This window comes from Vombatus ursinus, unplaced genomic scaffold (genome assembly GCF_900497805.2).
Source record: "Vombatus ursinus unplaced genomic scaffold, bare-nosed wombat genome assembly UNPS02014794.1, whole genome shotgun sequence".
Lineage (NCBI taxonomy): Eukaryota > Metazoa > Chordata > Mammalia > Diprotodontia > Vombatidae > Vombatus > Vombatus ursinus.
Window position 1 is genome coordinate 21,787,209 of NW_020954572.1, and position 71,012 is coordinate 21,858,220.

General features: G+C 46.2%; 3 protein-coding genes across 3 annotated transcripts in view; 1 reads left to right on the top strand and 2 right to left on the bottom strand.

The window, feature by feature from the left end:
• The window catches only part of CHST14 (carbohydrate sulfotransferase 14), a 2,704-nt gene extending 2,615 nt beyond the window's left edge, over positions 1-89 (bottom strand). Inside the window, exon 1 of the mRNA XM_027869990.1 lies at positions 1-89. This exon is cut by the window's left edge and continues 2,615 nt beyond it. The gene's annotated coding sequence lies outside the window, so the exon portion shown is untranslated.
• Positions 90-3,053: 2,964 nt separating this feature from the next.
• BAHD1 (bromo adjacent homology domain containing 1) lies at positions 3,054-36,235 on the bottom strand. The gene is made up of 7 exons (XM_027870114.1): positions 36,175-36,235; positions 13,061-14,604; positions 10,068-10,429; positions 7,876-8,035; positions 7,395-7,471; positions 6,087-6,178; positions 3,054-5,611 (listed from the first exon to the last, which is right to left on the bottom strand). The coding sequence occupies exons 2-7, from the start codon at positions 14,586-14,588 to the stop codon at positions 5,422-5,424; spliced, it is 2,409 nt and encodes an 802-aa protein (XP_027725915.1). The 5' UTR covers positions 14,589-14,604; positions 36,175-36,235; the 3' UTR covers positions 3,054-5,421.
• On the top strand, positions 34,861-37,786 carry LOC114049021 (basic proline-rich protein-like). The gene is made up of 6 exons (XM_027870200.1): positions 34,861-35,037; positions 35,088-36,102; positions 36,162-36,739; positions 36,796-37,206; positions 37,387-37,495; positions 37,662-37,786. Exons 1-6 carry the CDS (start codon positions 34,861-34,863, stop codon positions 37,784-37,786), a joined length of 2,415 nt encoding a protein of 804 aa, XP_027726001.1.
• The last annotated feature ends 33,226 nt before the right edge of the window (positions 37,787-71,012 follow it).

The following is a 71,012-nucleotide window of genomic DNA, read 5'->3' on the forward strand; positions in this document are numbered from 1 at the left end:
TGGAAGGGTACGGGCTGCTGTGCTCTGGCTCTGGGCTAGAGGAAGCGCTGGGGGTGCGGGAGGGGGCCCCGGGAGGGGCGCAGGGCGCTCGCCTCGGGCCAGGCGGAGCGGCCCAGAGCGGGCAGCGGGACGTTACCGAGTCCGGAGCTGCAGACGCCGCGGTTCGGGCCGGCTGGGCAGGAGGAGGGAAGCAGCGGAGGCCGGATGTCCCGCCTGGCCCAGCTCCCCCTTCTCGGGCTCGGCCCGGCCCCAGCTGTGACATGGAGCGGAGGGCGGGAGGAAGGGCTCCGCCCCCACCCAGCCGGGGCTCAGGTTGGGGGCTCCCACCACCTCTTCCCGCTCGGGATACATCCCGCCCCCTTCAGAAGGGGTCCCGGGGGGGGCATCCGAGCACCGCGGGTCCAAGGTTGGGGGCGTCGCACCCCTCTCCCCTCATGGACCAGAGAATAGGAAGCACTCAAGGCTATGAGTGAGCTCAGCCCTCTAAGACTGGCAAGGGTCCTTAGAGAGAGGAACTCAGACGCCCTGCGCCTCCCCACCAGCTGCATGGACAAAAGAAGCCCTGAAGTCCTCTAAACTGAAGTGGGGTGGGATGGGGTGGGGTGGGGGACCTCCAGGCATTGGCAGTCACTTTACTCTCCTTTCACCTCAGTCCCTCATCACCCCCAGCTTCCTGCAGTCATCAGCTGAATACCCTGGTGTGCCCTAGGACGGAGGGGTCCCGCCATGGGAAGGATGGAGGATGGGCACTCCCTCTACCTAGGATTTTTTCCCTCCACAGAGGCTTCTCCTGCCCTGGGTTCTATGCTGTTAAACTCCATTCAATCTGAATGGGACTGGGTCCCAGAAAGACACGGGGCTGTTGGTACAACCTCACAGCCAGGCTAGGGCAGGACTGGGATTCAGATTAAGGTTTTGGCTTCCCATTTTGAAGTTTCGCCCTCAGGAGGCCTCTCCCCACTCAGCGTCCCAAGGCCCTGCAGCTGCAAGCTGTTGGACATACTTTTCATTCAGAGCATGGGGAATTGCGCCATCAGGCACATTTGCAGTTTGGTATAGTCGGTGGAAAGGGCATTGGCTTTGGCGTCTGCAGACCGGGGGCTTCTCATCCTTCCTCTTCCTCTTTTTGCTTCTGTGACTTCGCCAAATCACTGAACCTCCCTAAGGCTGTTTCCTCCTCCAAATGAGAGGATGGGACTAGATGGCTTCTTAAGTCCTTTCTGGCTTTAGAACTTTGATCCTCGGACAGTGACCAACAGTATCCCCCAGCTCGGCTCCCTTGAAGGATTCACTGAGACAGTAACGTAGAACTGCCCATCCACTACTGTAGTATTCACTCATGTATTTGATTTGAGGTGGGGAGAGACCCAGCAAGAAAGCAGCAATGTAATGAAACCCCCTGGGTTGGTACCGCCGCTCTGGCACATGGGTCCCTGGAATAACTGACTGACTGCAAAGTGGGGAGGGACCGGGACCACGTGAAGAAGAGAATGGAGCCAAGGATGACTCCAAGATTTGGCCCGAGAGTGATTGAGAATATGGAATGCCATCAAAAGAATTCAGGAAGAGTTGAGTGGGGGAGGAAGTGTTTGGAAAGCTTTGCAGTCCATTCTAACAGAGTGGCAAAGAGTTGGTAGGAAGGAGGTTGGTTAAATCGTCTTTCCAGATTTTTCCTATTGGTTCTTCACAGGGCTGGGCTGGGGGGGGAGGGGGAGGGTAATTCTCAGATCAGTGAACATATACCAAGTTTGAAAGTTTACTATATATTCTTTGCACCATTTTTACTTTCCCAGCAGTACAGATAATTAGTCGACTCCATATGCCAGCTTGTGTCATATCATATTGGTGCCTTCCGATGCCCTCCCCCTGCTGCCTGCTGGCAAACTCCATAACAGCAGGTACAATGTCTTCTCTCAGCATAGCTTTGCTCACAAGCTCATTGCTAGATTACCCTTCCCACCAATGCCCCATGGGCAAAATTTGTGCCCGTTATCTTTCCCAGGTTGGCACCAAATGTATCTATGATTCTCGTTCCCTCTCAGGCATACTCCCAGAGGTACACAGGAGAGGATGTGATGCTATCCCTGCTTCCTGGGGGAAGACAACCTCAGTGCAAGCCCTTCCTCTTCAGATAAAGAAATTCTCAAGAGTTGGGGGTGAGGGGAAACAGTTAACAGATTGCGTATTACCTTTTACCTGTTCTACACTCATAACATTTAAATGCGTACTATGTAGTTTCGTCCTCTGTAAAACAGGCACAATAATTGCACCCACCTTACAGGTTGTTGTGATAATTAATATATGTAAAACACTCTGCAAACCTTAAAGCCCTGTGTGAATTTTTACTGTTGTTGCTATTATAACACTTCTACCTCCCCAGAGCAGACCTTGCTCACTGGTAAACTGAGATTTGAGAGTTGACTCACACTAAACCAAACCAACCACTTGTGAGTCACCTATATTAGTGATGCATTCCCTGAATCACCCCCATTTTTCAGATGGAGGGAGAGTACTATGTAGGTCTGTTGGGACAATTTAAGAAGCATTTCTTCCCATCCCCATTCTAAGGTAAGTTCTTGGAAAAGGATGGAAGAAAGGTACAAAATTCACCTTAGTGATGATCCATGAGTCATCTGATCTACCCCTTTTCCTTTGAGTTGAATAATCTAATCAGTACTACCATTGCTTCTGTGCTGGGCATATGAACCATCAAATGTCCACTGGCCTCCATCACCCTTCCTTGGCTACCACTACCCCCCCTCCCATGCAGTCCCTTGAGGGCTGAAACTGCATTCACAATGCTTGGGGTCATAGCAAGCATTTAATTGCTTATTCATTCATTCATCTTAGAGGTCTTCAATTTCCAGTCCCTCCTCTCCATCCCCATAAGAGTTCAATCCTTGCCTCAATCCCTCTCCAATTTACCCCACAATTTTTACTGGGGTGGGGGTGGGGCAGAAGGAAAGTCCTCTGGACTGAGAAGTGGCATTGCAATAGTTAGCACGCAAACACATAAAACAGACTCGCAGGCAAAAGATGACAAGACACCAAAGAAGTGAACCTTTTCTAAATCAATACAATTTCTCAAATTTATTTTTTTTCTTAAAGAATTACTTCTAATTTCTCTGTCAGAAGGGGGTGAGAGGGAAGGTTTCTCCCCGCCTTGTAAACACTGAAATACAGATCTGGGAAACCAGGGGCGACACAAAAAAAGTGCATTTTACAAAATTATCAACTAAAATATATTTTACATGGATTACACTTCCATTGAAATTCTACCAGCTGCATTTTCAGTTTCAAAAAATATTTCCATATCTAAGAGATTAAAAAAGCATGAAAGAGTCCTGGGTGGCAGTGGGGTGCCCTGCCTTGAGGAGAAGGGACCCAAGGAGCAAAGTCTCTTCCCTCCCTGGTGGGAGGGTGGGCCTCCTTCTGGAGGGCTAGAGGCTTAGCTTTTTCTCACTAGCAGGATCACTGAGGATCCTTTGGGATGGAGCAGGTATCTGAGGATACCCCCGCTGCTGGGCAGCAGGAAGAGCTCCAATCCCAAGCCTCCTTCATGCATTATTCCCCTACTGCCTGCTGTGGGCAAGGTGCCCTGAGCATCCCAGGATCCCCATCCCTCCCAGACTGATTTTTTCCCCCTAATCAGCTTATTTGTTTGAGGGGCCCTCAGATTCCTCTCCTCCTTAATTGGGCCTGGGCTCCCCTCTTATAACTTCTCCTCTGTACCCTAGGGACCTCATCCACTCTTTAGTGGATATAAACTGTCCCTCTCCCCCCCCCCCCCAGACGCCTCAATATAAAGGGACATAGAGAGGACAAGGACAAAGCAGGGGTGCCACAAAGGCCTTCAGAAGGTCTGGCCTTGCACAGGCGTATCCCCAGATCAAGAGGCTCTCTGCCTCTCACACAGCCTGATCCCTTCAACTCCCCATGAATCTACAGAGACTGGGAGTGAGGGTGAGGAGGGCAAACACATTGGTGTGGGGTGGGCAGCTGGCAGTGCAGCTAACTAGAGGCAAGACTCGAGGTCTCAGCCTTTCCCTCCCCCATCACGGTCCCTCTTTGGTATGAATAGGAAATAAACAGGGCCTGTTCACTGCTGCCACCTCCCCCCCCTCCCACCCCAACCAGGCCCAAGCGAGAAGGGGGTGGGGGAACTCCTAACCTGCTCTTTTCTTGGGGCCATCCCTAGGAAGAAAGGTGAGGTCAGAGCCCGGCCCTCAACTCAGGCTAGAAAGGAACAAAATGGAAAACCCAGGTCCCTCCCTAACTCCAGGAGCGAGTGGCTGCAGCTCTCAGCAGGTCTGCGGACTGATACAGTGTCGATTCTCATTCTGGTTTAAATTAGTGCAATCTACAAAGGGCTTCCAGGGGGAAGGATGGACGGATGGGTGGGCAGGTGGGGGAGGGGGGAGCGGTGGGCCACCCCGCTCTCCTTTGGTTTGTTTTAGGACTGGGCTCCGAGAGTTGGGTGTTGAAGGTCTGCAGGAGGCTCTGTAGAACCGCAACGTGTAAGGCAAGAGGGAAAAAAGTCTCCAGCAAATCAGGTAGTATTTTTTTTTCTCTCTCCCTGACCCCACCCCCCTCCCAAATACCCACCCTCCCCAAAACAACACACACCCTATGTAGGGCAGTTTCTTTCCAGGAGCCCCTGGGCACCTTCTCTGTGCCAGGAGGATGGGAAGCCGGTCATCTTCAGCTAGACAGGGCCCATGCTGGGCTCACTCCCGCCCTCACCCCATGGCAGCAGTATACTGTGGGGTGACTGGGATGAGAAGTGGAGAGGGGGATGCTCCAGGGGCCTGGGGTGGGGGGGGCAGGCCCCTAGCCTAGGGAGAGGGAGTCAAGTGCTCAAGAAGACAGGCTCTGGCTTTCTGAGGCATGGGCTCAGTGGTCTGCTCAGAGCCTGGGGGGTGTGGAGGGAGCAGGAATGATCCCTGAACAAGGGAAAGGGAGCCTCCAGGAGTGGACAGCAGCTGGTCACAGTGTGGCGAGGTAAAGCTGGTCTCCCACCCCTCCCCTCCCACCAAGGACAAGCTGCAGTGCCAGGAGTGCTCCCCTGCTGCCCTGCCCTATCTTACCCCACCCCCTTCTGGGCCAGGCTCCATGGCCTCTGGAGAGACTGCTCCATTCAAGCACTGCCTCCCATGGGACCACTGGAAAGATTTCCTGGGGGAGCCTGGTACCTTCCTTGGACCCTGGCCTCTGCTAGGCCAGAACAGATATGGCCTGCTCAGCTCCACCCACCCTCAGCCAAACCAGACGACACCTCCCCCAGGTCCCTTTTGCTCTTTCTAACCAAGTGCTGTGCTTTGAGCTGCTGCCATCCTTGCCCTGGGGAAACCACCCTGGCATATGGGGAACCCCCCCAGATGCCCCTGGCCAGCTCTTCCCCTTGGGCTGGGTATTAGGCAGCTACTGTGGGTTCTTGAGGATGCGGCCATGTCGGAAGTCATAGACGTGGCGGCAAAGAAACACCAGCTCAGGGTCTGTGTCTTCTGGCACTGTGCGGTGGGGTGGGGTAGAGTACTCTACCGAAGGGGGCACCAGCGCTGCTCTCTGGCCAGGGAGACCTTCACCCCGACGTTTTGCCAAGGCACAGAATCTGTGGGGGAAAGTACAACCATCATCTTGAGCCCTACATCAGGATGCAGACTATAGTCCAAGGGTTCTCCCTTCTAATCCTCCTTCCCTCCCCATATGGGAACACCTGTGAGCCTGACCACAACAAACACCTTCCAGGCTCTCCACTGCCCTACTGGAAATCAGCTGTGCTTGAAGAGGACCCCAGTGGAGTTCTCTTCCCTCTAGGGAAGTGCTGAGGACAAGGCCACCCTCCAGTTCCCCATGCCACACCTACCGTATCTCACCCCATCCCACCAAGTCCAGTCTGTGGTGAGAGAAGAGGATCCCCCCAAGACAGGTGCAATGTCAGAAAGTTCTCTTGGGCCTCAGAAGTACCTCTAAAGCCTCTGTGGGGGCAGGAGGAGGAAGGGGCTGACAGTAGCTCCCTCTACGCCAAGTCAGGGGTCTTGTTTGAGGAGGGGAGTGGGCCTGAGTGGGCAGAAAGAACCACTTACCTGCAGTACTCTGCAAAAGTCAGGACATAGCACTTCTCCTCAATGCAGGCCACACTGTTCTCATCCTGGTGGCGGGATGCAAAGATCTCATTCTGCCAGAGAGTAGAGGAGGAAAGAGGCCAGCAAAAGGTTTAGACACTGAGAAGTGCTTTCTGCAGTCATAGCTCAAGACAAGCAGGGTGAAGAGGAATCATTAGTCTTTCCCTTTCTCCCCTGGAGAAAGTTTAAGCTGGTGTTCCTACAATCACTCACAATGCCAAATAGCCATCTTCTCCTAACCAATCCTCCAGACCAAACCTTGAACCCACCCCTACCTCCTGAGCCCTACTCCATTTTCCATTCAACAAGGGAATTACATCTAAGGCCTCTGCCAACAGCTTCCTTTCCAGGAGCTCTGTATGAAATCTGTAGGGTGTTCCTGCCATTTTATCTCATAGCCCAGGTTCCAGCACTGGGGTTTTATAGGGTGGGAGAAAGAAAACAGTCCTTTTCAACCTAGTCAGCTAAGGAGCTCAGAGGAAGGGACAGGCTCCAGGATCTTCTCAAGTCTCCACCCCATCTGAAATAGGCTGGTCCTAGACTAGTTAAAGTAAAAAAACAAACAAACAAACAAACAAAAACCCCCAAGCAGCCAGAGGCCTTAGAGCTGGTCTCAGAGCTCAGAGAGAATGGCTAAGAAGAGAATCCAGGCATCCTAAGGGCCTTCTCCCCTTGGCTCAATCTTCTTCTGGGAGAACTTAAGCTTACTGAGGGGGTAACTGGGGTGCTCAGGCAACCTGAGTAACAAGAGGCACTATGCATTCCTTCCACACTGCCTTTCACATCAACTCAATCTTCATGAGAGTGGGACTACTCATCCTGTTCCAAATCCACTGCTATGTGGCTAAGCAGATCCCTCTCCCTGCTCAAATTTTAGCCAGAAAACCCACTGGGCAATCTTTAGGCTGGAAGCTGTCAATAGGAGAAACTAAGATTGAAGCAGGTTCTAGACACAAGTCTCATGCAGAGTCTTGCAATGTCTTCAGTGACACTTTTCTCTCTTTAAAACAAGTGTTGCTACTCCCTTTTCCCTAAGAACTAGAAAGGCCCCACAGGAGAGGGCTGGTAGAGAAGGCAAGAACAATCCCCAGTTTTGTAGAGGTACATGCTTTCTGGGAGGCCATGGAAAAAGCCTGGCTAAGAAGAAAAAGTTATGTCCTGCCCCTCATCCCCAATTCTATCCTGCATCCATACCTTTTTTCCACCCATCCCAGAGATCCAAAGGACAGCCCCACTGTGTTCACTTTTCTTTATTTTTCAGGCACTCACCTCATGCATGCTGGGATTTCGGCCTCCCTGAGTATGTTCTGGTCTATAATACCACAGTAGGCTCATCATCAGCTCTCCTGTGGAAAGATAATAGAGATGCTCAGGGATGGAGTTGACAATCCTAGAAAGATTGGCCTCAAGTTCTCATGCTGCTGTCAACTCTGGTTAGAGCTCTCTGCCCAGATTAGATTTTGGTAATGATTCCTTATGACTCCCAAAACTGCCCAGGGCACCTGACCCCTCTCCCTGATACTAGTGTGGAATTCAGTATTCAGGGATGAGTTTATGGCATGGGAGCACCTTCAAGAGAGACAGGATAGATGCTTGGGCCTGAAGGTGTCTGGACAGAACCTGAAGAGAAAACTCAATGAGGCATTCAGTCTCTGAGGTGTTATCTTCCATAGCCAGAGACTTCACTATGAGAACCTTAACCCAGTGTCAAATTGCAGGTGTCATTTGCTTCCTCTCCCTGGATTAATACCTGTTTTAGGGTCCTCCCAAAGGGCAGAGATCTTGGCCACATAGGGCATGGATTTCTTTCGTGGTCCTGACTTCAGAAGGACTGTATCTCGGACCCGGATCATCTCTCCATCACGCTCCACTGCCTGGTAGCTCTTTCGGATGGCTGGTCCTGGTTCATTCTAGGCAATGATATAAGTGGGTTTCAGATTTTGCAGTCTTAAAATAGGAGAAGAAAGGAATTATAATCCTTTTGACATAAACACTCCACCCCCCCACCCCCACCCAAGGAGAGGGAGGCCAAAGGAGTACATTTACCCTGTATATCTCCTTTTCAAGGATTAGGGTAGGGGAGAACTCCCAGAGAGAGGTTAGGAAATGAGGTAAGAAACTTTATGGGGCCAACACTGTGGGCTCAGGGCATTAATTATCCTTCCTCATTGCCATTTGGTCCCTCACTCTCATATCTGTCCTATGACATTCCATCATCTCATGTCCCCAGCACATACTTTCTGGTTTGAGGTGATGACATTTCTGGGCAATTTCAATTTGTGGTTTCTTTTAGGAAGTGATGAGTGGACTTCAGTTTCATTTTAGCTTCTGGTTCTAATAATTCTGAGTAGTTTTCCTGTGATTTCTCGAGTCATGGTTTCCCGGTTTTTTGCTTGGTCATGCTTTTCTGGAGTCTGATGATCCTTAAAATATCTTTTCTTGCCTTGTTTTCCAAGTCATTTATTTTTGATAGGAGATACCTGACATGTTCTAATTTTTCAGTCTTTTGATTTTGTTCTAATATTTCATGTCTCCTTCAATCTCTGAGTTCTGTTTGCTCCATTCTGCTTTTTAGGTTGTTCCTACGTGAGTCATGTTTTTCACCTTCTAGTCTAAGCTGTTTGTTCTCCTATTTTTTCTTCAAGAGTTTTAATTGCATTTTTTTGTCTCTTGCTTCATTTCTTTCCTCCATTCCTGGAGTGTTTGTTGCCATGCCATTTTCCCTCTTATATTTCTTGTGGATTTACTTCTTCAGCTTCTTCTAACCCATGGTAGTCTTCAGTGTATTAGAAGTTTTCTTCTGTTTGCTCATATCTCTAGCCTCAATTCCTACCTGAGACTTTGTGATAGGTCCTTTCTTCTTCATTCTTGGATGAGGTGGGTAGGTCCTCTGATAATGCCCTTCCTATGTTCTGGATGGGATGGCTGAGTCTTTCATGACATTTTTCCTAATCCAGGCCTGTGATAGGGTGTTAGGGCTCAATCCCTAGCTTCAGCTTCTAACTCTTAATAGTCTACTGGACTTGGTCCCAACTCTTTATTTCCTTGATCCTCTAGTGTGGCTTTTGGATATCAGTGATCTTACTGGCTTCAGGTCTCCTAGAGGGACCCACAACTTTGTCTGCTAAGGCACTTCCGCTCTCTGTCTCTGTTTCCTTGGGAAGTCACCCACAGGGAGCTGGCTTTGTCCCCTTCTGTGGCTCCTGAGATCCCACTGGCTTCAGTTATGTTTACCAGAGATTATTCTGGCTATAGGCTCCCCTGAAGCCACCCTGACCAGAGTGCCCACAGGCTTCTGTCCATCTCCTTGTGAAATCCTGGACTGGATGGAGGAGCTTACTGGTGTTCCCCTTTGAGTTTAATGAATATTTCCTTCAATAAAATAAACATCTTTGCTATGTTGTTTCTCATGGGAGCTACTAACTTGACTGGAGGCTTTCAAGTTGCCATGTTTATCAGAAGTCTAATAACCATTTTCCTAGAGGAGTACCAAAAAGCTTCTTGGAGTGGTTCCCATTTTATGAACTAGGAAACAGGAAAAAGGCAGAAGTTTTGTGAGAAGACTACATACCCAACGATGTCCAGAGAATTCGTGGCAGGCAGGCAGACAGAATCCAATACCTATGATTACTCACGCTTTGCTCAGAAAAAGTAAGTGACTTGCCCAAGGTCACTTAGTGGCAGAATTATGATTAGAAAGTATTTTCTGCCTTCCAAGCCAGCATTCATTCTACCACATTACAACTGCCTCTGGTGCCTCTATAGTCCTATTCTGAAACTCACCAGCTCCCATGAGCTCATGGCAGGAACCATGGGAATAGTAGGTGAGAAGGGTTTAGTCTCTCCACCTTTCACAGATGAATGCCCTAAAGAGTACTACAATGTCCCAAAGAGCTCTGCCCTCTGTCCCTTGCCTCCCCTTACCAGGTGTTAGATACTTACCACAACATACACAGCCTTCTCACAGGCAGTCCCAACAGGCACCCAGCCATTGGTGGCCCGACGACGCTGGATGCGTTGCTGCTTCTGGTGGCCATGCCCACTCACTGCCTTAGTTTCAGAGGGGTGCAGGCAGCTGGGTGCCGTACGCAGGCCAGACTTGGAGCCACTAGGAGGCTTTGCACTTTGTGGGCATGCCCGGGCCATTGTCTGGGGCTCTGAATTGGGTGTCTGCAGATGGGGGACGGGCTCAGCTGCAGGCGGCACATTGGGCACAGGACATCCTGAGAGGGGGTGGGCAGGCGAAGCTGGATGGCCAGCCACAGGGATCGTGAGGTCCAGCTGGTCTAGAGACCTGCAACTCTCTAATGGGAGAGGAAGGGAGAATGTCAAGGAGAAATCTGTAGTCTACTTCACCCATGTTTCCAAAAGTTTAGTCCCTGATCTAAAAGAGAAATTTTGTTATCACAATCACAGGAGAACCATTGGACCTGTTAGTTATGGAAGTACCCTATCAAGGTAACTGTAAGGCGGGTGAGACAAGAGAAGCCATATATTTCCTGCCTGGTGTGGGGTGGGGAGGAGAGAAAGGAAAGGTAGCAAGAGAGTCAGAAAGAACCCTGCCCTCATTTTTCAGGGCTCTAGCCTAACATGGAACCTGGAACAACCAGTCTGGTCAGAGCCCATTGATCTATAAAGTTGTTTTATAGCCTCCTATAGAGAGGGTGGAGAGGGAGCCACTGGAAAGGCCCAGCTCAGTGCCTCCTTGACAACTCAGGCTCCTAGAAGCAGGGCAGAGCCACCTGGAATGATGACCGAGTTATTGCCTCAGCTGATGTGGTCACCTCCCTAGGAAGGAGAGAGAAGGTGCTACAAGCTGTCGGTGTCTGAGCTGGGAGGAAGAGACCCCAAAAGTCATGGCTGCCCACTTCCTGTCCAGACTTTCTCTGGCAAGCAAAATCACAGAATTTCAGGGTTAGCATGGCCCTCAAAAGCCATCTAGTCCAACCGAAACCCAGAAGAGAATCTGTACACAGGCCTATCCAGCCTTTACTTGCAGACCTTCACGACAGGGAGCCCACTGAGTCCTAAGGCAGCCCACTGCATTTTTGGATAGCTTCTACAAGACGTTTTTCCTAAAGTCAAGCCTAAATTTGTTTCTCTGTAACTTCTACTAACTGCTCCTTGTTTTGTCCCTTGACCAAAGCAGAACACGGCAGAGATAGCAGGTACAAATGCTGGACTGGTGTGTTTCCTGGAGCACAGTAAGACTGCCCAAGTGGAATGCTGGGAGGGGTCTGCCTGCGAGTCTGCTACCTCGACAAGGCAGCTTTCCTACCCCAACGAGGACAACTCTACACCCAAGCACATTGGTTAGGGTTTAGTCTCAGGAGGAGATTGGTGACTTTTCTTCTTGGAAAAGGGGCAATGCCAGCCTGTAAATGCTGAGACCAACAAGAACTCCCCACTCTTTCTCATTTGAGGATTCTACTTTCTAATTTTTGAAGATTTTTTTTTCCCGCTAAAGGCATTACTTCCACGGTCTCTGTATTTTCTCTAATTAGCCTGGGAGGGCATAAGATTTAATAGAGACAGATTCATCAGGCACGGAACACATTTTCCTGAGGTGTTTGTGTCTCACTGAGACAACAAGAACCAAGGCTGTGGGCTCGGATATGATTATGCTTAAGCTGTGGGAATCCTGACCTGTCTGACTTCCCAAAGGGAGCAATCCTACTTGAGCCCACACACTAAGGGGCCATGTAAGGGAGGGCAAGGGTCCCTGGCACCAAGGCCAGTATAGTTGCCTTTACTTTAAGGCCTCTATCTACACTCCCAGTCCCATGCCCCAGCCACCTTTTCCACCCAGGGCTCAGTTCAGCTCTCCATGTGAATGCTTCCGTAACACACACTGGTCAATGCATGCTTGGGGCTTTCTGCAACAGGCCCAGAGTCATAGGATTCAGCTCCCAAGGGGAGAAGCAGAGATGATAAGGACACAACTTGACAAGACCGACATGCTCAGAAGGCAAAGCTACATCTGAAATAGGCTCAGCTATGCACCAGCATAGCCCATTCCACACTCTTAACTGCTTCTGAGAAAACATATTAGCAAAAGCAGCTTTAGGAGGGCAGTCTGCTAGGCTGCCAGAGAGGCCCTGCCCCTCATCAGTCAATATTGCAGCAGAGTTCTGAATTGTTATGGCAACATTTGGTTACACAGTCAGGTTATCAAAAACACATGTTACAAAACTACATGCATCTTCTTCTGGATCTACTGGTAGGCAGGACCCTCCAATGAGCATCTCAGGGCCTGCCCTAGGTCTCAGTCATACTACATTGAATTTTGGAGTATCCAAAAGCTTTGACTATAGTACAAGTACTTTCTACAGGAGGCCTTTCCTGATCCCCCCAGCTGCTACTGCTTTCCCCTCTTAGATTACCTTCCATCAAGTGGGTATACATACATCCATGTGTAAACATACACACACACACATATCTATATATCTTTTGTGAACTTAATTGTTTACAAGCTGTCTCTTCCATCAGAATGTAAACTCCTTGAGGGCAGGCACAATTTCTGGCGTATCTTTATAACCCCACTGTACAGTATAGTGGCAGAAACATGGTAAGCAATTTTAAATGCTTGCCCACTGTTGACAAGACTACCCAGTTATAATATCATGCTATTCTCCATAAAGTCCTGGCAGATAAGCTGGGCACAGCTTCAGCTGTCAGACATGCCCAAGCAGTCTGATGCCCACCAAGGGAGAAAGAATAAAACTCAGGTTCTCTGCCTTAGAGACTGGACCCTGCCTGAAAATGCCAGAGCCAAAACTGTTCCCACTTCTCAGGGCCAGGCTCTCCTAGCACCAGCAGAAGGTTCTGGGATGAGAACTCTCAGGACACTATGCCATAGGTAAAGACTAGAAAGGCACAAGTCACCCCGGAAACCCTTCGCCTCAAGGCAAACAACTTTCCCAGGGACATCTTACCTGCTGCAAAAGGCATTTTGTAGGGACAGCTGCCATGAGTGGCATGGAGGCTGCTGATGCGACTAAGGGACATGGGGAGAACCCCGCAGAGGCTGTAGCTGTTTACTCCTACTCCTTCTCCTTCTCCACAGCAGTAGCGTGCTGAACACCAGGGAGGGTCCTGGAAAGGGGTCCCTGTGGGCAGGGAGCTTGGGGCCACCAGAAGCCCATCACAGGGAGCAGAAGGGGACAGCTCTCCCCCCTCTGGGAACACAGGACAGGGCGAGTAGCCCCCACACTGCAGTCCACTTTGACCATAGTACAAGTAGACCCCGCTCAGTGTGGTAAGCTCAGGGCCACCATAGAAGCAGCCGAAGTCAGAGTGGTTGCCGGGCACAGGTAGCGGGGGCAACTGGGGGAGAGGGAATGAGGGCTGGTGTATGTCTTGTTTGGGAGTGGGAGACTTCTCTCCTGGGCGCCCATACTCTGGCTTCATGGCAGCCTGCCCGCCCATCAGCAGGGGCAGCCGGTGGTACAGGTCCCCAGGGCTCTCATAAGCGTGGCTCAAGGGTTCATAGGGTAGGGGCTCTGCTTTGCCACATAACCTAGGGGAGCCAGAAGAGGCAGCTGGTGGCCAGGTTCCCTCGAGGGGTATTGGCCAGCTAGACAGTCCCTCAGTCCCTGCTAGGCCAGCTTCCTGCCTAGCCTTCACGCAGTTTTTCCGATTGGCTTTGGCCCATTTAAGTCTCAATGTCTTAGGGCCTATAGAGTCAGGCCGGACATCCCCATCAGTGTGGTTTCGGGGAGCACGATGTGGCAGTTCCCGCTCCTGGCTCAGCTTGAGGAAGGCTGCTGCATTCAGGCTGGCCAGTCTCTTGGGAGCAGTGTCACCTTCCCGGCGGGCACTGTCTTCAAATACTTCCTCAGGCAGAATGTCCCGGTTACTACCCTTGAGTCTTCCTGCCCGAGTTCGGCTCCGTCCCTTAAAGCTTTTGGGGACTGGCTTCTCTGGTGAGGCCCAACTCCCACTCACTTTATCTCGGGCCCTCCTAGTTTCCCCTCGGCATCGCCGGGTGGCAGCAAGCCCAGCCCCATCATCTCGCTCTAGGAGCAGGTTATTGAGGGCTTCAGCATTGAGTGAAGCCAGACGCCTCTTTCGTGGTTCCTCAGGAAGGGTGTTATCAGTCCCGGTATCCTGCTCTCCACCTGTCTCACCCTTGCCTGGGATAGAAGTCTCAGGCAAGCCAGGTGTAAGTGGCTGCATTTCTTCAACCCATCCTGAGGCCTCCTTGCCCCGGGGGCTGGCCACATGCTCCAGGCGGGTCAGCAGCACTTTGCAGGTCTTGGGCTTGCCTGGGCCCAGGAGCCGCTTGCGAAGGGGATAGTTTTTTCTAAGCTCTTGCAGATTGGGGAGGCTTGGGACCTCTGGAACAGCCCCTGGCTCATTGCCTTCCTGCCGCTCCATCCTCTTGCCTTCCACTCGAAGTGGCTCCCGGCCGGTGGGGAGAGAGCTCAGCAGGGATAGAGATTTCCTCCGAGCATGCGTCATAGAGCAGCTTCTGGACCTGTAGGAGACACAACAATAGTAATAACTGACAATTCTATACAGCACTTTACTTCTACTATTTCATTTGATCCTTAACAATATTGCGAAGTAGGTGGTATACAGGTATGACAAGGAAACTGAGGCTCTGAGAAGTTAACTACCTCACCCATGATCACATAGCTGATAAGAGACAGAGAAGGAGATGAGGTTTCCCTGGCTTTCCAGGCTAACATTCTTGTCACTACACCTCTCTGACCCAGCCAAGGCGCATAGCTCCCCCCACTCAAAGCCCACTCTCATCTTCATCAACTCCTCCTTGCAGTCATTTTCCAATTTTAGTTGTCTCCGCTAGCTCCATTCTGCTTACTACCAGGACTCCAAAGCACCACCTGGTTCCCAGTTTTTCCAAGTCTAGATTTTTTTCCCCCTCCAACTCTCTTCTTTTCAAACCACTGATAGACAGGGATGGTCCAGAAGGCCTGTGTTCTAGATCGACTGAAGAAAAGAATGCTTTCCCCAAAAGCCCATGTCCCCCATTAACCTCCTAGCCCAAGGCTCCCTCCCATCTCGTCCCTGGAAGTAAAAGGAAAGGAATATCCATTCAGAAATGGAAGAGAAGCAGACCCAGGGAACAAGGTAAAATAAAAAGAAAATCTGAGAAGAGAACCCAGCCTGGTACTCCACCCTGTTCCAATTCACATGATTTGGGGACTGTATACTAAGAACTAAGCAAAAGCTGTGTGGCTCTGGGTGACAAGCACCCCCTGTTCCCATGGGAACAGAAAGGTTCCTATGAAGGTTATATAGCAATGATCCAATTTAGGAGTAAAAGGGGAAATGGACAGAGATGGTATTTCTGGGCTTTAGTTTCTTCATCTATGAAAGGGCTGAACAAGATGACCTTGAAGGATCCTTCAAGTTAAAACATTCTATAAGAAGAAAGCTACTACATTCTCACGAATAAGGAGAGGGACCCTGTTGGGATGAATAAGAAGCTGGTCTAATCAGTGTCGGACATTTCTGAGTAAAGGACAACCTGGTTCCTTTCTGCCTACTCCTTCTACCTACCCTCTCCACCCCAAAGGTTCCAGCCATAGTAGGAACCATATCCAAAGCCAGACATTTCAGGGTCTAGATTCTATGAAGAAGAAAAGGGCTTCTGGGAGACAGAAGTCTGCTCCCACCACCCAGCACCCAGGCCAAAGCCACCACCTCAAACTGGCTCTTCAAAGGGCTCCCATAGGCCTGGAAGCTGTCACCTAATCCTGTGGAGCCATCACCAAATCTGGCTCCAGAGGCTCCAATTTCCCTGGGAAGGGCAGCTAACAGCCTGTGCTTGGGGAAGGGAAGGCTGGGAAGCTGGCAGTCTGGGATCCTTTAGCCCGTGTGGGTACACGTATGTGTGGAAGCAGGTCCAAGTCACAGACCCAGAAGCAGATGCCTTAAATCCCTGTTTAAACACAAAGGGATTCAGGAAAAGGAAGAGGCAAAGAACAAGTCAAATAAAAGTTAAGGGGCTGGAGCCTTTCCCCTCTCCTGGCAAGTCCAGTGATTTCGTATTATTCCAGCTTAATAACAACTTACTCATATGTGTACTTTAACTTGTGAGGTGGGTAGTGTTAGTATTACTATGACAATACATGAGGAACATAAGGCTAAGTGATCTGCCCAGAACCACAAATGTCAAAGCTAGAATTGGAACATAGGGGTCTCCAGACTCCCATGTCCATGGCTTGCCACAAAATCATGCTGCTTCTTAAATTAGAAGACATTTGGGACCACAGACCCCATAGAAGAACAAACCAGATGTAGGAAATTCTACTTACTGGTGTGCTCAGGCCAAAACACATACCTATGTGACAGGTAGCCCAAAACCCTGCTCTTGCACTTACGAAAGCCAGGCACCGGGGAAGGGGCACTGGGCAGGAAATTTTCCCCCAGCAAAAGAGGCTCCAAAGACCTGGAAAGTGCATGGATGAGATGAACCTATCTGGTCACAGGGAGTCTTAGAATGCCTGCTCTCTGTCAGACCGTACTTGCCCTCCAAAAAACTCAAGGAGCAGCTGCAGGAAAGATATAGGCTGAGTTTCTAGCTTAAGGCAGGACTCAGCAGACCCTAGGTCTGGGGGTGGGATGGGATGGGATTGGGGGGGGGGGAGGTGTAGCTCATAGGGGCCCAGCTTCTCGAACAAGCTAGATGACAAAAACCCAATCCTGGCCCCTAGGCTCCTCTGCTCCTTTCGGCCTACCCTCAAGGCCGGCCCATCCCCACTTCCCACCCTTTCCTTCTTAATTTCCCCCACTGCTATTGTTATTCACATACACTCCACTCTAAAGAACACAGAGTTAGAGTCCCTGCTGGGCAAGGATTTAACCCTGAAATTCCCAAACGGGAGTTGGGCTCAGGCTTCCTAAAGGCTTCCTTCCCTGGTGATCACTCCAAATGCCCACTCAAGAGGACACAGATCAGAATGCAAGCTGAGCAATGGCCAGCCAGCTGGGCCAGCATAGCCCTGAGCCACTCACTTTCAGCCCCGCGCCCCCCCCCCCTTCTCCTGGGAAGAAATGGGCTAACTGAGAGAGGGGGAAAGGGCTTTGGGAACTGTCAGAAGGACTCCTCTCCCTGCTATAAACCAGTCTGATCAGCGTGGGCGACCCCCACCCCGGAGCTCTGACTCGGCAAACTGGAAAGGGGAGGCAGTATGCCAGGGAGAAAGCTATGGCTTCATGTGCTGACCTGCCCTGGCCCCAGGATAGGGCCAAGAGCAAGACACTGGGGCAGAGGGAGGGTGGGGTGGAGGGGGGAAGAGTGGGGCAGGTCAAAACCAAGACCCTTTCCCCAGAAAGCTCAGGGGACCCCAGGAGGTGGGGAAAGAAATGGAGTTCAGATCGGGGGCAGCTGAGCTGGGATGGTGGCTGCAGCTCCCCTCCCCGCTCAAGGTCTAGGCAGAGAGCCCACCAAAACAGAGGGGCAAGGGATGGCCCAAGGCCATGAAGCCAAGCTCGCCCAGACTCATGGCCTTCATAGATATGTACACATATGGAGAGTCAAAGCCAAGCTGGGAACATAGCTACTAAGCTAGTAGATGGCCGTCACGCATAGATCCAACTGACCAGAATCAGGAAGGCTTGGCCCTTGCTCTGAAGCAGACCAAAGAAACAGTGCAGGAGAAGAGGCAGGTACTTAAGGAACACTTGTCAATTAGCTGAATGGGTAGGTGACCTCAGGCCCCAGCCTAGGAGCCCTCTCCATCATGTAAACATGACATCACCAGCAAGTTAGGAAAGGGGGAGTAAGGGTCTCGGGGTTATGCTTCTCTCTCTCCTCACGGCTCTTCTCTGGGCCTGAACATGAGAATTCTTTTTTCACTTCAACAGCCAGCTCCACAGCCTCAACATTCTCATCTCCCAAAGACATACACCTACACTGGTCAGGAAGAGATGCCTCTCAACTGCTTGACCCTGCAGGAGATAACACTGTGGCCCTTCTGAGCTTGGGATGAGAATGGGGGAGGCTCTCCATGCTCTCCCCGCCCCTACCACCCACCCTCCAGTGAAGTTATCAAATTCCATTTAGCTCACTGAAAAAACTCGGAGCCATCAAAAACACCACTGCAAAACCACCCCAGATTTTATGTGGGACCCAAACCGTGAATTGCCCCCTCCCTCACCCCAGAATCATCCAAATAGAGGCTGGGTGATTTGGCTCCAGCTTCCCTTGAGCATGCTGAGCTGTGGGCTTTCGAGGCACGCTGAAGAAAGAGTGGTGTGAGTCACACTTTGAAGCTTGATGTGGGAACTCCCGCAGCAGCTTTTCCCTGGGGTGGAGCTGGGCAAAGGAGAAGCAGCTCTCGGTTCTTTGGACCTACCCCCTCTCCCCTCTAAAGGGTCTAACCTAGTCCAGTCAAAAAAGGATCCAAAGAAATCAGAAGAAGGTATGAATCTCATCACAGTTAGTCTTTCCCTCTCATTTATACAATGGATCAACCAATAAGTACAACTATTTTAGCTGTTGGGAGTGGGGTGCTTACTAGGAATTTGATTCTATCACTGGCAAGAGCCAAGGAAGGCAGCTGTGCTGATCCCTCACCCCCACCCTACTGCTAACTCTCTGGGTTCCCTTCTCCTTCTAAGGATATGGTCATTGGCTAGCCCCTAATTGCCACTCCCAATAAGAAATTCCAAGGAAAGTGATGGTGGGGAACCTGATTCTACAATCTAAGATATTTCTTGTGCCCTAGGGTAATGTCTAGCCTGTGAACCCTGGAGAAAACCAGCCCAGCAGTTTTTTTCCTTGGTCTTTTCCCCTTTTCATCAAACATCCAGGTAGTATGAAATCCTGATAAAAAGCAACCAGGAGGCCAAGACCTTCAGGAGATAGAGTAAATAATATGTATAGTTTATGCTTGTTAGGCAACTTGTCCAAATGACTTATCCAAAAAGACGCGGCTAATAAATGGCAAAACCAAAAATCAAACTCCATTTCCCCATTCTAAATCCAGTGCTCTTGTCACTATACTAGGGTCTTCAATCAATGAACAAGGATTTAAGAGGCTAAGATGTGTCAGGCAAGCATAGTGACATAGTGGAAATCTATCAGTCAGAAAGGCCTGGGTTCAAGTCCAGTCTCTGAAACACATCTCCTTGCTGAATCACTTAACCTCTCAATACTCTAGGCAAATAAGACTATGAATTGTAGAGCAGGAGTACATCTACACTGGTAAAGGGAGTCTTCGAAAAAGGAATTCCCTACATCAGTGAAAACGCAGGTCTTATTTAAAAAAAAAAAAAAAGGAACTAAATTGTTTGAGGGCAGGATTTGAACCTCCCTCTTCCCAATTCCCTAATAAAGAACATGCTTTGACTTTGGAAGAGAACTGGCCCTTGGTCTCTACCATCTTGACTTCAGAGACTTTTGGTTTGCTCTGTCTCTGGGGTGACTTCAAAGCGAATGCTCCTTGAGGGAAGGGAACTTGGAATTGGGAAGTGTCCTTTTAGTCACCGTTATCCCGAGACAGCGTAAGGGGAAGGCCTGGATAGCAAGCACTGCCAATGTGCCTCCTCTAGATCAGCCTGCAGTTTTAGAGTACAGAATCAAGGTGAGGTTTTCTCCTCAGGTCTTTTGAGTGGCCTGTGGGCCTCAATTTCCTCATCTGTAAAATGAGGGCGTTAAACTCAGTGACGTCTTAAGGTCCTTCCTAACTCCAGATCTATGATCCTAATCTCTTCTTTCCAGTCCTATTCCCCAAGACAAACAAAGTGGAGGCCCAGGATAACGGTGACTAGCAATCGGTACCATAAACCAAAGGTGCTTAGGCCTGACTAGGTGGCAGGGGGAAGGACAAGCTGAGAGAGGGGATATTGTTGGATCCTTTTTGGACTTCTAGTCACACACTTGTATGTACATCTGGGGTGAGGGGAGAAAGGCAGGTCAGGGAGTGCTTCTGGGCCATGGGATTCCAATCTGGCTTTGCACCTTCAGCTCAAGACTTTTGCTGCTGATTGGCCTTAAGAGGAGGCAGAATGTGGAGCTGCCTAAGTAAGCCCCAGGAAGGTTCCTATTCAAAAAAATTCTTCCCCACTGATGACTGTAATGCCACCATTAGCAATTTGATTTTGCCTAGTCCTATCAGCTTCTTTAAAAATGTAGATATTTCCTTGATGTGCAGCATACACATTCCTAACACTGTAAATTTTAGGCAGTGTGGGATAGTGGAAAGAATACTAGATTTAGCATCGGAGGATGTACAAATGTACAAGTCCTCTCAGGTATATACAGAGATAGGTTAACTAAGGCACATAACATCAGACAAACTCCCTGGACCTCAGTTTCCTCACCCGCAAAATGAGAGAGATCACCAAATCTTAGATGCAGAGCTGAGAAAGATCGTTACAGACTATGGAGTCTGACACCCTCATTTTAGAGATGGAGGCAGAGGGAAGTTAGATGACTTGCCCACAGTCACTTAGCTAATAATCATTTGAAGGCAGGATCTGAACCTCCCTCTTCCTGACTCCAAGTCTAGGACTCTACCCACTACACTATGCTAGACTAAATGATTCCTTCCAGAGCTAAATCCTACCAGTTTCCCAGCTTTTTCCACTGAACAGAAAGGACAAGGAAACATGAGAAGACCCTGCGGGTGGCAGTAGGGGGTGGTTGCTGAGTTATGGCAAAAGGGCACAGAAAGGGGAGGTGTCCTTATTAGGCTGATTCTCAATCTGGCCTAGAGTGAGGGCCACAGGACATGGGATTGGGGGGAGGGGAAAGGTACAGAACAAACAGGCAGGGAATTCCTTGTTTTCCTCCACATCCTCCTAGCTGTGCTTATTGTACTAAAAGTGAGACTATTTAACCGACTTACACCAAGGGTGGGGATCAATTCTCCGTTATCACTCTGTGATTCACATCAGACAATCCAAAAGCCATCTGGGAGGGCTGCTTGGGAGGGCAGAGAGCTCCCTCTCAGCCTGGGAGTTCTTCCACAGCCGAGGAGGGGGCTAGCTAGATGAGTGCCAGTAGCTAGTTAGCTTCAGAAGCACACTGGGTCTGCTCCTTATAGCCCTTCTCTATATTAAGGGTCTGTACCTCCAAATGAAGCCAGCTTCCTTTCTTCTCATTTAGGAAATGAAGAAATTCTGCCTGCATACTGAACTCTGCCATGCTGTTATAATTCTACATTTTAAAAGTCCAAGCCTTACACCTTGGGAAAATTGGAATCTTCACTCCTTTCTAGCTGTGCTGAGTGTGGTGTGAATTGGGGTCAGGGATCTCTCACTCCAACACAGCCTGAAAGCCCGCTCTCTACCTCTATGTAGAACTTCAAATTTAGCATGGTAAAACTAGCCAAGAGAAATACTTTTAGCCTCTTTGAGGAGGTGAAGGGGGGAATGGGTAAGGGAATGTGGATTTTACTCCCAAATTCACTGTGAGCTCATGTTCAAGAACCACAGAGAAGTATTACTCCTGAGATGATAATCTTCCTCAGCCCTGTTAGGTATCTAGTAAAAAATTTCATCAGCTATTCAATCCATTAGGACAGAAAACCCTAGACAGGGTCAGATAATATGAGTGACGGAAAATGAAAGCTGGGGTCCAATTTAACCTAGAAGCAGGCTTTTCCATCTATCCTGGAAAGTATACCTAGGAACAGCTTCTCTGAGCTTAGGTTCTACAGTCAATGTCTTAGGAGTGCCACAGTAGCGTGTTCTTAAGAATCAAACCTGCCTGGTTGGGAAGGTGTGGTAGGATGTTGCTCATATCAAGTTCACCAGACAATCCCTTTTACTATCTCAACACCCTCTGAGAGGATGCTGCTAGACTGGTCTCAACATAGCCTAGTTAGGTCACTGATGGGTACACACCGAGAAAGCTTTGCCCCGAGGAAAGGTGGCAGAGGCAATGAGGGCAATGGTATCTCCTGAATAGGCATATGTCAGACTGCCTTTTTACTCCTCTTTAGCACTCAGCATAGTGGCTGGTATATAGCAGGCACTCTGAATAGGGTTGCTGAATGAATGAAACCTAAACACCGTCCTGGCCTGGGCACACACTCACGGTGCTCTGGGGAACAACTCCAAACACTGCCACCTGACCCTGGTGGAAGGTCTGCCTTACTATCCTTACTCACTCTGCCTCACCTTTCACTCCTCTCAACACTCCCACAAGTGATGTTCCTAAGGTGCTGGGCCTTAGTGCACCTTTGAAGTCATTCTGATGCCCAGCCCCTCATCCTACTACATTAACCACAAGCTCTAGTTTGCCCAGTTGGGTATCTTGGCACGCTGACCCAGCAAATCTGGGATCTGCTTCTATCTTGTGGTTGGGAAATGGGCTTTATTTTGCTGTAAGTGAAATTGTAGAAGCCTTCTTTTCTCCCTCTTCTCCTAAATGAGCACAAATGAAAAAGGTGGTGATATGATGGAGTGTTACCCATGCAGGTAGTGGAATTTTCATTGAAGGTTAAAATGTGTCAACAAGCTCTTCTCCTGGAATGGGAGAGAGATATGACTAAGTTAAGGAAAGGAGCCTGAGGAGTCTAAGTCTACAGCCCCTGGGCCCTAGGTGCTGAAGGTTACCAAGAGAACCAGTTATGCCTCCCTCAGCACAAAGCAGCTAACTTCATTTATAACTTGTGCCTCACTGTAAGAAGCTACAAAGTGAGAGAAGAGACAAATTAGGAAGTGATTATTTGCATCACAAAGGGATTCTTCAAAGAGTTCTTTTAAATGGCAAACTCTCCAACTTAAAATGATTCCATTTACAAAACCTAACTTGACACACTGCTTTTTTCCTGGTAGGTCATTATTACATGAAAGAAGGCACAACCTGCATAAGGAACTGTGGCCACCAAAGCAAAAACCTTGGGCTATGACCCAGGAGGGCCAGGTTCTGGTCCAAAGGAACTCAACCTTCTTATCTCCTTCTATATCTGTACAAGGAGGGGCATGGACTAAATAAAGCACAGGCTCTGCACCTTTTTTTATGTCAAGAACCCCTCTGGTAATCAGGAGAAGCCTACTGACTCCTTCTTGGAATAATAATGTTAAATGCATAAAATATGGAGCTTTACAAAGGAAACCAATTATAATAAAAGTTATCAAAATATTAAAAAATAAGTTCATGGACCTCAGATTAGGAACCCCTGGACTAAATGATTTCTAAGGTCCCTTCCAGTTCTAACATTTTATGAATCAATATTAAAAACAGCAACAAAACTTTATAAGTACACAGATCACAAAGAGACATGGAGCAAGGAAGCTGTTATTGTTATTTCATTCAGAGTTTGTATATATGTGTATATGTGTATATATGTATATATACACACATTTACATGTATGGCATGATGTACATATATATGGATAATGTAACACATTAGTGGGCTCTCCTATGGAGGATTTATGAACACTATGGCATACAAGAGGGTTTCAACCTGTACCTCCTGGAAGGAGGAGCCCCACGGCTGAGATCATCTAAGTATCTAGGTGAAGTAATTCCAATTATATTTCATTCCTTTTTGGCAATTTGTTTATATTTGTTGAAATCTCTATTTGTAATAAATAATAATAGGGTCTTCTTTGCAATTTGCCAAAAAGGCAAACATCATGTAACATTCAAACGATATTGTAGAAAATGCTTTGGGCTTGGAGTCAGAAGAAACGAGTTCAAATTCCAGCTCTGACCCTAGCTATTCGACCCTAGGCAAAGTCCAAGTTTTCCTAACTGTAAAACGGGGGTAAAAAATACTCGCACTACTTCTCTCAGTGGGTTGTCGTGTAGAAAGCAGGGTATAAACCTTAAAGATTTATACAAATAAATAAGTTCATATTATCTCATTTCACAAATGGATGCAAAGGTTGGCAAAAGGTAGTTTTCAGGAGTGAGAAGGACAACTCAAACCCTCTACATACCTCATGTCACTGGACAGATCCAAATCCCTGGGAGGGTCCCAAGACTGCAATGGCCACTTGGAGAAGCTCTGAGTTACATATGACCACTCTGGTCTCTCAATATCTCCACACTTTCCAGGTTGGGCCAGGAACAAAGTGAGTAGTCGGGATGGAAAGCCATTTACACCACAGCATTTAACAATTTGAGAGACACAAGAAAGGCAGATAGATAAGATAAACACAAGCTCAGTAAGCTCCCTTCACTGGATTGAAAACTGCATTTCACAGCAAAATGAAGGGAGATCTTTTTTCTTCCCCCTTACATATTTTCAATCATTTTCAATCAATATTTTCAATCAACCCATGCAAAATATATTAGTGACTTGCTGTACATCATATTCAGAGGTGACATTACTGACTCATAATTCTCTTATTTCAGGAATGGGGATGGATCTCTGTTCATAGAGCCAAACTCTTGTCCAGACTTCTGGCGACCAAGGGCACAAATTTCTAAGATGGCTTGCCGGTTATGGATAGTCTTTGGCTGTGGAAAAGAGCAGGCTAACTGACCCATGTAGGGACTGAATATGTGACTAGTTTTATTAGTATAATATTCTAATCAACTGAGACAAAAATAGTTGCAGAGAATAGAAAGAAGTCAGAAAAACTTCCCTGACAACTCTACTTGCAGGAAGCAGTTATAAATACCTGAGGTATTCATATCATATACATAAAAAGAGTAGGCAAAATCCAAATTGTCCTAGCTGGTGGTGAGCATGGGAATACCATCTGACCTGAACCCTAAGGCTTTTATTGTTGTTCAATTGTGTCTGACTTCTTTGTGACCCTTTTTGGGGTTTTCTTGGCAATGATATTGAAGCAGTTTTCCATTTCCTTCTCTAGCTCCTTTTACAGACGAGGAAACTGAGGCAAACAGGGTTAAGTGACTTGCCCAGAGACACACGTTAGTAAATGTTTGAGGCCAGATTTGAACTCAGGAAGATGAGTCTGCCTGACTCCAGGTCTGGCACTCTATTCACTGCACCACCTTACCCTTACCCTCCTTTCTTCCCTCTCAGGGATCATGCATTTTTCTGAGCTCAAGATGAGCTCCCTTCTTCTCTTCCACAGCTGACAGCACAGTTGACTACATACATCTCGAGCACTCTTATATGTGCATGTACATCCTCTTTACCCCTCTCTTTCAACTCTTAACAATTACTTCAGAAAAACACTTCTCCGTCTCTCATTTCATTTGTAAACTAAAATTGACCCTAATCATGTGTGACAAGTTTAAGAGTGGTAGTGCTCCTGATTTACCTTTAGCAGAGAATCAATTAATCAACAGGCAGTTATTAAGCACTAGCTACCTTTCTGGCATGGTAGACAGAAAGCCAAAAATGAATGTCCCTGATATCAAGGAGCTTACAACGTATTAGAAAGGGGAAAAAAAGCTGAAAATCAGTAAGTGAAATTAAACAAAAGAATTTGTGCCTATCAGCCTCTTGAGCCTTTGAAATTATGCTGTCTTCGTAATCCCTACAAGTTTCCATCTGCTTTCTCATTCTCCTCTAAAATGCTTTTCCTCAAAACATCAGCATTCAAGATCAATAAAAACTATCTTTTAAATTTTATCAAGTGTTACAACAAAATTGTTTTCTACCATTTTTGTTATAAATATAAAGTATTTAGTTATATTATAAATTAAATAGGTTTTGGGTGCTGGTCTGAAAACAAAATCACCATTTCTAAAATTTTTTCTCCAGAAGAAAACCTCAATAAACAAAAAAAATATGCTCTGGGTTAAAAAAAAAATTAACTGAACTTCTGTAATATAATTAGTTTGTAAAGCTGGGGACCAACTGTATTAAGGGAAAGAGTTTTATGGGAAGGGGAGAAGAGAAAGAAGGGATATATAGGTTGTTTCTCCTATTTTAAAATATCCCGTGGGGAGGAAAGGCTATGACTTCCTTTATAACCTTGAAATTTTCTTTATACTTCTCTAAAATTCTCTTGCTATAATCAACTCTCACTTCCTTTTTAAAGTTTTATTGATGCCTTTTGATTTTATATTTTGCTTCTTTCCCCAAAATATATCATCCCTCCTTTCCTGCCCCTTTAACACAGAAAAAAACATAGTTACGTAAAACCAACCAACATGGTGACTATGCCACAGCATATGCGACACAGCAAATCCATAGTACTCCCACCTGTGTGCACCAGGAGTAGAAGGTTGTGTCTCATTATCTGTTCTCCAGGGCCAAAAGTGGTCAATTAATCAGAAAACATTTCTTTGCTACCTGCCTTCCGCGGAAATAGAGAATAGCTAACCATTCTTTCCCACAGAACCCAGACAGTTGAAAATGTATAGGATTGTAGATTTAAGCTGGAAGGGTCCTTAGAGGCAATTTAGTCCAGAGAGGTCATTTGACTTGCTCACACACAGAAACGTCAGAATCTAGATACAGACACTGATCCTCTGATTTCACACCCACTAAGTATTCTTTCTACTACATAAAATTGTATTAAGTGATTCCTCAGTCTTCTTTATTCAGCAATTCCAGATCCTTTCCTTCTTCCTTGGTGATTTTATCTTCCAATTTCCCCCCCATTATTTTTCTAGCTCTTTTCTGGATCCTGTCTAAGTTTTCCACACCTGTCAAGTCATGAAGCCGATACAGTGTTCTAATAAGAGCCTAACCATTTTGAATATAGTTGGACGATGACCTCATGGCTCTTAAATGTCAACCTTGTGCCAGCACATCCTAGTATCATGCTGGTACCCCAATAACAATCTTTCCATGAGTTTATAAGCAAGACCCATCCTCTTTGACCTTTCTGTATCATTTGACACCATCTAACACACACACACACACACACACACACATACACTCACTCTCTCTGATATGCTTAACCAGCTGGCTTCTATGACACTGCTCTCTCAAGGTTCCTTCTCCTTCCCCTTCCCCCTAACAATTTCTTTCTGGTCTCTTTTATTGGCTCTTTTTCCTCTTCCTCCTTCCAAATTCTAAAAGGCAGGGAATCCCTGGTCCTGTCTTCCTGTATTCTTTTTTCATTTCTCCATTCTCTCCTTTGGTAATATCGTCTACTCCTATTGCTTCAATTATTACATTTAAATCTATATTTACAGTTCCTGATCTCCACTCTTTGCTGGGCATCTCTATCTGGATATCCTGCCAACATTTAAACTGAACTCATCACCCCTTCCTCCCCCTCCAAAAAAAGGAAAAAAAAAAACCACCCTAATTTTCCTAACTAGGCTATTTCTGGAGATGGTACCACCACTCTACCAGCAATGTAAGTTCGAAATAGTCTTTTTATATTGTTCCATCTTATTTGTCCCCCATATCCAATCAATGCCAAGTCCTATCTTTTTGAACACTAGCATTTAATCCTTCCTTCCCACTCCTGCTACCACCACCACAGTATTGCCACCTACTAGGCAGTAATAGTCTTTTCTCTCTGGAATCCATCCTTCGTACTTTGGCCATATCAAAGCAATCTCTCTAAGGTACAGATCTGATTGTATTATTACTTGTCTGCTTCAGTAGGTGTCCCAACTCGTTACAGGATGAGACAGAAATTCTTTATTCTGACATTTAAGGCTTCTCATGCATTGGCTTTAATCTACCTTTAAAAAATACTTAATTTTATTTTTTAATGGACAAAAATCTATTTTCTCTCTCACTCCCAGCCATAGGAGAAGAAAAGAAAAACAAAATGCTTCTGACAAATAGGCAGAGTTGACTAAAATAAATCCTCACACTGGCTATGTCCCAAATGATGTCTCATTCTGCATCCATCACCTTTTTGTCAAGCGGCAGGTACTAGAGCATTTCATCACTGGTACTCTGAAATTGTGATTGATCATCACTCGAAACCACTTTTGAGATATCGCACTGTTTCCCCTTCACAATTTACATTTCGGCCAAAACGGACTACTAGCCTTTCTTCCTCCCAGGAGGCACTTCATTTGTGCACATCATTCCAACTCCCTGAATCTCCAACCCCTTTAACCCCAGTGCCTGCAACAGCCACCTCTGTCTTTGCCAGCTGAAATCCTTTCTTTCTTTCAAGTCATGCGCACTGTCCTCTTCCATTAGGTCTTTCCCTGATATCCCTATCTAAAGAAGTGATCCCTTCCTCCCAGAATCTCTCATGCCTCTCTGTCTGACCTCTTATTAGTCTTATTAAGTCTTAACTTATTGGTTTAACTTGTATTATACTCAACAAGATTATAAACTTCTCAAGGCAAGGAACTGGGTGTGTGTGGTTTGTTTGTTTGTTTTTCTTCCTCTGCAGCTTTCCACACCTTACAGTGACTGGCACATGGAATCACAAAATTAGAGCTGCCAGGAACTTCTAGATCATCTAGTTCAACCCTCTCAATTTACAGATGAGAAAACTGAGGCCAGAGAGTGGAAGTGACGACCAAAGTCACAGAGGTTTGAAACAGCTAAACTGTGAACTGAGTCCAGGTCCTTTTACTACTTACTCTTTGGTGCATCTCGATGTCTTCTGAATGACAATGACCCTCTAAAATAGCATTTGTTAATTCAAAAGATACTGGGCAATGGTACATTGTCCAAAGGTTTTACCACAGACTCCTCTCACCTTTCAGTATCAGCTCTGGAGTTCTTGGGGCCCAAGGGGTTGGGATCATAAGCAAAGGAGAAGAAGGAAGAGTCAGTTGGGTTTTTTAAGTTTATAGGTTTTTAGAAGGATCTTTGGCAATAAAAATTGGCTGCGATCCACAATGATTGAAAAATACTACCCTAATGCACCCAAAAATTCACAAAGAATCAGAGTTGATGTCAGTCACCCGGTTCAGTCTTTACCTAGAATGTGAATCCAATCTACACATCTAAAAAGTTTTGGCCGTAAGTATGGGTGTGTGTGAAAATTTCAGATTTTTTAAAATAAAGAATTCATTTTCAAATATATTCCTGCCTCTTCCCAGACCCAAGGAGAAATATTTTGTAATAAAGATTTTAAAAACAAGTGTGTGTGTGTGGGCGGAAGCTCACCAAAACTAACAGTGACCATATCTAGAAATATATACACTATTCCACAGACAAAGTACTCTTCACTTTTGCAACAAAAGAAGGGAGATAGATTTTCTTAACTCTGCTTTAGGTCATTGGTCATTATATTTACAACCTTGGTCCTTATAATTACCCAGGGTCCAGTTTAGATTTTCTTTTCAGGTGAAAATATAATTAAATATAACAAAAGGTTTACAAAACCAACAGTTCAAAGACGAACAATAATATTTGTGGAATTTTTTTTAACTGACAAAAATCGCCCCTCCCCCATTAAAATACAATGGCTCCTGGTATTGACAACTGGATCAAGGGTCAAAATATCTACCTCTATTTCTTTTCCTCCATGTCTTGGAAACTGAAAACAGTACCACCTACCTAGGGCAGAAGGACCACCAAGGCAACAGAAGGACTGTTTGCAAACAATCAACTATATACCACGGCAGTGAAAAGAAGACCTGTTCTAAACTCTAGGGGTGGGGTCCGGGATTTAAAATCCCATTCTCCCAGAACACAGTGAGAAGAAAGTGCTGAAAAAAGTCACACCTGACTTCGATCCTACAGCAATGAAGAGACTCACTGGCAGGTCCTTTCACTCAAGCAACCTGGTGCATGCTACCTCAAGCAGGAGTTTCCTGGGATAAACCCGGTCTGGGCCGGGGCTCCTTTTCAGCCCTTTCTCCTTGTGGAAGGGCCTTCAAAAAAGAGCTCATGAGCAATGCTATTTTTATGAGATGCTTAGAACCACTCCAGCAAGTGTTCTTCACTGAGAGAGTGACGGGGTTTGGATGGCCGCTCTCCCTGGACAACCCCACGTACACCTTCCTCACCAAGTCTGCTCATTGAGCACATGGACTCAAACCAGTTTTCTCAGGGTCAGGGCTCCAATGTCTTAGCTGACCTGAGGGAAAATAGGAGGGAGGGTCTGGAGTTCAGATTTTTTAAAGCTATAACAATATATTCTCATTTATTCAGGGTCTGATCAATCTTCCAATTACCCTCCTCCTCCTTCCTTTTAACCATTTTACTTATCATTAGTATCTCTATCATAAGATAGAGATGGGGGGTTAGGGGAGGGGTGGGGAAAAGCATGGGCCCAGAACATAAAGGAGCTGAAATTCCAACCAATCGGTTTGACTCTAGTTAAAAGGAAGGAAGGAATTCGATTACCTGGGACCTCCCTCTCCCCCAGGGAATGGGCATCAGCTTTAGTGGTCTATAGCTGGAGACTACCAGAAACCCAGTCATGACAGGCTGGATTTCACCTCTCTCCTCCAACTTAAACAGGCACCACATCCTAGCTATAAACTGGTGTATTCTCAGCCAGGGTTCCAATCTCTTTCCTGTGCAAGACCCCAAGCCTGGTCCTTTTTGGAGGAGAAGCAGCCACCAACGTTCTTCACCCCAGCTTTTGCCCTCACCCCACTGAAGGCCTCGCGTCCCCAGCACAATGGCAAGTTCACAAAGGAAGTGAGCCTCGCCAGACTGTGCTAGCAAATTCCCATAAATACTTGGGCCTGGGGTAGCGCTGCTTATGTAAAATGCTTCCCCATTGAGAGATGCTGCTTTATTTACATTCCTCACTACCCATTCATAAAAAGGAGGCCTTTTAAAGTCGGAGCTGTTCGTATAACGCTCCATAAACCCAGCAGCTTCAGCTGGCAGTCTTAGACCCAGCCTGCTTCTCAACGCCAGAGATTTTTTTTTGTAAGATTTTTTTTTTCCCCTTAATGGCTCACCTTGCGAGGAGGCATTGAGGCCAGATGCTGCCAGAGCAAGGCCAAACAGAATAAGAACAAGATAAAATGAAAGAAAAAAAATCCACACAAAAATCCTCAAAAGCCCTGAGAGAGCAATACTGAAAGGAATGAAAATAAATTGAAGATTCCTACAGAAGTCCAACTTGGGGGGCGGGGGAAATTGGGGGGGGCAGGGGAGAGAACAGGGAGGTAAATAGGGAAGAAGGGCAGAAAGGATAATGTGGAGGAAAGGGAGATTCCTTACAGATTTTCTCAAACTTCCTTTACAGAAGACAACACTCCCCAGTTTCCCATTCATCCTTCCAGGTGCCAGAGGGTGTGGAGGGGATTTTTTTAAGCTGAAGGTGGAGACACTAATGGGGATTTTAAAATTTCAGATAAGGGTAAGGAGAAGAAGAAAAAAAAAAGGATTATCTATGCCCCATGAGGAAGCACCTTAGGGCTTCTAGGTCCATGTGGGGAAAATAAGAATAAGTAATCCAGATACTGCTTTGGATGAATAAAAATCATGCTGATGCCCAGTAACCGGAAGAATTGTGTCCAAGGGCCACAGAGCAAAGCAGCCTGGAGCTAGGAATGAACCCCAGTTCTAAGCTGTAGTACCTCTTCTGAGCTACAAAACAGGAGGAGGAAAGGTGGTGGTTTCTTTGATGGGGGAGTGGGCTTTGTTGCCATGGTAACAAGAAGAGGTATCTTTCCCTTCTGGAAGAAATGCTAGTCCATTTATCATCAAACTGGGGCACAAAAGGGGAGATGGGGGGGCAGGAGAGCTGAAGAATGTATTTTTAAGTATCTAAACTCAATGCTGTCAATAGTCTTATAGCCCATTCTCTATACCAGTTAATGGTGGGCAGTAACAGAGTCCCGAATTTGATAGGATTCCTAATTACTTCTTTTCAATTAGCTTTAATTATGGATAGATCTGTTTTCAAAGGACCTCTGTCCCAGAGAAGCTGAGACACAGTGCTCTCCCTCTACACCAGACTGGAAAACAGGAATCCACAAAATCTAGGAATCTCTATTCTCCTCTCCCAAAGTATTTTTTCCTTCATTTACACCCAAGAACAAGAAGAGATAAAACACATGGATTCATTTAGCATGGACGACAAGGAAAATTGCATAACGACAGCTAAGTGTGTGGGTGGGGGGAGATGGTCTGGTAGAGTAGGAAGAAAACAGGATTACAACATTTTCAGATCCATCTCTATATGGTGTCATGAGGCCAATCTATTAGACAGAATCACCAAGAGTGCAGAAGACTAATATACAAGAGTCCACAAAATCCCAGAATGCTAAGAGTAAACTAAAATACAAAAAAAAAAAATTAGCAAAGTAAGAAAATAGCAAAACCTCATTTCCTCCCCCATCAAATGACCCAGCATGTCTACCTCCTAGGAGGAAAGGTCAGAGTCCCTTAACGGTATACAGAATACTGGGTATTTTGGGTCAAGTGCTTCTCCAGCCACAATTCCATAGCATTCTCCATTCATTGCTTCATTCATTCATTCATTCATTCATGACAAAATTTTTCACTGAATGCCTATGTGTGCTAATCGCTACAAGGTATAATATGAAAAGGGAGAGTATACAATCCCTACTCTCAAGAAGCCCAGAATCTGACTATGGAGACAAAACCAAAAAATACATGAGCCAACCAGGAAACAATATAAAACCAAGTGCTTTATTGGTGCAGGCACTTCAGTACCATGGAATTTCAAAGAAAGAGATAATTGGGAGCTAGGGATAGCCAGGGAAAGAGGGAAAACTGCAACTCATTCTTGAAAGATGGGTAGGTGGCATTTGGCGGAGGTAGGGGCAACATTCTGTCAGGGGAGAATTCTCCCCTAAAGTGCTAGAGGAAGGATTGCCCAGAGAGTATTATCTGCTTGGCTGAGTTATTATAATTATACTGATAACAGCTAACATGTTATATAGAAATTATTATGGCATTATCTCACTTGATCCTCACAATAACTCTGGGAAGGTAGATGCTATTATCATCCCCATTTTACAGATGAGGAAACTGAGGTAAAAAGAGGTTAAGTGATTTGCTTAGGATCACACCGCCAGTAGGTGTCTAAGTGAAATTTGAACTCAGATCTTCCTTATGCCAGACCCAGTATTGGGAGTACTGCGCCACCTAGCTGCCCCTAGCAGAAGGAAATAGTAAAGAGAAAAGGTTGGAAAGTCCTAGAATTTAGAACTGAAAAAGACCTCAGATGTCATGTAGTCCAACCCCTTCCTTACAGATGAAAAACTGAGGTGCAGGCAGGTTACTGATCTGATCGACTGAATGTCACATAAGAAATAAGCATCAGAATTGAGATGTGAACTCAGGACCACTGACTCTAAACCTTTACTTTCTGTCTCCAATATGGGATCGGATTGATGGGGCCTTGAATGTTAGGCTGAGGCATTGGGTTATATTCTGTAGGCAAGTGAAAGCTATTATAAGATTTTGGGGCAGGGAAATGACTGATCACGGTGATATTTTAGGACAATTCTTCTGTGTTGTGTAGGGTTCTGGGGAGCAGGCTGGAATAATGAGAGCAGAGAGAATAGTAAGACCCTATTGAAAAATCCAGCTATGAGGTGATGAGGGCCTGAACAAGACTGGCACTCCAAATGAAAAGGCAGGGACAGACTGGATACACCTTATAAAGGGAGAATCAACAGACCACACGTGGAAAACTTCACTGGTCAAACCCTCCTAGAGTTAAGCTCCTTTACAACATTTGCTGCATCTGATCTGGGTTGGTTTCCTTGAAAGACACCCTACCAGGGAAGGCACAAGGCCATCCTACAGCTCCATTCTGAATTCCAGTTATTAGAAGAGATTATCTCATACACAGCTACCAAAACAGATGAGTGCCTTGGAATCCCAACCCCTGGAGTCCCATGGGAGCATGAAGACCCAGATTCTTCCACCATGCTGGTGTGTTTACGCATTGAAACCGTCTCAGTTTAAGCTGCATTCTCCAGTCCACCAAACCTCTCTCAATTCCAGCACTCAGAACTGCTCATGTTTTGGCCCAGAGGCTCCACCCTCAAGGGGAGATGGTAGTGCAGCCCACACTGCACCACTGGGAAGACTGACAGTCTGAGAGCATCAGCAGCTTCCCATGAGCTGGGATTAGATCCAACCAACAGCTGGTAGTAGCTCTTACTCAATACTGCCTGAGGTGGGATTTGAACTCAAGTTTTCAACCCATACCCTATACAACCCCTAAGCCTCTCATTCTCAATGTTTCCATCTCTTCTATTAAGAGAAATGGCAACTGAAGGGGAAAAAGGATTTCTGGGAGTGTTTACATGACCAGGAAGATAGCTACCGGATTAAAGCCCAACACTGATGTTGGAGGAGGTGTCTACAATTTAAAAGAACACAGGGCAATGGCTCCCACCCCACCCCCACTGTCCACAGAGTCCTCTTGTGGTAGTGATGCACTCTTCCCTGCAGGACACTATGTCCCTCTAGGGCAAGGTTTAGTCTGATAGGGACCCCTTCTTCCCTTTTTATGTTAGTTTTATGATGGGAGCAGGAAAAGTCTCCCAAGGGGGCATCTCGAGGTAACGACGTGTTTTTTTTTCTTTCTTTTATCATCAAAATCTGGCCCTGGGATTTACTAATAACCTCTTAAGTCAAAATGAGAGCATTTTTTCACTAACTAGAAAAGCATTTTTCATTAAAGTAAGACACTGATGTGGGGCGCTGGAGCTCATTTTGTGAACCCTAACAGAGACTGGGGTTGTGGAAGAGAGGGTATCAGAAATCTGCCCCGAATCCAATTTCTTCCCCTCATATTTACGGCCCTAACGAGAGGAAATAAATTAGGAGGCTAGTGCTGATTTGCAAGTATTTTACCTGAACCTGAGGTCCTGTTTCCCGATCACCCCACCATACATATGTCATTCTCTCCCAGTACCCTTTTTCTGAAGCTGCTCCCCATAGGGCCATATCCCTCTGCTACTGAAAGGCGACCTTCCTCGCTGGGGCTCATGCTCACTGCCACCCCCGGGAAAAAAAGGACCTTCAAAAAATGGGGCAGGGCCCCCTCCCCGATGCCTTCCCCCCTCCCTCCCGCCCCCCTCCGGGGCTCCGGGATCGCCTCCCTCGCCAATCGGGCCGAGGGGCCTGCCTGCCTGGAGAAGCGCAGACGTCCTGCTGCTACCCCGCCCCCGCTCCCCTCGGCCCCCGCCGGGCCTGACCCCAGCCGCCAGAGCCCTTCACGGGAAAGAGCCCGACAATCCAGGGAGCCGTGGCAACAGTACCGCGGCTCCTCCTGCAGCCGGATCCCTGGAGCCCGGGGCCCGCTTCTCCGGCCCCGCAGTCCCCAGGGTCGGTCGAGCTGTCGGGACATCCGGAGGGTGGGGGTGGGTGCCTCGGACCCTTGCGCCCCTACCCGACGCCACCACCTGCGCCCCGCTCCCTCGCGGGCGCCGCCTTTGTCCAGCGCTTCTCGGCCGCGCTGGCCCCTCCAACCGAGCTGACCCAGCCCCCCAGGCCGCAGCCGAGAAAAAGCGGCGGGGCGGAAAGGGCAGGGCCGGGCCGGGCTCTGAAGCCCTGGCCCGCTGTCACTTCGACGCGGCTCTCACAACTTCAATTCCATCCACCTTCCCCCAAGCATCAAGGCGCCTCGGACCCGGGACCGAAGCCCCGCTCGCCCTCCCCTTTCGCCCCGCTCGGCTCTCCTCGAACCTGGTCCCGTTGCGTGCCCAGCCCCGAGCGTCCCTGGCTGCCCACCGCGGTCCCCGCCCCCCCCCGGCCCGGCCCGGGCCCCGGGCCCCCCCCCCCCCCCCAGCCTGACTCTAGAACCGGCTCCGCTCCCCATCGCGGGCCCTCCGGGGGCAGGCGCTTCCCGCAGCGGCCGGGCCGCCCCGGGCCTCGGCCACCCGCTCGGGGGGCTGAGGAGGGGGTCGCGGCGGCCCTGGGAGGGGAGCGGGGACACTCGCCCGCGCCCGAGGAGCCAGCCCTGGGCTCCCGAGGCGCAGTGGCCAATGCCCCTACCTTGGCCGCGGCCCCAGGACGCCCGCCCGCGGTCGGGATGCACTCCGCCGGCCCCTCGCCCCACCCCCCCAACCCCCGCCTCCCGACGCGGGCAGCGGCGGCGGCCCCCGGGGGCTGTCACCTCGAGGCGCGTTGCGCTCCCGATGGCGGGGACCCACCCGGGCGCCAGGACTCCCGGGAGACAGACAGCCCGTGCGGGCGGTCAGCACCTGCTCTGCGTCTGTCCGTCTGTCCTCATCCCCGAGTGGGGGCGGCGGCGCGTTCGGCGGGGCGAGCGAGCGATCGAGAGAGAGCGAGCAGGCGGACGGTCCCTCTCTTTCGCCTCCCTCTCTCCCTCCCTCTTCTCGGCCCCCAGCCCTCTGGCTCACCCGACTGGTGGCGCGGACAACGGGGCCCAGGACGCCCGCAGGCCCCGGCCGGGCTGGAATCCGGCGGCTGGAACCCCCCGGGGGCGCTCAATTCCCGGGCTCCACGCTGCTGCGTCAGCGCCTCCTCCTGGGGGCCGGGGCCGGGCGGGCGGAGCGGGGGCCGCGACCGGGCGGGGCCGTCGGAGGAGCGGGCGGGCCGGGTCGGGGCGGGAGGGCTGCTGGGGCCGTGCAGGCGGGGCGGGCGTCCAGACAGGCGGGCGGCGGGGCCGGGCTCCGGGATCCGCTACGCCGCTCGCGGTTCCCCCACAAACTCCCCGAGAGCGGAGCCTCCGCCGCCCTCCTTCCTGCTTCCTCGTCCGCAGCCAATCGGCTTATGGCCCTCCGCTACCTCCACCAATTAGCAACAAGCCCTGGGCTGGCCCCCGCTAGCCAATCCCAGCCCTCTGTTCCCCCTCCCCGCCCCGGACCAATCAGAGCCGCCCCCACCGGCCGGCCTGTCCCAACGCAGGGGGCAGCACGAGGCTGCCGGGGGAGGAGGTGCGGGGAGTGGCGGGGAGGGGGGGTCGTATCCAAGGGGTGGATTTCCTCCGCCAGCCCCTTGTACCTCTCTCTTTCCCGGAGCGCCCCCCAACCTGGGCCCTCACCCCCAATGATTCAACCCCCCCAGTCTGCCGACCCCCAAGACCCTCTCCCCAGAAGCTCGCCCCAGCTACCCCCCCGGGAAAGTCTTACGTAGCGCCCCCCCATGCTAGCATTCCCCTTCCCGTCCCCCACCCCCCACCCCCTCCATCTCCCGCCCTCCCGCCCAGCCACCCATCCAGGGAAACTGCAGGAGGCACGGACACACCCCACCCTCGCAGGCTCCTGCTGCCCGAGGTTAAGCTAGAGGGAACCCAGCAAGAAATGAAACAAAATTGGACGCCCCCTGCATTAGAGACCCCAGACCCCAGTGAGAGGAGCCCCCCTTGCAGGAAGCCCAGTCTCTGCCTCACCCTTCCATCGTCCCCTAGCACAAGTCTCCTTTCCCTTGCAGTGAGGTCAGCCCCTGGCCCCGCCGCGCCCCCCCCCCCTCCCAGCCCCTATTCCCCCCCCCCCCGTTCCTTTTTTTTTTTTTTTTTTTTTGCTTAGCTTTCACCTATTTCCATCTCGCGGCAAAGGCAAATGTGCGTTCCCCGACACCGCCACCCTTCCCACCCCACCACCCGCCATCAGCCCACTACGGGAGTCGACAGGAGAGCTCCCGGAGCAAGAGGTGGGCAGTGTGACAGTCTCAGCGGGGCTACCTCAGAGTCCTCGAGCCGAGATGCAGTTATTTTGGCAGGTGGGAGTCAGAGCTGTGTAGACACATTCCTGGCTCCCCTCCCCCCTCACACACAGACACGTCCCCAGGAGCCTGAGCATGACTAGTCAACCCGGTGGGCACAGGAGGCAGAGCTCAGGCTATGCATGGCCGAGGTCTCTAACCTCCAACACCCGCTCTTACCCAGATCGGATGGGGAGTCCAGACGCCGAGGCGGAGGGGAGAGGGGAAGAACAATATAGATCCACTGACAGTCTGAAGACCGGGGTCTGGGAGCAATATGCGCTGGGCCCCAGGCATGGGAGGGAGTAACACCCGAAGAGAACTCGGTCAGAAGAAACCAAGCCTCCTAGTAACCTAAGCAACCCTTCCGAGGGCTGCGGGATCATAGGCGCATAGATTTTGAAATGGAAGGAATCTTAAAGACCTAAGCCCCTCATTTTTCAGGTGAGGAAACTGAGGCCCAGAAAAGTCATACTAGTTAGGATTTGAAAATAGGTTTATTGAGCCCATATCCAAGTGCTTTTTTGGCGCTGAAAAGGACCTTAGAGGTCATCTAATTGAACCCCCTCATTTTTACAATTAAGGAAATTGAAGTGAAGAAAGTGATTTGTGCAAGGTCACAGGCAATGAAAGCGGGGATTGGAACCCAGGTCCTCTGACTACAGATTCTGTGCCCTTTCCTCTAGTTCTCCCCCTCTCCCTACCTTACACTGCCTTTCTTGACACCTAAAGGTAGCTCCAAAAAGATCAGAGCAGAGTCACCTCTTTCCAGCCCCCCCCCAAAAAAATTGCTTACCCACCCCATCTTCTTCCGGAGCCTAGACTGGGGTCCTTGCCATCCCTAGCCCGACAGGTTTAAGAAGGGGCTGGTTCAGTAGGGGAAGTGTATGGTTGGAGAGATAAGAATGTGGCATTAGAGATCTCTGAGAGGGTAGAGAGTTATTCTTTATCCTTTAGCCTTTGCGATCCTCTCAGTACTACTAAGTGACGACTGAGCCCCTCCCCCCAAACCGTGAATAGAAATACACCCACCCACCCACCCCTCCACAAAACAAACTAAGGCATTTCTCCTTTTCCTCACTATTTGCCCTTCAGGGCGAGGTCCCAAATTAAGTCCTTCTCTGAACCAGAGGCAGCTTCCTTAACACTTGCTGAGCTACAGGCTGTGCCTACTCCCCTGCCCCTCCCTTACTCCCATCCCGGGGGACTAAGGGAGTAGGCTGATAACCCCAGTCCTGCCCCCACCCAGTTAGGGATTGTTGGTGAAGAAACAGCAGCAGGCAGCACAGCCTTGTGCCCCTGTGCCTTTAACTGAACCAGGAGAGAAGGAGAGGGCAAGGGAAGGGAAAATTCGGAGACACACAGGCTGCCTGTCAGCAGCTGCTCTCACTTGGGAGGGGGCGGGGGAGGAGAAGGGATCTGAAATGAGGTATGGGCTAGAGGGGTTTGGTATTTGAATATCAATCTTGGCTGCAGGAAGGCCAGGTTATGCGCAGGCAATGGTGGCAGGAGCTAGGTAGGTTGGATGGATTTTTTCCCCCTCTGTCGGACAGTGAAGTTTCAATGCCCCTCTCTGCGGCGTATTGGAGGAGAATGAATAGAGCCGCAGTGGTCCTTTTGGGAGACAGAGGAGGCATGGCAATGCACTGCAGACTGTGTGCCCGCTCTACCAGAGAATGTCCACTGGAGGAACTTGCCCCCACACTACCCTGATGTGGATGGTGAACCTTCATACCATCTGATGGGGAACAGTTTTGAACCTTAGTGTAAGAGGTGAGGCCCAGGGCATTCCACCTCCGTAAGTTACTCCGACTCTCCTCCCCACCCCGCCCCCACCCCCATCCTTAATGGCCAAACCTTGAAGCCAGAGGAAATAATTAAAGTCCCCAAGAGCACCTGTTATCTTCACCCCACCCCAGCGGTTGAAAGCAGATGCCCCCACAAGCCTGTGGCACTGTATTCAAACATGAACACATGAACTCCATTGCTGTCCTTGTTCACTGGAGAAAATGAGAGCCATCTTTCCTTTCCCGCTCTATCCTTTGTCCCTAAAAGAGGCTTGTGGAAATCGGCTTCCAGGACAGCGAGGGTTTCTGTAGAGCAGACACTTGGGTGAACAGACAATCTAAATTAATCAGCCCCTCCTTTCAAGGCCTTCCTTCCCTCCCTGAATCCCTCAGCCTCAGAAGTTATTATAGACTCTTCATCCATCCCAGAGCCCCCTTTAGACTTTCAAAGATCAATCACTCCTCCAGTCAATAAGCACCTATTATATGCTTAGCCCCGCGGTAGGATCTCAGGACGAAAAGATAAAAATGAAGCAGTTCCTGCCTTCAAGGAGCTTACATTCTATTGGGGAGACGACACCTATACACAAAAACATACTAAACAAATACGAGGTAATTTTTTTTTCTTGTGGGATTCACTAGTTGTGGGGGCAGGGAGGGGAGGATCAGGAAAGATCTCATGTAGGAGGTAGAATTTGAGCTGAGTTTTGAAGGAAACTAGGGATTCTGAGAGGAAGAGAAGAGGAAGAAAGGCATTCCATGCATGGGGGACGGCATGTACAAAAGCACCAGTGACTAAAGATGAAATTGGCTGGACCATAGGGTGCATGACGGGGAGTGATTCTTGGCTCCAATTCCCCTCCCCGTCCAAAGCCCCCAAGACCAAAGCAGAGAAGGACTTCAGGGGCTGTCAGAAAGGAAAATTGGTACCAACTAGATTTCCCTGAGGGTTAACTCTCCCTCCTCCCCTAGATTTCCCTGGGGGTTAACCCCCCCTCCCCTAGGTTGGATTCACTGTGGGCTCCAGGGTGGGATAAAGAGTACTCCCAGCATTCCTCTCCCTGCCAACGAGAATGGCTAGGAGAGCAGAGAAGGGAAGATGCAGAAAGGAAAAAAACATGGAGTGCTGGGGGAACACAGTGAACACCCCTCCCCCGCCCCTCCCAACTGAACTGGCAGCCAGAAGAGACAGGCTGCTCTGCATGCAGCCTATGGTAGATGCAGGTCCGGCAGGCACCTCCCCCCAGCTGCTCCTGGCAGTGAGTCGCTTGTGGGTGCCCACGGATCTCTGTCGGGTGTTCAGACCATGCACAACACACACACACACACACACACACACACACACACACGTCCCCCATAAAAGACACCTTCCCCCTCCTCTCTCCCCCATCCTCGCTCTACTCCCCCCCACACCTGGAAGTCCACCCAGTGGGGCTGTTGCTCCTTCCTCAATTTCCCTTCTGAGACTCTGGACAAGAAGGGATGGTCCAAGAGCCCCCAAGGTCACCTAGCCTAAGTGGCAAACCCTGTAACCCCAGCAAGTCCCAGGGGTTACTGAGTAGAACAACCGTACTTGTGGGGAGAAAGAGTGGGAGTGCAAGGCTGCTACGTGTCTCCCTCTTTAAGGATTGCTAAACCAGGGGCTCTAACACCTTAGTCCTCTCCCCTAACTCCCTTCAAAGAAAAGCCCTAAGGGCGGGTAGAGTAGGAAAGCTGGATTTTTTTTTATAACCCTTATGGCTCTGACCCCTCCCTCTTAAAGGGGTTGGATTCCCCCCCCCCTTAAAGGGATCTCCGGAAATTATTTGCCCCCGTGTAGGTAAACCATTTAAATGCTGAAAGCTGAGATGCAGCTGCTCAGCCTGGTGGCCACCTGCCCCAGGAAGGGGGGCAGAGGTGCTCAGGGTACCTATGGACCCTGGAACTGTAGAAGGCAGGACCTCTCTAAAGATAACTGAGTCCAATGCCCTCATAATAGAAAACAGTGACTCCCCTAGTGCAAAGATTTCCCCCTTTTTAGGCTTTTATGGGGGATAGGAGTGGCAGTGAGAAAGGTGTGGGGTTGGGATAGGACCGAGCCTGACTGGGTCACTCCTGAGGATAGAAGGAACTGCTGTGGGCCAAGGCAGGGCTACACCCAGCTCCCTTTTTGGGGGAACACATGTCCATTTGCCACCGTGTCCAAAACCCCCATCTGTCCAGCACCAGCCTCCAGATTGCTGGCCGGGAGAAGAATCTTTGCAGACTGTGTCTCCCTGCAGAAGCTGCTCCCTCTTCCCCTCCCCCCACTGCCTGGTGCCCTGGGCCCTCATCTTTTGGGGATCTCTTTTCCACCCTTCACCCCTGGCCCTACCGGGGCGGGTTTATGGCTTCAGACTACCCTCTCCTCCCTTTCCATCCTCGGGTATCCTTTGAGCTTCCCATCCCCCCACAGATCTACATCCCCCCCTCCCCCCCAGGACTGCCAGAGACATTGGCAAGAAATTGCTGGGAGGGGGTTGGGGGATGGGCACACTGCAGCTCCCAGAAGCCAGGAGCAGCATCCCCTCTCTCCTGCCTGTTCTCTACTTCATCTTTTTACCTTGTCTGTATGGCTGTGGTTGGGGGTTGGCGCAGGATAATATAAGGGAGGGGGATGGGCGAAGGTCTGAAGGCCACCCCATCCCTGAGACAGGGGGAGAGCTACGTAGACCGACTCACTTTCGACTACCTTGTTTTCCCCAAGGACTGGGGGATTCCTTCGGGGGTGGACTTTCTGTAGCCTTTAGCAGCTGCCCAAGACTCTTCTGGCCCTTCCTGACCTGTGCCATCCCTCAGGGAGAGAGGACTCCAGGGGAACCACTGCAACCTTTTCCTCTTACCCCGTCCCACTGGGAAACCAGGGCTCCTGAGTTCTCTGGCTGCAGGCTGGCTGCAGGGCTCCAGCTCAGCCCCTCCCCCTCTTTGGGCTTCGTTTTCTCCAGAGATTCACAGACGATGTTTGTCCTGTGGAGGGGGCTGGTATTAAGAGTCCACTTCTGAGCACCTGACAGAACCAAGGGATGAGCGGCTGAAGAGTCAAATGGGCTGGTGCCCAACCCTTTACACCTTCTCCAACCCCCACTGTCCCGAAGAAAGAAGCTCAGTATCCTTTAGTGGCTAAAAGGTCTGATAGATACCCCTCTTCTCTCTCCCACATTATCTAGTCTACAGCAGAACCCTTAACCAGTGGTCTGTAGATAGATTTCAGAGGGTCCTTGAACTTGGAGGAAGGGAAATAACGTCTTTATTTTCCTTAACCTCTGACTGAAATTTAGCATTTCCTTTGATTTTGAATGTAGGCAGCAAACATTATTCTGAGAAGGGAGGTTCATAGGCTTTCCTAGATTGTCAGAGCAGTCCAAGACACAAAAAATGTTATACACCCCTGCTCTACTGGATTCATTTAACTCAAAAATGCCTGGAAACATTCTCATCTTCTTTCTTCTCTCTCTCCCTGTTGGAGAGGTTGGACCAGAATGATCACTCCTTTGTGGAAACAGCATGAACCCTTTCACAGTTCTTTCCCAGATTCCCACCCCTCCAACATTTAGTTCTTTCTGGACAATCTGGATCCTCCACTCATTCTAAATCACTGCCTTCCCCTTCCACTGGTCCCTGACCATCCCCAGTATTGCCATTATTTCTGGGAGAGACACTCCAAGAAGAAAATGAAGCCTGAGTGAGGAAGGAGAACTTGACCAAAAACAAACAAGCAAAAAATCAGAGAAAGTAGAATCCCATGGTCTCTTGGTTCTACCTTCCTTAACCATCCCCCTTCAGGAGCTGTAGCTGGGAGCCATATATATATTTGCCTGGAGTCTTGCATATCTAAACAAAAAAGCTTTGAACTAGAAAGGAAGTCAGAGAGAATACTTCCAGCATATGTCCACCCAGTTAGATACCATAGACAGTAGTAACTTCAGTGTAGAAAGAGCAGCAGTAAAGATACTTAGGAATTTACAGGTGACAAAAGCCAAGAAAAGAGTCAAGGCCTCAGATGTCCATACAGAAATTCACAAAATATGGAGCAAAAAGTTCCTAATGCCAGGAGGCACATTTTGCCTCTGAGATGTCCCTAGGTCTTGGTAGGGGAGTGGTGATGGAAGACATCTGCTGGAGTTCTTTCTCTTGCCCAAAGTAGGGCAGCTGAGGTAATTTCTTGAATTGCCCTAATGATCATTTTTCAAAAGGTGGAAGAAACAATGAGGGGAACTGTTGTTCAGGACCTGTTTCTCACCAATGAAGAGGAACTGGATGATGGAGTGGAAGTGATGAGAACCTTGGGGAAGTGACTGCGTCATTTTAGAGTTTGTGTTAGAGGAGAAGAAAGTAGAATCTGGCACAAACCCTAGATTTTTGGAGAGCAGATTTCAAAGGGTTTAAGGAAAAGATAGGGAAAATCCCATGGCCTACATGGGGAAGTCAGCCCAGGAGGGGTAGGAAAGTCTCAAGAATTGAAATTTTGATGACAGGTAGAAAAGCATTCTGAAGAGAAGGAAAAAGGGAAGTTGTTAGAAAATACTAAAGTAAACGAACAAGGAATTCACTTTTAAAAACACATATGCAGTGATTAAACATAATCTACATCAAATTACTTACTGTCTCTGGGAGGGGGGAGGTGAGGTAGAGAGGGAGACAAAATATGGAACTCAAAATTTTAAAAAAAGTGAATGTTAAAAATTTACTTCACATGTAATGAGGGAAACAAAATATTAAAAATACATATGCAGAAGATAGAAACAAGGATGATTAATGGTCCCAAAACATAACACAGTTCTTTTAAGAACGGTGTCAGGTCCAATCGTGACTTCAATATACTATTGATGAAGCATGCCTCCTTCTTCTCAGTGGAGAGGTGGTGGGCTTTAGGTAATAAGGAAAGGAATTTAGGTTATCATATAGGGCTAATTCCTGAATTTATTTTGCTTGAGCACTCGGCCTGAAGTCAAGAAGACTTCTTTTTCAGAGTTCAAATATGGCCTCAGACACTTACTAACTGTGTGACCCTGGGCAAGTCATTTAGCCCTATTTGCCTCAGTTTCTTCATCTGTAAAATAAACTGGAGAAGGAAATGGCAAACTACTTCAGTATCTTTGCCAAGAAAACCTCAAAAAGGGGTCTGACACAGCTGAAAAATGACTAAACAGCAACAACAACAAATCTTTGATTTAAGTTAGAGTTCTCTTGGAGTTAGGGGAGTCCCTGGAAAATGACAGTAATGTTTTAAAAAGAGCATCAATAAAGCATTTATTTAATTGAAAAAAGAACAGTGTCGGGAGCTTGAATGCTTAAGATGGTCTGAGGCTGTTGAGGAAAACTCAGGATAACTGCAAGGAGTTTTTCTATGTTGAGGAAAAGTGGAGAATCAAAGAAGAGAGAGGATCAATGATCAGACATCAGCCAACAGTGGGTAAGCAGAAGTACTCAATATTTTCTTTATTTTTGCTTTTGCTGCCTGGAAGAATAGTTTGGACTGAAAATGACAGAGCAAGAATGGCTAATAGAGATAAGGTCAGATATAAGATAAGAAGAGAAGCATGGTAGAGTGGAAACAGTTGGGTTTGGAGTTAGAAGACCTGACTTCAAGTGCTGGTTCTGCTACTGGCTACATGTATGACCTTGGGCAAATCACATACCCTCTTTGAGCCTTGAATTCCTAATTTGTAAAATGAGAGGGTTAGATCTGATGTTCTCTAAGGTCCTTTCCAGCTCTAAATCTATGATCCTAGTCTCCTATTTGAGATTGTAAGGGACTATTTAGCTTCCATTGAGGTAGCTAATTCAAGTCACTGGGCCTAGGTGAGCTATGTCCCAGGGTAGTGAGAGAACTGATAAATGTGATGGCTGAGCCACTTCCAAAGATTATTGAAAGAGAATGGGGCATGGGAGAGGTGCATTGGGACGAGAGAAAGGCAAATAGTGTCAATATTCTTTAAAAAGGGAAGAAATTAGATTCTGCCAACTATAGTCGGTCTCTAAATATATATTAAGGGCCCACTGTGTGTCAGCACTAAGTGTTGGAGATAGGAAAAAAGGCAAAAGACAGTCCCTGCCTTCAAGGAGTTCACAGTCAAATGGGTGTATGCGTGTGGAGAACAACATGCAAACTGAGTATGAACAAGATATACACAGGATAATTAAAAAGAGGTAATTAAAAGAGGTAAGGCACAAGAATTAAGAGGAATCAGGGAAGGCTTCCTATAGAATTTTAGCTGGGCCAGTGGGCTTCATTTCCATTCCTGACAGAATTCCAGAACCTGTTATTAATGGAAGGTTAGTAAATATGTAGAAAAGTAAATGATGATCACAAAGCAAGTCAGGCAAGTCATGAGAAACAGGTCTTGCCAGACTAACCTCATTTCCTAGTTGGTGCAGTGGATAGAGAACTGGACCTGTGGTCCAAATCCTGTCTCGGCCACTTACTAGCTAGATGACTCTGGGCAAGTCACTTAACCTCTCCCTCAGCCTCAGTTTCCTCCTCTGTAAAATGGGGATAATAATGCCCCCATACCCTTACAGGGTTGTTGTTGAGGATCAAATGAAATAACATATGTAAAGCGCTTTGTAAAATTTAAAGCAATATATAAACACTAGCTATTTTTTTGGACAAGGTTACCAGGCTGGCAGATATAAAACATTTGAAGATTCCTTATACAATTCTTCTGGACAGGATGAAGAAATGTGGGCTAGGTAAAGATACACTTAGAAGGAGTCAGAAGTAGTACATAGCAGGACCCAAAGAGGAGTCAATGTTGTCTTAGAAGGAGGTCTCTAATGAAATCTGAGCCCCATTCCCCTTCCTCTACCCCTTCCCCGGGGGACCGGTGCTCAGCTCTGAGCTGTTTAATATTTTTATCAATGACTTTGAATAAAGAGACAGATGGTGTCCTTATCAAATTTCAGATGACATAAATGTAGGAGCAATAACTAACATGTTAGATGACAGAGCCAGGATCCAAAAATATCTCAATAGGCTGGGCCAAATTTAATAAGATTAAACTGAACAGGTATAAATGTAAAAATCTTACAGTTGGGTTCAAAAAATCATCTTCCCAAGTACAGGGTAAGACAACAGTTCATTTAGGAAATATCTGGTGCTTTTAGTGGATTGGAATTTATATGAGTCAACAGTGTGATAAAATAGTTGCCTTCTCACCCCCATCCCAAAGCTAATGTGATCTTAGGTTATATTGAAAGCCTTATCATCCAGGACTAGGTAGGTGAAAGTCCCAATGTGTTTCTCCCTAGTCAGATTATGGCTGGTGTACTGTGTTCAGTTCTGGACACATTTTAGGAAAAACACGGACAACCTGGAGCATCTCTAGAAAGAGGGTCACCAGGAAGGTAGCATACCATATGAGGACTGGTTGAAGAAAGAGATGATGTTTAGCCTGAGACTTCACAATGAGACTTCAAGAGAACATGACAACTGTCTTTGACTATTTACAGTCATGTCATGTAAAAGAGGAGACTGGGTTTTTTTCTGCTTGGCACAGGAAGGCAGAACAAGGAATGTTGGGGAAAAGTTGTGAGGAAGTAAATTTGGGCTCTCTGTAAAAACAATTAGAGGTATCCAAAATTAGAAAGAACTGCTTTGGAAGGTATTGGGTTCCCCTTTATTTGATATCCTCAAGCAGATTGGATGACCACTTGTCAAGTATATGTATATGTATTATAGAGAGGATTCTTGTTTAAGCACGGAGCCTCTGAGGAACTGCGTGACTGAGATTCTGTGATTATATGATTCTGGTAGATTCCCTAGGGCTGAGTTTGTTTAATTCATGCCATTAGTGACTGGAGGGATGTGTGTAAGCCAGGACAGTGTTGCCATAATCATTGGATAGAACAATCTTAGTGGAGTGAGGGAAATTTCCACTTCACTTTTTTTTTTCAGAGTCCATAAACATTTATTAAGCATCTACTATGTGCCAAGCACCGTGCTAAATGCTGAAACTAAGCTAAGCTTGTGGCACAGTGGAAAGAACAGTGGTTTCTAGAGTCACCTCTGATGTAAAATACTACCTGTATGATCTGGGACAATCTACTTAACTTTCCTGGGCCTCAGTTTCCTAATCTGCAAAATGAGAGGATTTGGATTTGATGGTCTCTGAGCCCCCTTCCAGCACTATCTAGATCTATGATCTTGTGATACCTTCTTTGAGGTTCTCATTCTTTGAGCTTCCAAAGAAGGAGCGCCCTCAAGACCTAATTATCCCCTTAGTTTGATTTTTGTTGTTGTTCAGCCATTTTTCAATCATATCCGATTCTTCATGACCCTATTTGGGATTTTCTGGGCAAAGATACTTTTTCTTGCAAAGTTAATGGAGTGGTTTGCCATTTCCTTCTCCAGTTCATTTTGCAGATGAAGAAACTGAGGCAAACAGGATTAAGTGACTTACCCAGGGTCACACAGCTATTAAATATCTGAGACTTGATTTGAACTCATGAAAATGAGTCTTCATGATTTCAAGCCCAGTGCTTTATACACTACGCCACCTAGCTGCCAATAGAGTGGCATTAATTAACCATGAAAATACTAGTCTAGAGAGAGCCGGTATTGTGTTGTAGGGCTACCCCTTAAGGCTCTCAACAATCAGGTTCCACCAGGTATTCAATCTTACCTCCAATTACCTGCATTTTCTTTGACTGTCTATCTCATCTCCTGACTGTCCTCTGGAACAGGCCATGTACACTCCCTTCTAACCCCAAGGTTATGGTCATGCTATTCTTTTTTTTTTTTTTTTTTTTTTTTTGGTGAGGTGATTGGGGTTAAGTGATTTGCCCAGAGTCACACAGCTAGTGAATGTTATGTGTCTGAGGCTGGATTTGAACTCAGGTCCTCCTGATTCCAGAGCTGGTGCTCTATTCACTGCACCACCTAGCTACCCCCGTGCTATGCTTCCTACTTGCATTTCCTTTTCTCATATATTTCTTACCCATCCTTCAAACTCAAGTTTTACTCTTTTTTGGAACAGTTGTAACCCTTCTTGCACATGCCACAGAAAGGAATAGTTGTTCGAAGTCTTTTTTTGTAGTGGTTGAATTTCCTTCTCTCTGTTCAGGTCACCACCATCCCAGCCAGGATGGGTAGGAGATCATTTCTTGGAGTCTGTGGATATGGAGAAGAAGGACTAACTTATTATATTATATCCAGGACAAATGAAATCCAAGAAGCTGCCAGTCTCCCAAACTGTCAATCTTAGGAAAAGGGACAAAAGGCTCAAGTTTTAAAAAGGGAGGGGGAGAAAAATACAAAGGGACAGATGGGCCATTTTTAGGATAGAGCCTAGAGTGTGAAAATTTTGTTGCATGCTTATTTAGAACCTAAGATCTGAGCACTTTACTCATTTTTTAGTTAAGTCACTCTTTGATCAAAAATCTTCACTGGCTCTGCCTTGGCCTCTGGAGTGAATTTCAAATAACTTTACCTGGCATTCAATGCTGTCTACAATCTGGAGCTACCTTACCATTCTCTCTCATGCTCTTCATGCTCCTGCCAAATTGGACTACTCTCTCCCATACCCAGGAGACACTGTATTGGTCTGCCTTGGTGCCTTTACTCAAGCTGTCCTCTATGCTGGGAATGGTGGGGGTGGTGGGGTGGGTCCCCTAGGTCTTCTTTCCTCCCCTTTGCCTGTTGAGGCTGTAGTCAACTTCATAAAGTCTTCCCTGATTTCCCCCTGGTTCCAGACAATGACAATCTTACCCCTGGGATCTTCCACCTCATTTTTGTGCCCTTTAATGCCTGTACAAATTTTATATTATAAGCATTTATATTTGTATCTTATCTCCCTGTAGACTGTAAACTCTATTGGACTAAAACCCTGGACTTCTCTTCTATATCGTATCACAGGGACTCTCACTGTACAGAGCGAGCACCCAATAAATATTTCTTAAAAAAAAAAGAATTGTACTTTCTCTCTGTTCTGTGGAGGTAGTGTGGTGACATGTAAAGAACACTGAGCTTGGAATCAGGAGACACCTGGGTTCACATCCCACCTCTGATACTTACTGGTTGTATTACCATGGGTAACGTCACTGAGACTGATGTGGGAATCTCTACAACATGTAAATCATCATAGAATCATGCATCTGGAAGTTTCTAGTCCACTTGTCCCTGGACAAGAAGTTCCTCTACCACACACCTGACAAGGGGTCATCCAGATTTTGCTTAAAGACTTCCATGGAGGGGAAACCCCATACTTCCCAAGGCATCCCATTCTGCTTTCAAATAGCTCTAATTGGTTGAAAGTTTTTCCTTCCATCAAGCCTAAATTTACATCTTAGCAATTTCTACTTGTTCCTGGACCCAATAGAGCAAGACTAGTCCTTATTCCATACAAAAGTCAGACATTTGGAGACAGCTTTCAGGACTCCTGAAGCCTTCTCTTTCCCATGCTTAACATCTCCAGGTCCTTTAACTGATTGTTCTATGATATGATATTGACCTCTTTCTCTCTCTCTCTCTCTCTCTCTCTCTCTCTCTCTCTCTCTCTCTCTCAATACTTTCCAACTTATCAGTGGCTTCTCTAAAGGCTGCACCCCAAAAAGTACACAACACTTCAGATGTAGTCTGACCAGGGCAGAGAACAGTAGAATTATCATCTCCCTGATCCTCCTGGACACTACCCCTTTGTTTAATGTAGCTATGATGGAATTGGCTGCTAGGTGGTGTAGCGGATAAAGCACTGGGCATAGAATCAGGAAGACTCCTTTTCCTGAGTTCAAATCTGGCCTCAGACACCTACTAGCCGTGTGACCCTAGTCAAGTCACTTAACCCCATTTGCCACAGTTTCCTCATCTGTAAAATGAGCTGGAAAAGGAAATGGCAAACCACTCCAATATCTTTGCTAAGAAAACTCCAAATGAGGTGACAAAAAATCAGACACAACTGAAAAGACTCAACAACACAACACATAACAGAATTAGCTTTTTGCCTGACTATGTTATACACAACAGACAGGAATTTTTGTAATGTAGGTGAATGCTTATAAATGGTAACATTTAGTTCTGCAAAAATACTAATGGACAATGGAAGAACTATGAATCTCTGTGGGTGGAAATTTCATACTTGATAATATTTGTAGAACCTACCTTATAGGATTGTTGTGAGAACCAAATGAGAGAATGTGCATAAAGAGCTTTGTAAACTTTAAAGCACTATTGAGTACCTACTATGTCTAGGTACTGTGCCAAGTGCCTCCAGATTTTGCTGTCTCCATTCTGTCACTTTATTCAGGTCTTCTAGTGTTTTTCTGAATTTTTCACATTCCTCATTCTTTATAGTACAAAAATGTACCATTACATTCTTAAGCCATCAAATATTCAGCCATTCTCTACTGAATAGGCCCATAGCTTGTTTTGCTATTACAAGTGCTGCTATGACTATTTTGGCATATATGGAACTTTTCTTTCTATCCCTGACCTCCTTGGGAAGTAAAATTAAGAGTATAGAAAAGGATCATAGGATCAGCTTATCGATTTCCTGCATAGTTCCAAATTGTGTCAAGATCCTATAAAAGTATGGTCAGTAAAACTAAACCCCAGAATGAGCTAAGGCTAGTAAGGGAAGTTAAGAAAAATAAAAAGGGATTTTTAAAAGCTACTTTAAAGAGCATGGGTGGGGGGCGAGGAAGAGGAGAACTAAAGAAAGGATGGAATTATGTGGTGGATAATTAACAATAGTCACCATAGTCATGCCAGACTAACTTTATTTGCTTTTTTGGATAGTATTATTAAACTATAAGATCAGGGAATGCCGTAGATATAGTATACTTAGATTTTACACTGTAGCCAAACTGAGTTACTGGGCATTGGACCACTGGGCTTTACCATCTGCCCTGCAGCCAACCCTGCTTATGTTTTTATCTCCCTCTATTAGAATGTGATCTCCTTGAAGGTATTTCCAGAGCTTAGCCCAGTGTTTGATAAAATATCTCATAGTGTTCCTGTGAAAAAGGTGGAGAGCTGTGAATTAGAAAATAATATGATTAGATAAATTAAGATCTGGCTAAATAGCAGAGAGTTTTTATTAAGACAAATCTGGCAGAAGGTCTCCAGTGGTATACCTAAGGGATCTATGCTTGGCCTTGAGCTGTGTAACATTTTTTGTCAATGATTTGGACAAAGGGATAGATGGCACGCTTGTCGGGTTTGCATATGACATAATGGGGAGGAACAGGGAACACACTGGATGATAGATGGTATTAGGCTAGAACGTTGGACTGAATGTAACTAGGTGAAATTTTCTTCTTCTTCTTCTTCTTTTTTTTTTTTTTAGGCAATTCAGGTTAAGTGACTTGCCCACGGTCACACAGCTAGTGAGTGTTATATGTCTGAGGCCGTATTTGAACTCAGGTCCTCCTGACTTCAGGGCCGGTGCACTATCTACTGCACCACCTAGCTGCCTCCTAGATGAAATTTAATAGATACAAATGTAAAGTCTTACCCTTGACTTAAAAATTTGGCTATCTACGTACAAGATAGGGGAGGAATGGTTAGTCAACAAATTTTCTGAAAAAGGCCTGGTGGTTTTAGTGGGCTGCGAGCTCAATATGAGTCGGAAATGTGTTTTAGGAGAAAAAAAAAGAATTAATGATGTCTGTGTTAAGGGAAGGATTGCTTCTAGGAATAAAGAGGTGATGGTCTAGCTGTATTCTGTCCTGGTTAGACTTCGGGGATTCCCAGTTTAAGGACGCTAATAAAGTGGAAAGTGTCCAGAAGAAGGCAACCAGGATGGTGGAGGAAGGCATTGAGTATCTATAGTTAGAGAACCCACTGCAGGAAATGAGGATGTTGAACCTGGAGAAGAAAAGGTTCAGGGGGCACATGATAGCAGTCTTCAAGTGTTTGAGGGGTTCCCATGTGGAAGACGATTAGACTTTCTCTTTCGGATTCCTAGAGTAGAATCAGGAGTAATAGAGGCAAATTGCAAAAAAATACAAATGGTTTGACGTTAGGAAAAACTTCCTATCAGTTAGAGCTGTCTAAAAGTGGAATTGGGGCAGCTAGGTGGTGCAGTGGATAGGGCACTGGCCCTGGAATCAGGAGGACCTGAGTTCAAGTCTGGCCTCAGACTTGCTAACTGAGTGACCCTGGGCAAGTCACTTAACCGCTATTTGCCTCAGCTCTTCATAAGGACACACTGAAGAAGGAAATGCAGACCACTCCAGCATCTTTGCCAAGAAGACCCCGAATGGGGTCACAGAGAGCCAGACAACTCGACAACAACAACAACAACAAAGGGAATCCGACTGTCTGGAGAGGACATTGGTTCCCCCTTGGTGGATGTCTTCAAGCAGAGGACGCCGATCTCTTGTTGGTTACGTGCTGGTGGCAGGATTCCTGTTGGTGTGGGCTGGATCAGCCGGCTGCTAAGGTCTCTTCCAACTCTGACATGCAGGAATCCCAGGAATTCATGGGTCTATGGATCTATGGACCTGAGATTTTGTTTTCCAGAACAGTTGGGCTAATTTCCAACTCCACCAGAAGTCAGGTGGTGTGCCTTTCACTTGAGAAGCTGGTGATCAAAGGAAGGACCAAACATGTCTCCAGAGGTCCTTTGATGAAATGCATTATCCACTTCCTGACAGAGAGGCAATGGACTCTCTGTGACCCCTTTTAGGATTTTCTTGGCAAAGATGCCGGAGTGGTTTGCCATTTCTTTCTCCAGCTCATTTTACAAATGAAGAAACTGAGGCAAACAGGGTGAAGTGACTTGCCCAGGGTCACATAGCTAAGTAAGTGTCTGAGGCTGAATTTGAACTCTGGTCTTCCAGACTTCAGACTGAGCTCTCTATCCACTGCACCACCTCGTTGCCCTAAGGGGACACAAGGTACAGAGACATACATTTTTGAACACGATTATCACATATTTTTGTTTTGCTTGACTGTGCTCATTTGTTACAAGGTTCCTCCGCTTCCCCTTTTCTCTGTTAATTGGGAGGAAGGCTGGGGCGGGAAGGCAGGGTAGGGAGGGAGGGAAGGAGTGTGTGTGTGTGTGTGTGTGTGTGTGTGTGTGTGTGTGTGTGTGTGTTTAAAGTAACAATAATGATGCAAAAAAAAGGCCATTGAAATGTGGGGTTTTTTTTTAATACACAGGGTAACATAAGGAAATTCATAAGGACAGTTTTGAAAGTAATGTATAAAATTTTAAAAAGTAATCTTTGTTAAATGGAGACATGATGTCATATAGAATCTTTCTGTGTTCTGCTGTGTGTATGGAAATTCTTCCTTTTTTGGTGTTTGAATTCAGAATAAAAAAAATAAATGACTGTGTACATTTCTTACCACACCCTGGATTCTTTGATCTTTTACTTTCTTTGCCAAATTGAAGGATAGGAAGTAATAACTCGGTGTTGTTTTAATCAGCATTTCTCTGATTATCAGTGGGTACAATGGCCTTTTTGACCTTGAAATGGCTTCAGAGTTCCATTAGGGCTGATAGAATGGAGTGGGGTTGGGGTTTCCCCTACGTGACAGTGAAAGTTGGCAAAGGTCTGTGTTTGTTTCAGGGCTCCCTAACCCCAAATAGAGGAAGCATGAGGTCTCACAGTTCAAAGAATTCTCCTGTTGTGGATGAAGCTGGAGAGATCTTGAAGGCCTCTGAAGGCATTTAACCTTGTAATTCACTTCAGAGCCCTGAACATTTGGAACTACGTGAGAAAAGTTGCTAAACTGTTCATACCCTTCTATCCATCAACTCTGCCACAGAATTTACATCCCAAGGAGGTCATTGACTACTGTAGAAAGCAAGGATCCATGTGTACCAAAATATTCACAGCAGTACTTTTTTGGAACAGCAAAAACGCTGGAAACAAACTCTGAGTGTAGAGTTTGGGGAACAGTTAAACAAATGATGACATGTACACGTAATGGAATATTACTGTATTTATTTGGGGCAAGAGAGGAAATGGTAGGGGTCAGAGCTGGCCTTGGAGTCTGGATGACCTGGGTTCAAGTCTGCCTCTGGCATACTATGTGACCACGAAAGAGTCTCTTGTAACCTCTCAATGCCCCTACATGACTCTCTGAGACTTTAAGTAACAGATAAGTTGCCAATCTACATTTGCCCTGGGAATTTTTTATAAAAATGAAATCACAAGTCAAGGCAAAAAAAAAAAAAGTTATGGGTAAGGGGAAAGGCAGCCGTGGAGTAATGAATTACTGAATTTGGAATCCAGAAGTCATGGGTTCAAATCTCATCCCTGACATTGACTAAATTTTGTGTAGCTATGAGTAAGTCAACTTACTGGGCACTAGGCAGCTCTCTAAGACATCAGTTCTAAGTTGGGAATCTGTATAGGTGGAGGGATTTTCCATAACATCAAAATCAGAATCTCTGATGTATGAATTGATGGTACTACAAGGCTCTGGGGTTCAAAGACAGATGTGACACAGACCAGACTGCTCTCTGGGGGCTTAATAAGAGAATAGAAGGAAATGGCCTGCACTTAAATAACTATGATACAGGGCAGCGTGTGATAAGAGCTAGGGAGAAGTCCACAGAGTTCTGTGAGGAATTGGAGGAAGGAAAGCTCATTTTTATCTGGGATCTGGAGGAGGAGAGGCAAAGGAGGGCTTCATGGAGGAGGTGGCTCCTAGGTTGGGCCTTGAAGAAAGAGAGAAAACTCAATGCACTGGGATGTGGAGGAGTCCAAGGTAGGCCGAGCTGTAACTAGAGTGTAACTAGAATGTTGGGAGCTTTCTCTCAGGGTGCCAACCTTGGAAGGAGGAGTTTCTTCTCAGCCACACACTAGCCAGTACCAGAGAATATGTTTCCCGTTGCTCCTTCTTCCTCTGGGTTGCTTTATTCTTCTGCTGGAGGGGATCAGCCCCCACCCAGAGGCTCTCCCCTTTTCCTCCCAGGGATTGGAGAGGGTGTTGCTCATGGAATTCCCCCATCTTTGATTCTTCCCAGGAATTACCTGGAGGCAGGGAGAAGTACAAGAACGCCATGAACTTCTAGCCCCGAGATTGTGTCATGAGGCTCCCACACCTCCTGGGTCTTCTGGTGAGCCTCTACCTACCACCGCCCTTCCTCCCCACCTCCCCTGAGGAGCTGTCTACAGAACTTCACCCAAAGGGATGGACTGTCCTTCTCTGCCTCTTACCTGAGGTTACCTCCAGGGACCACAGCATGGTCTATTGGAAAAGAATGTTGGATTTAGAATCAGAGAACCTTCCACTGATAGAATCTAGGTTCTAGACATTCTTTTAAAAAATCAGTTAATTAGGAGCAGCTACATGGTGCAGTGGATAGAGCTCCAGCCCTGGAGTCAGGAGGACCTGAGTGCAAATCTGGTGACCCTAGGCAAGTCACTCAACCCTGATTGCCTCACTCAAAAAAATTTAATTAATTTTTAGTTTTCAACATTCACTTTTATAAGATTTTGAGTTTTAAAATTTCCCCCCTCCCCAAGATGGCATGCAATCTGATATGGGCTATACATGTACAGTCACATTGAACATATTTTCACATTAATTATATTGTAAAAGAAGAATCAGAACAAAAGAGAGAAAACATGAGAAAGAAAAAAAGAGAGAGAGAAAATAGTATGCTTCAATCTGCATTGACTCCATAGTTCTTTCTCTGAATTTGGATAGCATTTTCCTCATTAGTCTTTTGAAGTTGTCTTAGATCATTGCATTGGTGAGAAGAGCTAAGTCTATCAAAGTTGGTCATCGCACAATGTTGCTGTTGCTGTGTACAATGTTCTCCTGGTTCTGCTCACTTTACTCAGCATCAGTTGATGTAAGTCTTTCCAAGTTCTTCTGAAGTCAGCCTGTTCATCATTTCTTATAGCACAATAGTATTCCATTACATTCATATAGCACAACTTGTCCAGCCATTCCCCAATTGATGGGCAATCTCTCAATTTCTAATTCTTTGCTGCCACAAAAAGAACCGCTATGAACATTTTTGCACATGCAGGTCCTTTTCCCATTTGTGTGTATGATTTCTTTGGGATACAGATCTAGTAGTGGTATTGCTGAATCAAAGGGTATGTGAGTTCTAGACATTCCAAGGTTGCACGTGATCCCACTCTGGTTCCCCCCCCACCTTTTGCTTTAAGATTCTGATTCCTCCAGAGGGTTGCCCAGGGAGAACAGGTTCTGTGGGGCAAACCCTCTTTGGTGTCCCCTACTTCCCCCACCTCCCCCCAGTCTTTGCCTGATTTGACCTGAGGGGTGATTTTCCTCAGCTTCTTCCTTCCCTTCTTTCTTCCTTCCATGGGGCTGTTGAAAGAATGCACTTGACCCATTGGGGAGGACTGTATTCAGTATCTCCCCATCCTCCATGCCAACTTTGCTCCAGGCTCCAAATTGCCTAGTCAAAGCCAGGGGGACTGTGAGTGAAGGTGTAGATGGGAGACAGCAGGAGGAGAACACAGAGGAAGAAGGTTCTGTTTGGCTGGCATACACATGACCAATGTAGGAGGGAAGGCCAGAAATATAGGTGGTGGGGCAGAGTGGAAAGAACTCTGTTCTCTTCTAGTCAGGAGTCCCAGGCAAGAGTCAGCATTTTACCAGCTTTGTGACCTTAAAAAGAGTCTCTTCATGTCTGTGAACCTCATCAGCAAAATGAGGACCACCGCCACCTTCCATGATTGTTGCAAAGAAAGCACTTTGTAAAACCTTAAATAGATAAATGATTAAATAAGGCCAAGTCACTTGTTCTAATCCAAGCAGACCTTCCTGCATCCCAAAGAAATAGGAAGGAACATCTCAGAAACCAGAAATCCAATAGTTGCTAAAACGTCATTGAATAATTACAACCATGTTCCTCGTTTGTACAAAGGAATATGCTCATGGTCTACTCAAACCTGAATTCCAAGCTTTTTACAAAGTTTGACAATTTGAATGAAATCGACCCCTCTTAATTCCAGTGCCTGCCTGCTTTTAATTATTTTCTATTTACTCTTGTATATAGCTTGCTTTGTATAGATTTGTTTGCCATATTGTCTTCCCCATTAGACTGTGAGCACCTTGAAGGCAGGAGCTGTCTTTTGTCTCTTTTTGTATCCCTAACACTTAGTAGTGCCTGGCACATAGTAGGTGCTTAATAAATATTGGGGCAGCCAGGTGGCAGAGTGGATAGAGTATTGGGCCTAGAGTCAGGAAGACTCATTTTCCTGAGTTCAAATCTGGCCTCAAGACACTTATTAGCTGTGTGACCCTGGGCAAGTCATTTCATCTTGTTTGCCTCAGTGTCCTTATCTGTAAAATGAACTGGAGAAAGAAATGGCAAACCACTCCAGTATCCTTGCCAAGAAAACCCCAATGGACTCATAAAGAGTCAGACAGTACTGAAACAACCAAACAAGATCAACAAATAAATATTGATTGATTGTATTTGAACGAATTCAAATTTGTATGAATGTTAACTATTAAAAGCCAGATTGTGGAGGGCATTGAATGCCAGCATCAGTGGTTTATTTGCTTGACATTAGGAAGCCACTCACTGAAGGCTTTTGAGTAGAGGAATGATTGAATCAGAGTCTTAAATTGGGAAGATTACAGATGTGGCTGTGTGAAGGATGGATTAGAACTAGGAGAGACTGCAGGCAGGAAGGCCACTTCAGAGGTTATTTATTACAAGAGCTAAAGGGAGGAAAGGGGTTGAGAGGAGACGAATTGGAGAGATATTGTCAAGGCTTCTGCTGTGAGGTGGCAGGTTCATATATGTGAATGTGAACTATGTGTCACATTCTCCTATTAGAATGTGAACTCTATGAGGGCAGGGACTTTATCTTATTATTTTGTGCCTCCCTCAGTGGCTTCAAAAACTGCTATTGAACTTAACTGCAGATTCTTAGCTGGGGGCGAGAAGAAACTATTAATTTTAATTCTTTTATATTCCTTCCCTTCCTCCTTAGCTCTTGGACTGTTCCAGGACATGTTAAAGGTGCTCAGAAAATGGAAGGGACTTCTGAGGTCATGTAGTTCAACCTTCTCATTTTACAGATAGGAAGCTGAGGCCTAGGGAGTGCCCAAGGTCATTCCCCTCTATGTCTTATCTCACCCTATTAGAAAGGGAGCTCGTTGAGAAAGTGAGCAGGGATTGTCTTGTTTTTTCTCTGTATTCCCAGTCTTAGCACAGGACTAAGACACGAGACGCTTAATAAATGCTTTTTGATTCATTCATTCAAACAGTTGGGGGCAGCTAGATGGCACAGTGGATAGAACACCAGCCCTGGAGTCAGGAGGACCTGAATTCAAATTCAGCCTCAGACACTAAGTAACTGTGTGACCCTAGACAAGTCATTTTAACCCTGATTGCCTCCCAAAACGACAGCAAAAACAAACAAAAAACCAGATGGGTTTAAGTAGTGGAGGATTCAAACCCAGGTCCTCTGACTCCCACTCTAACATCCTCTCTGAGACTCAGTTTCCTCATCTGTCAAATAGGGGTAGCTAATTCTAATTATACCTCACAGTGCTCCTGGAGGGAAAGCAATTTGTCAACCTTAAAGGGTTATATAAATGTGACTTATCAATCAGGATTATTGTCTCTAGGTCCTGAACTAGGGACAATATGCATGTGGGAGCAGTAGACTTTCAAACAAGAAGCCTTGGGGATACACCTCTACCATAACTTTCCTCCCCGAGTTTATTCTCAGTCATCTTCCTCACAACCAGAGCCAATTCTTTCCACCCGGAGCCTTTAATTATGGAAAGGAGAAGGGAATAAGCATTTATGTAGCGCCTACTACATGCTTGTGCTAAGTGCTTAGCTTTATAAATAGTATCAACTTGAAGGTCACAACAACCCTGCAAGGTAGGTGCTATTATTATTCCCACTTTACAGTTGAGGAAACTGCGGCCAAGAGAGGTTGAGAGACTTGCCCAGGGTTATAGAGCTACTGTCTGGGGTCCCACTGGAACTCAGGTCTTCCTGACCCCAGACCCTGCTCTCTATCCACTGCGCTCCCTAGCTGTCTTACCCAGCTGTGGTCCTCTTCTAGCTAGATGTCTCCATGCCTTCATGAATGGGTCTTGGGTTATTGCTACAGCAGGTCCCAGTGGGGTCCATTCCTGACTTTCCCTTCTTCTGGGTACAGAGAGATGGGTCTCGATGTATCCCCACACTCTAATGTTTCCTGTCTCTGTTCGGTTTCCCAAAGCCTGGGTTGTGAACTCTGCTCTGATCCAATCCACCCTCTCCCCCTTTCCCCTCCCCCAGACCTATTTCATTCCTTCATTGCTCAAATGAGGCAGTTCTCCTATCTTTCCTTCTCCCTAGTCCCTTTACTCCTAACTTTTAGGGGTCAGACAGGGACCCGTCCAAGGGCTTTAGACAGTTTTGTCCCCATTGGAGGCAAAAATCTAGAACCAAGAAAAAGAATGGGGCAATTCCAGGACCGAGGTAGACTCTTCTCCCTCATTTCCAAGAAAACACTAGGAGGCACTTGCAGCATGAATGAATGAATGAAAAAATAAATGAAAAAGCATTAATATATTATATATAATACTTATTAAGCACTATGCTAAATGCTGGGGATACAAAAGCAAAAAAGAGTCCCTGACTAGAGGAACTTGCATTTTAATGGTAAAAATAATCCACATAGGGGAGTGGTGGCCAGGGAGGGGTATTTTGGTTTGAGAGTTATAGGGGCAGTGAGAGGAGCCATAATGGGATAGACTTGACACAGTTTTTTGAGTAGCAATGGAAGTATTGATTTGCTTATGGTTCCAGACTAGATGCAGGGAGGGGTGTTCTCTTTGGAGAACATTATATGAGCTTCTTAAGAGCAAATACTGGGGTTTTTTTTTTTTGTTTGTTTGTTTTTTGCCTTTCTTTGTATCTCTAGTGCTTAGTACAGGGACCAGCATACAGTTGGTGCCTAATAAATGTTTGTTGACTGAGTGAAGGTATGGATGAAGTGACAGGGTAGGTGGTGAGAAGGGGCCACCTAGATTTGGGCCATAGAGTTCCAGAGCTGAAAGAGCGACTGAACAAATTGGGGAATGACTGAACAAATTACCATATATAAATGTAATGGAATATTTATTGTCCCATAAGAAACAGTGAATATGAGAAAGTCTTGGATGAACTGATGCAGAATGGTTTAAATAGAGTGAGGAAAACAGTATATACAATGACTATAGTGCACATAGTAGGTGCTTAATAAAGGCACATTGAATGAATGACTGTAAGTGAAAAGAATCATGAAACAAAGCTGAAAGTTGTGTAATTATCTTGACCAATTTCAGCCCCCAAATGAACTGAGGAAACATATCTTTCTTCTTTTGTTGAAAAGGCTGGGGGGGGGGGTCTATGGGTACAGAATGTTACATACCTCGTCAGATACAGTCACTGTTTCAATTGATTTAACATAATCTTTTTCATAAGAGATGACTCAACAGGGGAGAAGAATATATAGAATTGATGGTGTGTGCGTGTGTGTGTGTGTGTGTTTTTTAAGGCAATTGGGGTTAAGTGACTTGCCCAGGGTCACACAGCTAGTGTCAAGTGTTTGGTCTGAGACCAGATTTGAACTCAGGCACTCCTGACTTCAGGGCCGGTGCTCTATCCATTGCGCCACCTATCTGCCCCGATTGTGATATTTTTCAAATGCACATGAATGAAACTTTTCTTTTTAAAAGCCGATGCTGGGGCAGCTAGGTGGCGCAGTGGTTAGAGCATCAGCCCTGAAGTCAAGTGGACCTGCGTTCAAATTTGGCCTCAGACTCCTACTAGCTGTGTGACCCTGGGCAAGTCACTTAACTCTGATTGCCTCTAAATAAGAGATAAAAGGAGATGCTGCGACATTGGTTTGAGGCAGGCCAGTATATAGGATACAGGTCAGTATACAGGAAGGCCTCAGACCTCAGGATAGGACAAAAGGTAGCCTCTATTTCTGTTCTTGGACGAGCAGCTTCATTAGCAGGAACTCTTGGGGATGGTCCCAGGCCCCTCTGTGCCTGAGACTCCCAGCTGCCATCAAAGATTTGAAATATTGCTGAGGCTGCTTGTACATGGTACAGTTCCAGCTCTGGAGTCAGTCAGAAGACCGGGGTTAAATGTCCTCCCTAAAAATTGACTGAATGTATGACCCAGGGCAAGTCACAGTACCCCAGGCCCTCAGAGAGGGCCTCAGAGAGAACATAATTCTATGTTCTACTCCTTGCTGAAGAACAGAGCATGTATATGACTGACCTAGTTGGGCAATGGTGCCAGGTATCCCCAGAGTTGGTGGGGTGGGCATAGTGGAATGGTGCTGGAGAGGGAGCTGAAAGATTAGGGATAGGAAATGGGACAGGAAAATTGGAAGGGGTGGGGAGATCTGAGTGTCTGAAATCATATTTGAACTCAGGTCTTCCTGACTCCACGCCCAGCACTTTTTTATACGCTGCGCCACCTAGAGGCCTCTAAAGGAAGAGAAGAGAGTCTTCAGACTACGGGGGCCAGTAAATTTGAGTCTGATCGCTTGCAACATTCTAGAATGAATTATTAAAGGGATAGTGAGTGAATGTCTAGGAAAGGCTCTGACGATCACAAAGAGCCAATGGAGTTTTATCAAGCACTAACCTTATTTCCTTTCATGACAGGGTCATACAGTTTGCCTAGATTTTAGCAACAGATTTGATAAAGTATCTCACATTATTCTTTCTTTTATTTCCCACTTCATTTTTTAAAATTCTGTTTTATTTTATTTGCAGCCCTGAATTGTTTCCTTCCCACTTCTCCCTCTCCCACTCATTGAGAAAGCAAGAAAAACAAAACCTGTTATAAATCTGTATAGTCAAGGAAAACAAATTCCCACATTAGCCATGTCCAAAAAAAAAAAAATTGCTTCCTTCTGCCCTTTTCCCATCACCTCACTATCTTTCTGGAAGTGGGTAGCGTGTTTCATCATGAGTTTCATCATGGAGTTGTGGTTAGTTCCTTTGATGTCACATTATTCTTGGGGAGAAGATTTTACTAGACAGTCCAATTAGTTGTATTAGGAACTGGATGAATGGCTGGATTTAAAAAGTAGTCATTAGTGGTCAACCTAGGAGGGGGTTTCCAGTGGAGTACTAAAGGGGTCTATGCTTAGCCCTGTGCTATCTAAAATTTTTTGTCAATGACACCAATAGTGATTAAGATGGCACACTCAGCAAATTTGCACAAAGCTGGGAGTAATAGTTAATATATTGGATAACAGATTCCTGATTCCAAAAGACCTTGACAAGCTATCACATTGGGGTTAAGTCGAAGAGGATGAAATTTAATAGGGACAAATGTAATTTTTTTTTTTGGTGAGGCAATCAGGGTTAAGTGACTTGCCCAGGGTCACACAGCTAGTAATTGTCAAGTGTCTGAGGCTGCATTTGAACTCAGGTCCTCCTGACTCCAAGGCCACCTAGCTGCCCCTATAAATTCTTACACTTGGGTTCAAAAAGTTGATTTCACAAGTACAGCATGGGGGATGGGTGGAGGTCTGATGAGACAGCAGTTTGTCTGAAAACAATCTGGGGGTTTTAGTGGACTTCAAACTTGTTATAAAGCAGGAGTGTAATGTGGTAGCTGGAAGCTACCAGAATACAGTAAGTGGTGGACTGCATCAAGAGAGGCATAATTTCAGGGCAGCTAGGCGGCACAGTGGATAGAGCACCAGCCGTGGAGTTAGGAAGACCTGAGTTCAAATCTGGCCTCAGACACTTACTAGCTGTGTGACCCTGGGCAAGTCACTTAACCCCAGTTACCTTAAAAAAAAAAAGAGGCATAATTTCTAGAAATACAAGGTGGCAATCCTGTTATATTCTGCCGTGGTCTGGGTACACCCATAGTATTGTATTCAGTTCTAGGCGCCACAATAAACTGGGAATTGTCCAGGAGATGGCAACCAGTATGAGAAAGGGCTGGAGTCTATTTCATAAGAAATAAAGTTGAAGGAATTATGAGAAGAGATTTGGTGGTGGGGCAGAATAGGAATGGGGAGAGTATGACATGGTAGTTGTATTTAAATATTTAAAGGACTGTCATGTGGAAGACAAATTCTCTGTGTTCTATTTGGCCTGAGAGGACAGAACAGGAGCAATGAATGAATGAATAGATAAAGCATTTATCAAGCACCTACTGTATATCCTGTGCTAATCATTGGGGGTACAAATAGAAAAGCAAGACAGTCCCTGTTCTCAGGGGGCTTCCATTCTAATGGGGGAGACAAAACATGGAAGATTTCAGCTGCAAGTCAGATGAAAAGTCCCATGGCACTTAGGATGTAACGACAGAGCAGATATTAAAAACTTCTTTTATTTTAATGGCATTTCCACTGATAAAATCTTAATTTCTGATGATGAACCATTTAAATGTGCCAAGGACCTTGGCAACAAGATCTTTTTTGGGTCTTCAAAAGATTTTCAAAGAGGTGAATCTATTGAAGGATCTCCCTCTGCAGGCACCTTGTACCAGCTCCCATCAAACTTGATCTCAAAATTAATGCTCACTAAGTCATAGATTTCGACTTGGAAGGGCTCTGAGATCATCTAGTTCAGTCCCCTCACTTTATAGATGAAGCTAAAGTCAGTCAGTTATCTGGCGTCTATTAAGCACCTGCTATGTACCGGGCACTGTGCAAAGGGCTGGGGATACAAAGAAAAGTAAAACCAGTCCCTGCGCTCAAGGAGCTCACAGGCTAATGGGGGAGACGACATGACCGACGACTGTGTACAAACAAGACACAGCAAGATACCTTGGAGACAATCTCAGGGAATGCACCAAAATCAGGGAGGGTGGGGACAAGCTTCTTGCAGAAAGTAGTTCGTAGCTGAGACGTGAAGGAAGCCAGAGAAGCCAAGAGACTGAGATGAGGAGGCAGAGCATTGCAGGTGTGGGGAATGGTTGGAGACAATGCACAGTCAGCAGATGGAGGGTCTGGTGAGAAGAAGAGCAAGGAAGCCAGTGTCGCTGGATTACAGAGAATGTGGAAAGGAGCAAGGTGTAAGAAGACTGGAAAGAGCTGGAGGGGGGCCAAGTTATGAAGGACTTTGGAAGACAGATATTTGATCCTGGAGGTAATAGGGAGCCACTGGAGTTTCTTGAGGAAGGGGGTGATACGGCAAGACAGTGCTTTAGAAAGATCAATTTGATAGCCCAGTGAAGAATGGACCAGGGTGGGGAGGGACTGGAGGCAGGAGACCAACCAGCAGGCTGTTTCAGTAGTCCAAATGTGAGGTGATGAGGGCCAGATTGTCAGAGGGAAGAAAGGGGAGCATATAAAAGAGGTATTTTTAGAAATGTCAGCACTTGACTACTGATTGGATATGGGGTGGGGTAAGAGAGGGTGAAGATTCGTGGGACACCCACGTTGTGAGCCAGGGTGGTACCCTCCACAGTCATAGGGAAATTAGGGAAAAAAGGAGTATCTGAAGCAGAAAATAATGAGTTCAGTTTTAGACATAATGAGTTTAAGATGTCTATGGGATGACCGGCTCGAAATGTCCAAATAGGCAGCTGGAGATGCGAGACTGGAGGTCAGCAGAGAGGTTAAGGGTCAGGGTTGGACAAGCAGATTTGAAATACATGTACATGGAGAAGATAATTAAAAACATGGAAGCTGATGTGATCACCAAGTGAACTAGAATAGAGGGACAAGAGAAGAGACAGAACTCTAGGGAACACCCATTGTTGGTAGGGTGATATGGATGAAGCTCCAGAAAAGGAGACAAAGTACATGCATGTATATATGTATATACATATATGTGCGTGCGTGCATGCACGTGCACATACGTATACGCACAGATATGTATACATACATATATGTATATATGTGTATATGTTTTATACACATATACATGTATGCGTGTGTATATGTATGTGGGTCATATGTAGTCAGTCATATGTGATATGTGTATGTATGCATGTGTGTATGTATGTGTGTAGACATTATATATCTGTGTATATATATGTATGTGTGTGTGTATATATATGTGTATATAAAGAACCAGAAGAGAGAAGTGTCACAAAAACCTAGAGAGAAGAGAGTATCAAGGAGAAGTGGGTGATTGATAGTGTCAAAGGCTGCAGAGAGGTCAAGAAGGATAAGGATTGAGAAAAGGCCATGAAATTTGGCAATTAAGAGATCTTTAGTAACTTTAAAGAGAGTAGTTTTAGTGGAATGATAAGGTTGGAAGCCAGACTGCAGAATTAAGAAGAGAGTGAGAGGAAAGGAAAGGGAGGTACCATTTATATTCAATTCATAGGCAAACAGAAAGAAGGGGAGATGGACAATGGCTAGTGGGGATAAAGAGTTCAAGTGGGGGTTTATTGAGGAGGGGCCATGTTTCAGGCGGTAGGAAATCAGTCAGGAGATAGGGAGTGATTGAAGATTACCCAGAGAGTAGGGGTGACAAAGGAAGAAGTCCACTGGAGAAGTCTACAAGTAGAGAAGCTAGACTTGGCAAGGAGAAGGGCCATCTCAGTATGCGACCCAAGGGTGAAGGAGGAAACAGCAGCAGAAGGCATCTGGGGGATGTGAGACGAAGAGGAGGGAAGAATAGTGGCTTCTCTCAGGAATGGCCTCCATTTTTTTAATGCATATTGAAGCAAGGTTCTCAGCAGAGATTGCTGGAGGGAAGGGAAGCCATGGGAAGTTTACAAAGGTGTGGACAGATTTAGAAAAGTCTCCAGTGAGTGGCATAGGGAATTGATCAGAAAAGTGTTAAAAGACTGCTTTGTCACATCAAATCTCACATATATGAGATTATATAGTATAAAGTCAGTCCAGTATTGTGACTTTTTCCAGAAGGTCAGAGAGAGTAAGTGGTGGAAATAGGATTTGAACTCAAGGCCTTTGAATCCCAATCCAACAATCTTTCTGCTGCTCTTGGCTGCCTTTTATCTTTCAGGGGGCTAACGATTATTTTACATGGATCCCATTTTACAGATGATAGAACTAAAGCTTGGCTTACCCAAAGTTAATTCAGTTATAATGTGCTAGGGAATATCAAAACAAAAGCTGAACGACCTCCAACACTACAGAGTTTACCCTTTACTGGGGGAACATGTATACCAGGGGTGGGGAGCGTGTGACCTCCGAGGCTGCAGGTTCCCCACCCCAATCTATATAGATAAATAAATATAAATCATGTACATATTGGGGTGGGGAAACGACTTGGTAGATAAAAAAAAAAGCCCCACATAAGAGGTGGCACTTGAGTTGAGCCTTGAAGGGAGCCAGAAGTTCTAAGAGACAGAAGTGAGGAGGGTATTCTGGGCATGGGGGACAGCTCAGGCAAAGGAACGGAAGTGGGAAATGGGATGTCTCTAACAGTAAGTAGGCCAATTAGGCTGAAACTTAGAATGAGTGAGCAGTATAGTGTGAAATAAGCCTGGAAAGGTAGATTCTAAGCAGATTGCGAAGGGCTTTGCGTTTTATATTATAAGCACTAGGAAGGCACAAAAGCTTCATGAGTGGAGGAGTGACATGGTCAGACCTGTGTTTTTGGTGTATCAGTTTGGCACTTGGGTGGAGGATGGTTTGGAGTGGGTGGGTACAGACTATTGTAGGAGGGAGGGGAAGGAGAGAGAGGGAATTTGAAACTCAAAAGGTATCACAACTGAATGTTAAAATTTGTTTTTACATGTAATTAAAAATATAAAAATATTCTTTATAAAAAGAAAAGAAGAAAAAGGAAGACTCTTACAATAGTCTGGTCCTGATGTGATGAGGCCCTGAGTTAGGGTAGTGGCTGTGTGTGTGTGTGTGTGTGTGTGTGTGTATTATATGCAGAGAAAGGGGCAGAAGGAAGAAAAGTTGTAGACATGCTGCCACCGGTGGGCAGTATGTGACTGACAACACTTCCAGCTGTGACCAGAATCAGATTAAAATGTAATTCCTATCTGATTTTAATGTCTTGATGTATTAATAAAAAATAAATGTATAGGGGCAGCGAGGTGGTGCAGTGGATAGAGTATGGGCCCTGAAGTCAGGAGGACCTGAGTTCAAATATGGCCTCAGACCAAACACTTGCCACTTACTAGCTGTGTGACCTTGGGCAAGTCACTTAACCCCAATTGCCTAAAAAAAAATTAATAAGATAAAAAAAATTAATGTACAAACATGCCATTTTCCAAGTCAATATTCGGCCCACAGGGCAGTTTGGGGGTTTCTCCCCTTGCCCATTTCTATTTGAGTTTGACACCACTGTTGTCAATAAGACTTAGCAACTGATTGGATATGATGGGGTAGGATAGTGGGAAGTGAGGGCAAAGAACAGAACTCGGGAAGTTAAGAAGAGGGCTAGGTTCAGGTAGAAAGATAATCTGTTTCAGAAAGGTTGAGTTTGAGATGCTCACGACGTCTTAACAAATGTACTTATACTTAACAAATATACTTACACTTAACAAATATACTATACTTAACAAATCTGCAGGTGATACGAAGTTGAGAGAGAGACCTCAAATGCTGTACAACGGAATCGGTATCTAAAAAGCGCTTGGTGTGAGAAGATGGATGAAATCTAATAAGATGAAATTTGATGGAAAAAAATGTAAAGTGCCACAGTGCCTTACAGTGGAGAGAACACTCGCTTTGAAATCAGATTGCTAGGATTTGGAGCCAGGTTATCCTTCTTACAAACTGAGTGATGTTGAACAAGGCATTTAACCAACTTAGGCTTCCATTTCCTAAGTAAAATAGGGGCAGTCAGACCAAATGATCTCTAAGCTTCCTTGGGTTATTAAGATCACCTGCAGCTGTGTAGGATTGGGGAGGCCAGTGTGATTAGACAATATTAAATTAAAGACAGTAAGTGATAATTAGGACTAAAACTTCGGTTCCCAGCCTCATCTTCTCCCCACTACTTCATTAGTAAACATTTATGGAGACCTGCTAGACAAAAGAAAGGCCCAGACAGAGCTAGGCCAAGAAAGCAAAGAAAGGGGTAATTGTATTTTAAACCTTATCCTAAGTGTCTAGTGAAAGACTGTCCAGTTATAGGAATTTCCACTTCAAATGAATAGAGAAGTTATTTTTGGAGATCAGGGCCCCTCCGTATTCACTCCTCTTTTGAAGGACCACAGAATCACAGAGCTGGAAGGGACCTTTGAGGTCACCTAATCCAATTCTTTTGATTTATAGATGGAGAAACTAAGGTCAGAAAAGGGCCTATCTCAATGTCACTCTGACAGAACTGGGATTCAAACCCTGGGATTGTGACTCCCAAATTAATGTTCTTTCTAGTAGAACAAGAGGTGCTATCCAAGTTGCAGGCAAACCCCAGAGATGAAATTGAGATATTAGGGTATGTTGTTTGCCCTTCATTTCAAAGAGGACCAATGACATCACGGGGTGATGTCTTGACTTCAGCAGAGTTGTGCAAAGTCATCAAGCTCACTGTCCTTTCCAGAACCATTGAAGTCCAGTGGCAAGACAAAAGTCCAGCTGACCAGTGATGGCCCTGGATGCAGCGGATGACCCTGTCCTCTTTGATGTCTGACCAAGCTCTATGTACACCCCAGTGCCTGCTTCAGCCACCTTCAAGGCCAGGGGAAGTCTTCACATGCTTGGGGTAGACATCCCCCTAACTCACCAATGGGTTTGAAGCTTGTTGGTTCTCCTCGACCTGGTTTAACCTGTCTGCCAAGACAGTGTTACTGGGGTATGGCTTCTGTGCATACTATAGCTTCTTGGAACCACAGGTGAGAGTTGGGTGACAGGTAGACACTAAAGGTGGATGAGCAGCCCTGAAAAGGGCTCAGCAGCCCTCACACCAGAGGTGCTAGTCGTCCCTGAACACCCCACATGCAGACTTTGTCTACAAGTGTTATCTGAGACCTTCAATTTGTTCAGTCATCTTTTAATTGTGACAGATAATTCATGACCCCATTTGGGGTTTTCTTGGCAGAAATCTGGAAGTGGTTTGCCATTTCCTTCTCCAGCTCATTTTACAGATGAGGAAACTGGGGCAAACAAGGTTAAGTGACTTGCCCAGGGTCACACAGCTAGTAAGTGTCTGAGGTTGGATTTGAACTCAGGAAGATGAGTCTTCTTGATTCCAGGACTGGCACTCTATCCATTGAGCCACCTAGCTGTTCCATACCTGAGAAAGGCATGTATTTTTAAAAGAGATTTTATTGATGCCTTTATACCACAGTTATTTCCCACCTTCCTTCTCTAGATTAAGCTTTCCCTTGTTACAAAGAAAAACTAAGCAAAAACATCCCACATGTAGTGACCGTACCTAACAATGTATGCAATATTCTGTTGTAATAGCTCTCTACCTTTCTTCTATAGAAGATATAGCTTTTTTCATTTTCTCCTCTGGGACCATTACTAACTTTTCAGTTACTAAATTTGATTGCTTTTGGTAATTATTTCATTTACATCATTGTAGTCCTGTATTTTGTTCTCTTGTTTCTGCTTATTTTACTTTGCATCCTTTATACAAATCTTCCCAATGTTTCTCTGAATTCTTCCTTTTCCTTATTTCTCACTGCACAATACTCCATTACATTCATAGATTATGAACTGATGACCACTCATTTTGTTTCCAGTTTTTTGCTGTCATAACAACGCTGCGATTTTTGTTGTTCAGTTGTGTCTGACTCTTCGTGACCCCATGTGGAGTTTTCTTGGCAAAGATACTGGAATGGTTTGCCATTTCCTTCTCCAGATCATTTTACAGATAAGGAAACTGAGGCAAACAGAGTGAAGTGACTTGCCCAGCGCTAAACAGCTATTAAGTGCGCCGATAAGTACCTGAGGCCAGATTTGAACTCGGGAAGATGAGTTTTCCTGACTCTAGCCCCAGCCTCTATCCACCTAGCTGCAATAATATCTTGGTATATACTGGACCATTGTCTCTGCCTTTGACTTCCTTGGGGTATATATGTACAGCAGTGAGATTTCTAGGCCAAAGAGCATGGACAGTTGTCATTTTTTTTTTGCATTATGTTAAGCTGAAGTCAGGGATATATCTTTGTGAGTCATTTATTTGTAGGTAAATGGAACATATATGATTGGGTTAGTAGTTTCTGTTTCCCACTGTTGCTATTTTCTTTTTCTTTTTCACCTTTACTACTGCTAGGCTTAGTTGCAGGTTTTTAGGCAATAATCCATTCATCTTGGATTAGGTGCTGAGGGTTAGGGTAAACCTGGGGGTGGTGCATTCCATGGCAATAGAGAAGAACACAGCTTTCTCTTACTTTTGGTTTCCTCCCTCTTAGTGCAGAGAATGTCTATAATTGGCAGCTACGGGGGTATAACTGGGGCAGCTTAGCCTGTATCTCTCAAAAATGCAACCCAAACTTATGGGGTTCCACCAAGGAAAATGTGTACCCTTACTGTTTTTGTTCTAGCTCCATAGAGAGGAATTGATGTCTTATTCTTATTTTCTAGCTTGTAAATTACAGAGTATTTAAATAATCCCTTAAAGAATTAATTCAGGGGCAGCTAGATGGTGCAGTGGATACAGCACTGGTCCTGCAGTCAGGAGGACCTGAGTTCAAATCCAGCCTCAGACCAAACACATGACACTTACTACTTTGTGACTCTGGGCAAATCACTTAACCCTGATTGCCTCACCAAAAAAAAATTTTTTTTAATTCAAATTTGTAAGACTAAGAGCCATTTCCCAATTGACAAATAGTCAGAGGATACAGATAGAAGTTTTCAAAGAAAGAAATCCAAGCTATCAATAACCATATTTTAAAATTACTAATAATTCTACCTAAGCTAATTTACTTATTCAGTGCCATACCAAACTACCAAAAATTACCATAATTAGATAAATG

Coding starts and splice junctions, on each gene's coding strand:
- BAHD1 (XM_027870114.1), bottom strand. CDS start 14,588: ATGACGCATGCTCGGAGGAAATCTCTATCCCTGCTGAGCTCTCTCCCC. Junction 10,430..13,060: donor CAAAATGCCTTTTGCAGCAG/GTAAGATGTCCC, acceptor CTCTCCCATTAG/AGAGTTGCAGGTCTCTAGAC. Junction 7,472..7,875: donor TTGGGAGGACCCTAAAACAG/GTATTAATCCAG, acceptor ATCTTTCCACAG/GAGAGCTGATGATGAGCCTA.
- LOC114049021 (XM_027870200.1), top strand. CDS start 34,861: ATGCCTTCCCCCCTCCCTCCCGCCCCCCTCCGGGGCTCCGGGATCGCC. Junction 35,038..35,087: donor AGAGCCCTTCACGGGAAAGA/GCCCGACAATCC, acceptor CTCCTCCTGCAG/CCGGATCCCTGGAGCCCGGG. Junction 36,103..36,161: donor GAGCGATCGAGAGAGAGCGA/GCAGGCGGACGG, acceptor CTCGGCCCCCAG/CCCTCTGGCTCACCCGACTG.